This window comes from Zea mays, chromosome 2 (assembly GCF_902167145.1).
Source record: "Zea mays cultivar B73 chromosome 2, Zm-B73-REFERENCE-NAM-5.0, whole genome shotgun sequence".
Classification (NCBI taxonomy): domain Eukaryota; kingdom Viridiplantae; phylum Streptophyta; class Magnoliopsida; order Poales; family Poaceae; genus Zea; species Zea mays.
Window position 1 is genome coordinate 173,561,280 of NC_050097.1, and position 72,089 is coordinate 173,633,368.

At 45.7% G+C, this 72,089-nt stretch overlaps 1 protein-coding gene across 1 annotated transcript; it reads right to left on the bottom strand.

Moving 5' to 3' along the window:
- Nucleotides 1-6,297: 6,297 nt before the first annotated feature.
- Nucleotides 6,298-40,346, bottom strand: LOC100217293 (serine carboxypeptidase 1). The gene is made up of 14 exons (NM_001143643.1): nucleotides 40,099-40,346; nucleotides 39,826-39,977; nucleotides 39,678-39,754; nucleotides 12,482-12,604; nucleotides 10,358-10,460; nucleotides 10,223-10,260; nucleotides 9,988-10,089; nucleotides 9,779-9,862; nucleotides 7,476-7,691; nucleotides 7,242-7,313; nucleotides 7,038-7,165; nucleotides 6,830-6,943; nucleotides 6,699-6,744; nucleotides 6,298-6,630 (listed from the first exon to the last, which is right to left on the bottom strand). Exons 1-14 carry the CDS (start codon nucleotides 40,233-40,235, stop codon nucleotides 6,547-6,549), a joined length of 1,476 nt encoding a protein of 491 aa, NP_001137115.1. The 5' UTR covers nucleotides 40,236-40,346; the 3' UTR covers nucleotides 6,298-6,546.
- Nucleotides 40,347-72,089: the final 31,743 nt, after the last annotated feature.

Consider the following 72,089-nt stretch of genomic DNA (forward strand, 5'->3'; position numbering starts at 1 on the left):
GCATTTAGCGATAAAATGACCGGGCTTACCACATTTGTAGCACACCCTCTTGGAGCGGGGGTTGTAGTCCTTCCCCCTCCTTTGCTTGAGGATTTGACGGAAGCTCTTGATGATGAGCGCCATCTCCTCGTTGTCGAGCTTGGAGGCGTCGATGGGGAGCCTACTTGATGTAGACTCTTCTTTCTTCTCCTTCGTCGCTTTGAATGCGATGGGTTGCACCTCAAGTGTGGAGGTGCCACCTTGCTCCAAGTTGACTATTTGTTTGGAGCCTTTGATCATCAATTCAAATCTCACAAACTTTCCTATAACCTCCTCGGGAAACATTAGTTTATATCTAGGATCACCACATATTAATTGAACTTGTGTAGGATTGTGAAAAATGAGTGATCTTAGAATAACCTTGACCATTTCATGGAATTGGTGCTCCCGAGGTTGCACACTTGATTCACCAAGGTCTTGAGCCGGTTGTACATAGCTTGTGGCTCCTCTTCTTGGTTGAGGACGAAACGACCGAGCTCCCCCTCGATCGTCTCCCATTTGGTGATCTTGGTCACCTCATCTCCCTCGTGTGTGGTCTTGAGCACGTCCCAAATCTCCTTAGCGCTCTTCAACCCTTGCACTTTATTATACTCCTCTCGACATAGAGAGGCGAGGAGTATAGTAGTGGCTTGGGAGTTGAAGTGCCGGATTTGGGCGACCTCGTCCGAGTCTTAGCCTTCGTCCCCCACGGATGGTACCTGCGCTCCAAACTCAACAATATCCCATATACTTGCGTGGAGTGAGGTTAGGTAGTGCCTCATTTTATCACTCCACATACAATAGTCCTCACCATAAAAAACGGGTGGTTTGCCTAATGGGACGGAAAGTAAAGGAGCGCGTTTAGAAATGCGAGGATAACATAGGGGGATCTTACTAAACTTCTTGCGCTCATGGCGCTTAGAAGTGACGGACGCGGCGTCGGATCCGGAGGTGGAGGGTGACGAAGATCGGTCTCGTAGTAGACCACTTTCTTCATTTTCTTCTTCTTGTCGCCACTCCGGTGCGACTTGACGTGGGGAGGTGATTCCTCCCTTCCTTTGGTGCCGGACTCCCTTGATGGAGCCTCCCCATGGCTTGTGGCCGTTTCCATATCTCTCTTGGCGGATCCTCCCAATATCACTTCGAGTGGTTAGACTCTAAATGAAGTACCGGGCTCCGATACCAATTGAAAGTCGCCTAGAGGGAGCGTGGATAGGCGGAAACTGAAATTTATAATTTTAAACACACTACAAGCCGTGGTTAGCGTTAGAATAAAATCCGAGTCCGAGAGAGAGGGGGAAAACAAATCAACCAAGAAATAAAGCGGATGACACGGTGATTTGTTTTACCGAGGTTCGGTTCTAAAGAACCTAGTCCCTGTTGAGGTGGTCACAAAGACCGGGTCTCTTCAACCCTTTCCCTCTCTCAAACGGTCACTTAGACCGAGTGAGGCTTCTTCCTTAATCTCATGGGTCACTTAGACCCCGCAAGGATCACCACACAATTGGTGTCTCTTGCCTTGCTTACAAAGCACTTGAGAGTAAGAAGTGAGAAAGAAAAGAAAGCCAAGCCAAGCAAACAAGAGCAACAAGAAACACAAATGATCCTCTCTTAAGTCCTAATGCACTAGAATTGAATTGGGGACTTTGATAGGATCGGTGGCTTTGTTTGTGTCTTGGAGTGTTGCACTTTGCTCTTGTATTGAATGGAGAGTGTTGAATGCTTGGATGGTTGGAGTGGAGGTGGTTGGGGTATTTATAGCCCTCAACCACCAAAACAACCGTTGGGGTGGCTGCTGTCGATGGGCGCACCGGACAGTCCGGGGCGCCACCGGACACTGTCCGGTGCACCAGCCATGTCACCTAACCGTTAAGGTTCGGGCACAGACGACCGTTAGAGCCTTTGTCTTCTAGTGGCACTGGACAGACGCTGTTCACTGTCCGGTGCGCCTCTGACTTATGTTCTGACTTCTGCCGCGTACTGTAGCGCTGTCAGGGCACTGTGCAGTCGACCGTTGTGCTGGAGAGTCGTTGCTTCACTTGGTGCAACGGACAGTCCGGTGAATTATAGCGGAGTGGCGCTGGAGAAACCGGAAGGTGAAGAGTTCGAAGTGGTACGGCCCTGGTGCACCGGATACTGTCCGGTGCGCCAGACCAGGGCACACTTGGGTTTCTTTGCTCCTTTCTTTTTGAACCCTAACTTTGATCTTTTATTGGTTTGTGTCGAACTTTTATGTACCTGTAGAATAGATAATCTAGAGCAAACTAGTTAGTCCAATATTTGTGTTGGGCATTCAACCACCAAAATTATTTATAGGAAAAGGTTAAACCCTATTTCCCTTTCAGTGATGCAGGGTTGTTGAGATCCCTCCGAGCTAGCCGCTACCCTGGCTATAAGACCCGTGCACTCGCGACCCCTTTGGCCATCCTACCAAAAACCCGTAGACCGTGCGATGCTCAAGAACTTGGGGCGTCATGGCAGCTGAGCCAATCGAGAGGGGGAAATGGTGAATTATCGCCATCGTTGTTCCTCCTATTTTCTTGTCATTCTACGCGCGTCGTATGGTTGGGGATGGTCGTCTGGACATGTGCAAGCTCGTCGTGGCATCATCGGGTGGGGAAGACCACCGCTTCCGACCCAATTCCTCACTAGTGCTTGCAGCTCATGGCGGGGCTACATTGCGCCGTGGGAAGTTCTCCCGACATCCCCTCTGTTCTTGGAAAGTTCCCAGCTACGTTAGTCACGTTCGGAGAATCGTGTGGCACCAGTCCAATTCGATTCTAGTACTCGGGTGGGGTCGATTGGGCGCCTCGCCGACGTGCTCCACCGAGTGAGCGAGGAGGCGCCACCACGCTCAGGCTTCGACAGGGGATGGTTGTACTGACCGTTGATACAACTGCGAATGCGTAGGATTACTCCGTTGAATACCCATTCGCGTCATTGGATCAAGGCCATGGGATGGGCATCAGACGGGCCCAATTAGATCGGAAAATACTACTTCATGTACTTGATCTGGACCGTGGGCCTCAGATCCAATGCCTAGAGCAGTTAAAGCAGGAGAGAGTGCCTTCTAGCCGTAGATCTTTGATCCTGTAGTGACCGACGCATACTGGTTCACTCGCTGAGCGATCTAATCTGATCTGTCTGTTTCGGATCGAATGGCTCAGATCGAGTGCATGTAAAGCCGCCAAGAACTTTTACTAAAGAGACCCTATGCTTTGCTGTAATAAACCCGAGATCCCTGATAGTGATAGAATCATTTCAGAAAGGCCCTGAGTTTTGCAGGTTAGACCTTAGAGAATTCAGAAATTGTGGCCACCGTCCACGGGTCTCGGAATCTTAGAAAATAAAATCTAAAATGATTTTCAGGATGAAAATAAATATGATAAACTTAGAAACTTCATAACTTTCTCGTTTTAACTCCGATTTGACCCGTTCAAGTTGCGTTAGCTTCGTAATAAAATTTTCTACCCTTTAGTGGATTTATTTTATCATGTAACATGTTTTAAATAATTAATTATATACCCTATGTTCATTGGATTAACTTCTCTAATTAAAATTGAAGTAATATTTTCAGTCCTTAGTTATAATTGGACTAAAATATGTTTTCTAATCAAGTTATAAGTTGGATTAAAATTAAATTAATGATTTCTTAGGAATATTTTTCTCACATGATTTATAGCATAGAAGATATTACCATTTAATCACCGAAAACTTGAGAAAACTATATCTCCTGAACCGTAACTCCGAATTTAGTGGTTTTTGAGCCCTCGGTCTCGTAGCACCGCGTATAATATTATTATGCAGATTGAGCTTATGTTTGGTGTGATGTTAATATTACCTATACCATGTTTGTCTGTATTGCTACGTTTAGCAGTGAGGTCACGAGTCACCTGAAGAGCAAGTTGGTACCTGTAATCTCAAGTCCCAGGCAAGTTGTGCCCTTGATCACTTCTTTTACCCAGTCATATTCTTATTAATCATAATGATCTACATAGGTTAATTTTAATGGGACCCAATAGGTTACCCTAGTCTGGCTATCTATATATCTTGTTTTACCACTGAATTTTTGGGTAGTACATGCTATTGCTTTATGTGGTTTTGTGTATGGAGATATACATTATTCATGTTCACACTTTTATTATCAGTTTATTATTTACTGTTCATGATAAGATTATTATGTTAATTGGAACATGGAGAACCACTCATGAAAACAGTGCTACCACAAGGGTGGTATGGATGCCCTTGGCTGACTAACTAGGAAAGCTAGACTACCTTACCCGATAGGGGCAAGGGCAGTAGGGGAGTGGTCAGTGTAGGGTGGTCCTTGGGTTGATTTTGCTGTGATGGCGGTCAGGCGACAGATCCCTGCACTGGAGCTTCCTAGAACTGTAGCGGGTTTTCTAAAGCTAGTGGAACTTTGTAAAGGCCTCGTAGTGGAACCCTGCCTCGCTTCCTTGGTAGAGGTGTATGGGGTCCGATCAACCCCGTGGTAACTGGGTAACACGACTTGTGGGTAAAGATGTGCAACCTCTGCAGAGTGTAAAATTGGTATACTAGTTGTGCTCACGGTCATGAGCAGCTCGGACACTCACATGATTAACTTATGAAACTAAATTCAATTTGTCATATGCATCGCATTGGGATTATTTATTATTATTTTGATCTACTACTTATTTGGGTTGGTATTTACTTACACTTAGTAACTGCTAATAAAATTTTGACCAACTTTAAAAGCAATGCTCAGCTTTAACCATCCTCTTTGGTAAGCCTTACACTTCACATGAGCTCTCACCTTTGGCGAGTTCATGCACATTATTCCCCACAACTTATTGAGCGATGAACGTATGTGAGCTCGCTCTTGATGTCTCACACCCCCCACAGATCAAGAACAGGTACCGCAGGATGAGGCGCATGGAGGATGTTGTGACGAGTTTATGAGAGGTTTAGGCCGTCGTCTCCCAGTCAACTTTGGGTTGCTGGATCGTTGTCTCCGTATGATGTAATTATTTATTTATTTTATACAGAACTCCTATTATATAATAAAGATGTGACATTCGTTTCTGTACCACTATTCATCATATGTGTGAGACTTGGTCCCAGCACACCTGGTGATTTTATGTTCGCGCCCGGGTCTTCGTGCCCCGAAACCCGGGTGTGACACCCATGGAACTGAAGCTACCTCCTTTGGTTCTTGTCTTTGCGATTATCCTATGAACTTCTAGCTTGGTAGCTTCGACCTCATTTCACATGTTCCTTTCGACAAGGCTTAGCTTAGCTATTCTCTATGGGCTGGTGGACTGCATGTCCACACTTGATCAACGGACGTCCGTGTCTGCGCATAGAGCTTTGAATAGGATCTAGATCCCGCCTTCCCGGAGGGATCTCTGTTGTGGAGGAGGGATTCTTGGGTTACTTGGAGTCGGTAAACCACCCAAAGCACCTCAAGATGACATAGAGCCAAAGAGAGGCGAAGATTAGGGATTGAGAAGCTACAACTAAGGCTAAACCTAGGTCTAATCTAAGAACATGAAAGTAAATAAGATAAAACTGGTGTTTTGGTTCGATTGATTGGGTTTCTTCAATCGGTTGTAGCCCCTCATTTATATAGGGAGGGAGGTTTGTACCCTTTCTTAAATGGAGTCCAACAAAATCCTCAAAGGGCCAGTTGAATCCCGCAAGAAATCAGGCCTCTCGCTCTATCTAATCTAATATCGAACAGTCCGGGAGTGTTAGTTTAGGTGCTCAACATAGACCAACACTATTAGTATCTTAGCACGTACTACAACGCTAGCGGGGAAGGCTGGGAGGTAGTACTTCAAAATGTCATAATGGACTTCCATGACACACTTAGATCGCTTTCAACTACCTCAAATGAAGCGGCTTCATTCGTATTTTTTGAATGTTTGGTTTTCAACAAAAGAGGAGCGGAGCGGCTCCTGAAACCTCTATATGAAAATTTACCATAAATAGTTTGAATGCTCCTGCTCCACTAAAATGGCCGGACACAGGCACTCTCCTTGTCACCTCTACACTCATATGATTCTCCAACGAAACAAAAAAAATAGAACGACACTGCTCTATTCTACTCTTCAACCAAACAAAAAATAGAACGGCTCTGTTCTGCTCCTCAAACACAAAATTATAGCGGTTCTATTATAAAAAAATTAGAAATGAAGCCGCTCTATTGTAGACTCTCCAACCAAACGCATCCTAAGACGACGGCGAATAACATTGGACACACATGTATGTTTCCATCTGCTACAATGCATGCCGCGTGAAAATTATGTATATGAACGTGTATATTGCTAATGTAGCGTAGCTAGAGGGCACTGTACGTACCTTTGTACATCCGTTTTGTACTTTTATTTATTCCTACAATACATATCTGGCTTCACCACACTGATGGAGTATATATCATCAGCATCAAGGGTTCATAGCCAGCATTTTATTCCATCCACGTACATCTTATAGCCAGTAGTTTCGTGAAGAAAGATTTACACACGAATCTCTTCATTCACCGATGGATTAGAGTGGCCGGTTGAGGATCCAACGGCTGAACATGGCGAAACACCTCTCCGGCTCGTACTCAGGTGCTGTATGCCCGGCGCCCTGCAACAACGCAATAATATAATCCCAATTCCGTTCCGTTCCGTTTTGTACTATCTCTATATATGTACCTTGATCGTCGCGAATGTCATGTTGTTTGAGTAAGTTATTGTAAATCTGCAAGTTTTGATCAAGAGAGGATGGAATGAATCATGCATGCAAATTGATCAAGAAAGGATGGGATGGACGACGACAAACCCACCCAGCTGACTGGCCACCGAGATGCCACGCCCTCCAGTCGTCCACGACGGGGAAGTTGAGCGACCTGACCCAGGCCTGGGTGCCCAGATGTGGCACCAGCAGGTCATGGTCGCCGCTACGTATATTTATATGCCATTAATTATATCCTTCAGTTGTCCATGCATGTCATCAGATTTATTACCAGCTGGGCTAGCTGCTGCATGCCTTACCTGTATACCATGGCTCGGTAGCCTCTGGACGTCAGGTTCCGGTGGTACTTGACGACACTCTTCAGCTCGCTCTCGTAAGGCAACTCTTGGTCGTCGTTGTGGCATCTGACCCACTCATCCACGGTGCCCTGATGATCGGTAGGTTTAATTATTTGGCTAATTAAGCACTTCTTTAAAACCTTCTTACATATGAGTAGCTATCACCTCCTTGATCCCAAGAGCATCCCGGGTGCGCCTGTCGTTTGCCCAGAAATACGACAGGTAGTACCGGTAAACCTGCACAAGTAAAGTAACAACACTACTAATAATCAACGGTTAATTAACATGATGCTGCATGATATAAAAATACCTTGTCATCGATAATCCCTTACGACGCTGTGGTCTGGTTACACCCAAATCAATTAATCATATGCATGCAGAATTGAGATGCTGGCTCACTCTGCAACTGAATGGAGGAAGAGCCGGTGGATGAAATAGCTTGCCCAGTACTCCGCGTCGTCCCACCATTTCTTCCTCCCGTAGGATCTTCCTGCCATCTGAGGCCCACGACGACGAGCCGCCGGCCACCCTGCTGTTTGCGTTCAGCACAGGAGACGACGACGCCGCGACGCATTTCTCCTGCAGTACATGGCCTTGCGCAACTTCCGAGGTGAGCTACAAGTACAGTGTACAGAGAGAGGCAGTGGACTAGGTCATCGATCTCTGGATTATTGACAACAGACGACGGGCAACAAACAGATTCGACGACTCAAGCATGCAAACATATGACTAGGTGCGGTAATGGGCTCTAGATTTTACACTACAAACTTTGAGGATCAAATCGTATTAAGATCGAGCCATATTCCAATTCATTTTTTAAACTAAAATTATTTAAGGGCCCTAATTTTTTTGTGAATGAGTATTTGGATCGTGGTCCATTACCTGCGCATTGGACTAGGAGTGATAAAGAGCAGGAATGAAGGCTTTAGATCGAGGGACTGAAGATCGGAGGATACACCATTGATGGATAACACTTTGTCACGTCGACAAGCACCTTTTAAGACTTTGGACTTGAAACTAAAGGCTATAGCTAGAAAATTGCAATCTTGGAGTGGGAAACATGATGTGGGATAAGTGAGGTGTCAATTGGCTTTGGCGAGCGAAAGTCTTCATAGACTAGCGGAGGACAGTAGATACTTGTCCTTGGCTGATATTTGGCTAAGAAATATGCTGAAAAAACACTCCCTATTTATATCCTCTCTTCAACGTACCACTGCAAGACCGAGATCGATAATTTTATGGCTTAAAGAGGGGGGATGCTAACACCAAAAGCTCTTCCATATGAACTCTCGACATCGAAAAAGGAAGAATTTTGTTGCACGACTTTGTGAATGGAGATCATATCCTCATTAGTCATGATGAAAAGCGGACTTGGTGGATAGTTTCTACTCCAAGCTAACTGGTGAATGTGTGGATAGGGAGTGGACTATTGATTTTGGAGGCTCTGCAAATGCCAACTTATAATCTGACAAATTTTGATGAGCCTGTTACAGAACATAAAGTTTGGAAATACCATCAGGAGTTTACCTAATGATAAGGCCCCGAGTCCCGATGGTTTCACTAGGCGCTTCTATAAATCTTGTTGGAACATTATCAAGGTGGACCTTATGGTAGTTGCTTCCACTGTTTGGAGCAGGAAGTTTGACAACTTTGGCTTGTTGAACTCGGCCCATCCATCGGGTATCTATGTCTGTAGACGATATGGCTTGTTGAACATTATCTCCATCGGGTATCTATGTATGTAGACGATATGGCGCTCTTCTTGCATCCATCTGTTGCAGACATTACTATTACTCTAGATATTTTACATCTTTTTGGTGCAGCTTCAGGTCTCCGCATCAACGAACAAAACTCTAGTGTTTACCCCATTCAATGTGTCGATGAGAATTTGGAAGTGGTTCAGGGCCTCCTCCCATGTGACATCTCAGTTTTTCCTTGCCAATACCTGGGACTGCAGTTGTCCCTAAAAAATCTCACCAAGGATCAGCTGTAGCATATTGTGGATAGAATTGCTGATAAACTCCCATGATGGAAAGCATATTTGATTGATGACAAGGGCTAGTAGAAAGGTGCAAGTACAATATGTGCTTACTGGAATGCTTATTTATCTCGCTATGGCGGTAAATATTCCCCTTTGGGCTATCAAGGCTATTGAAAAAAATGAGAAAAAGTTTCTTTTGGAGGGGGCGCAAGGAGATCAGAGGAGGCCACTACCTGGTTGCTTGGGGCAGAGTTTGTAGACCTCTCTAGCTAGGTGGTCTTGGCATTTCTAGTCTTAAAGACCTCAGTTGGGCCCTACGCATGCGGTGGCTATGGCTCCAAAAGACTAAGCCTAACAGACCTTGGTGCAGTTTATCCATCTAGGTGTCGAACAAAGCAAGGGCTTTATTCTCGGTGGTGTTGATATCAAAAGTTGGTTATGGAGAAAATACATTGTTTTGGACTGATAAATTGGTTCGTGGGATGTATTTGGCTGTTCTGAAATAATAGAATTTTAATTGGCTCCCATTCTTCTCTCCCACTCCTCTAGGCATCATCCTGGTCTTGTATCATAAATATTAGTATTTTAATATAACTTTGATCAAAATTTAATTTGTTTGACTTTTCGAAAAGAGTGAATTGCACTATTTTTGTGAATAAAGGGAGTACATATAGAAATTTGCATTCACCACATAGTGGAAGTAAACATCAAGTGCTCTTACATCATTGAAGGTCTTCAGTGCCTGACCACACAACTCTTTTGCAGGATTGGAGTAGTCCTCTCCATGGCAATGCCCCAATATCATCTACACACATTTAAAAGAACTAACACCACATATTAAAAAAATTATGCATGGTCAGAGTGTCCCGCCCAAACAATGATACAAAGTGTATGCATATTGTTAATGCAGATCTTGACGAGCATAATTACCTCATACAACTGATGTGATATAATCCCAAACCCGTGAGCACAAGGCACTCTAGCGCTAACATCAATACGCTCCTCTGTGGACGGGTTGCCCACTAGATAGCCCTAATTAAGATCGAGGAGACGGATTAGCAAATATATAAGACCATACGAATGATAGGTTTATTTACTAAATACACAAATTCTCAAGGATAGACTAAAATTAAATATAGGTAGCCTCATCAATTTGGATAGATGCCTTGAGACGAGGTGCCGACTTCATTCCTGCTCCAATACCTGAACAATTATGTGGAGGCATATGAACAATTCCAGACCAAGTTGCATCGTCTACACCATACATATAGTAACAAAACCAGCGCAATCAATATAATACCTTCTGAAATCATCTGTGCAAGGAATGGTACAATTTTTCCAGCGTATGATTCTCCATCGATGTAGAAAGGATTTGCATGGTACTCAGGATGGTCGTTGAACCACTTGACACCCATCAATCAAACATACAACATTGTTACTTATTGTGCATAATTGGATGCGCCATGAAATATTTCATATATTTCTCCCATATTTTAGGGTCTTATTTGGGAGCAAGGGAATGGATCAGATTAAGGGGGCCAAAATCTCTTACTATTCAAAATTGAATAGTAAAGAATTTTGGTCCCCTCAATCCTCTCCATTACCCTTACTCTCAAACAAGCCCTAAGTGTCTGAGATTTAACATAAGTCTAGGCAACACTCTTGTACATGTAACTAGTGCAAGTAAATTGATTATAACATATCAAAATTTTGGTCTTGTTTGACTATAAAACAATTTGTTGGCGTCTTTTGGGCCAAACACTAACTATCCATAGATCCCGCTTGCTAGGAACGAGACCTTGTGGAACCTCTCTGCAAGGCGGTGAACCGTCCATGGTAAGTCAACAGACGATCCACGGTTGGTCACAAGACTGGACAAATAACACTTGATCAGTTTTGAACTACACGTCTATGTTAGCGCCTTTTCAGGGCCAAATAGCAACGAACCCTAGGACCTTCTTGGGATGAGAAGGACCTTGGGTTTGGCTAGATCTGTGATGTGTCAGACGGTCCGTGATAGGTCACCGGATCGTCCGTGGTAGGGTATAGGGCGGCAGATTGTTCGCAAGCGCAGAGAGCTCCCATATGAACCTGGATCTCGCCCTAAGGAGGGACCCTAGGGCAACCTTGTCAGGGTAAGATCCTAGGGTTGTCATGGAATCGGCAGAGCATCCAATACACCCATAGATAGTTTTATATCAATATAGCGATGAGCTCCTCTAGAACCTATATCTTGTCCCCTGGAAGGGTCCCCATCAGGGAGGAAAGATATAGGGTTGTCTTGGAATCGGCATGCTATCCAAGACGCCTCGAGACGACGTGGAGTCGAAGCGAGGTGAAGATTGAGATTGGAAAACTAAAATTAGGGATACGCTACACCTACTCTTAAAGCATGAATGGTAAATAAGGTAAATAGATTGGTTCGATTAGAATGTGGGAGGTCCGAACCAGTTCCTAAGCGATGTCCAACAGATTCTCACTAATAGGTTAGGATAACCACACGTGGGATAAGTACTCTCGCCTGAGTTAATCTGATCGTGGACCGTCCGAGTTATCCCGCGAACCTTTTGGGGCGTAGACCATCTGGACCACAAGGTCAGACCATCCAGTCGTGCCTAGGTGCTAAATATGGTGTTCAACATAATTGTTAATTGTCTTTATGGCAATACAAATAAGATTTTGTTAGGTTTGTAGTTTTCTCTAATGTTTTCTATTGTGGGACCAAAATTAAAGATTGTGCCAGGAGAAATTGCAACAAACTAAAGTTGCAATTTTAATATAAGTATATATATAAAATAACCCACAACATGAATTCAGGTAATCCCCGTCGACCAAGAACCAACGAGAATTAGCCTTATACTGACTGGGGTTAACTTATTCCCGTCGGCCCCACGTAGTAGCCGACGGGAATTATTACTACGTGCGGGCTAGATTCGACACATTTCTCAAAAACTCTAATTCCCGTCGGCTACTAAGTACAGCCGATGGGGGTTAACTGATCCCATCGGCCCCACGTAGTAGCCGACGTGGGTTACCTTATTTCCGTCGGCTCCAAGTAGTAGCTGACGAGAATTATGTAATCCCCATCGTCTAAGAAGAAACCGACGATGATTATTTAATTTCCGACGGTTATTTTAAAAACCGACGGGAATTATTTTATCCGGCGGGAATATTCAGAATTCCTGTTGTCACCGCCGCCTAAAAGGAAATTGAAATTCAATTTTCTGAATTTTAACAAGTTTTATTTTCTTAACAAACTTATTTAAAGATACAGATGCTACTAATACTTTTCTATATAAATCTTGTAAAACTTCACGGAGTTTAACCGATTTGAATATGATAACGACAAATACAGGTAAATAAAGAGAGAGGAAGAGAGAGTAGGAATATAGAGATACTAAGCAAGCAGGGTTTTGTATGGTACCTTGTTGAGGAACTTCGCCAAGTGCAGCGTGGTTGATACCGCTCCAGCGTTGTAGCCTTTGGCATCTCTGGAGAAGGAAAACCCGGCCCCAACTGGCGAATCCACAAAAAGAATATGCGCCACCTGCGTGCAGGTTGAATGATCGTTCAGTAGATAGTGTATACGGTCGTACAAAACACTATTTTATACTATAAATAATACTATTTACAGAGTAGAGTTTAAAATAGTAGGTATGATAGTGAATGAGATATATAGAAGAGCTGTTGGAGATGGTCTAACCATCAACTTTGTACTACAAAGTAAGTTGGAACTAGAAAGTACTTAAGTTGTGTGCATGGCTTGTAGCATGGAAAACATATTAGCCCGATGATCGATCTACTGGCTGCTGTTTGTAGAACTTCTAAAGAATATTGATAAACACTTTGGATTTAGAATTGAATTTGAAAAAAATATGTTGGAAAATCATTAACTTTACATTAACACGATTATCCTAGTATTAAGTCAAATTGTTGGACTTCGGGTCTTCAATGTTTTTCTTCCTTATATTGTTTCGGGCTATTAGAAACGAAGTGCAAGATATAATAAGGCACCGTTTGGTTTGATGGACTAAAAATTAGTCTATCCATTTTAGTCTCATTTAGTCCCTAAATTGTAAAATGTGGGACTAAAATAGAGACTAAACTGTTTTAGTCTCTAGTCTCTCAAGGGGTGACTAAAAGAGACTAAACTATATAAATTTTATCTTTTTCCCTCCTTTATTTCAGTTGCACTAATGACGAGAGAATGTTAAGGGGTATTTTAGTCCTCTTATGATTCATTTAATACATTTTGAATACTTTTAGTCTCTAGAACCAAACAGGGTAGGGACTAAATTTTAGTTTCCTAACTAAACTTTAGTTCCTAGGCTAAAGGAACCAAACGTATCTTGAACTTGTAAACCTGCTCTTACAAAAGGAGATAAAAAGAGGAGATGTGGTATATATAAATGTCGAAATAGGCTGAGACCATCAGCAGCCCTAACTATAACCCTAAAAAACCTGAAATTAGCACGGTCTTGCCTGATGACCGAAGTGCTAAGGCTAACGTAACCCATGTAAAGGTAGAAGGTTATCAAAGTTATTAAAACCTGACCCCTTTTGGAGGCTTGTCCGCGTATGACGACCTCCGTGCCATCTGTGGCACGACGCGTGCCACCGGTGGCTACACACATCCTCTGTGGGTCGTGGACTCGAAACATCGCTTTCGACAACGCCAAACCCCTTTTGGAGGCCTGTCCCCGTTCGACGGCCTCCACGCCATCCATCGCACGACGCGTGCCACCTGTGGCCACACGTGCGTCCTCCGTGGGTTGTGGACGCGAAACCTCGCTTTCAACATACGCCAAATTTTCAGCCACAACCATACCATAGGTCCATATCACTATCCCGGTCTCCCCTCGGACTTCTCTCTGACACGCCGTCCGTCTGGCCTCCTGAGCGCCGTCGTAGTCGCTTGCCTCTGTCTCCCCCCTCCGGCCCTGCCTCATCGCGCCCATCGCGACCCATGACCCTAATCATGACAATGCTGCTATCTGCCATGACAAGGCATAGGTTGTGTCCTCTAATATAGGTAGGGCATTGTCTTGCACGAATCTACCATGGTACTAGAGCCAAGGAAAAATTTCTAATTCCCCACATGCATTCTTCATCCTCCTCTTCCTCCTCCATATCGGACATCACTGCTTCTACACCATGGCGTCACACTCGACTTACTAAATCTAATTTCCTCCTATGGAGTGCTCAACTCCTTCTGTATCTACAAATATCTAAGTTGATCCAATATCACCCCTAAGAAGAAAATCACTACATCGACGACCGCGGGTGCCGCCGAAGTCTCCAATCTGGTGTATGCAAGCTTGATCAAGATCAACAATTGTTGAGTGGCCTTCTCCAATTGATGGCTGAGAAAGTCCTTCAAGACATCGCTAGTGCCTTGTCCTCTAAGGAGGTCTAAGACTCACTCTAGAAGAAATTCACCTCGTCCATGAAGATACACGATGCAAATCCATGTGGACCTTGCTACATCAAAGAAATGTGATATGTCTGCCACCAACTTCTTCTACAAGATCACAGGGCTTGCCACTAAGCTTGTTGTTGTGACCACTGCTCTACATGATGAGGAGGCCATCTCCTATCTATTGGTAGGGTTCCCGATCGATTACGACCCATTCATAACATGTATGATGACCAAGACCGAGTCACTCTCTCGATGATGCGTTCACACACCTGGTTGCATTTAAATCTCGCCAACTATACAACATGTTGATGAATTGCAACTGCAACACAGTGCCTCTGCCAACTATATGGGTCATGGCAGCACCTTCCATGGCCACGACGGTGGTGACTGTGGCTGTGGTGGTCGCTCCGATGGTGATTATCGTGGCAACGACCCTCATCCTTAATGCTAGATCTATGACAAGCTCGACCACACTGTCATCTAGTGATGGTACCGAATGGACAATTCATACGAAAATAAACCTTTGGCGGCCTTGGTGTCTACACGCTCCTACAAGGTCGATCCAAATGGTACAATGATATTGGTGCCACAAATCACATCATGTTCGGCCTTGATCACCTAACTGTGAGGGATCAGTATCATGGCAGTGACACGGTACAAGTGGGCAACAAAGGATGTTTTAAAATTAAACACATTGGTTGCTATTATATCAATACTAATATGTGCCATCTTGCTATTAACAATGTTCTTCATGTCCCCAAAAATTCTAAACATGTTTTTTAGTTCCTAAATTATCCTATGATAATAATGTCTTTTTTGAATTTCATACTTGATTTTACCTCATTAAGAATCATGCAACACAGAAGCTGCACGTGGCTAGAAAATGTGAAGCTGGCTTTTATCCTCTTAAGTCATACTAGCTGAATGCCCGTGCGTTGCAACGGGAATATATAATACCAGTATACTACGATAACCTATATACAAAATGTGTGTTATACCGTTATGAGAAAATGTTTCATAATCAATTTGTGATTCTGGCCATACATAAATTTAGTTATTTATAATCTATCTGTTTCACCACTACATTGCAACCATCAGTATCATGCAGACTTCGATATATGTCATGATTTGCATGGTCTCATCATTGGAGAGCATGTTTCACACATACCAGAAGAAAATCCCTCGTACATCGTTAGTCATCAGACACGTACCTGAAAGGGAATTAGGCTTACACCTGGTTCCTAAATAATTTTGGTGGTTGAATTGCCCAACACAAATATTGGACTGACTAGTTTGCTCTAGTGTATAAGTTATACAGGTGTAAAAGGTTCACACTCAGCCAATAAAAAGACCAAGTGTTGGATTCAATAAAGGAGCAAAGGGGCAACCGAGGGCACCCCTGGTCTGGCGCACCGGACTGTCCGGTGTGCCACCGGACAGTGAACAGCACCTGTCCGGTGCACCAGGGGACCCAGACTTAAACTCTTCACCCTCGGGATTTCTCGGAAGCCAGCGCGCTATAATTCACCGGACTGTCCGGTGTGCACCGGACATGTCCGGTGCTCCAAGGAAGCTCGGCCTCCGGAACTCGCCAGCCTCGGGTTCGCGCAGCCGCCGCTCCGCTATAATTCACCGGACTGTCCGGTGTGCACCGGACTGTCCGGTGTACCAGCGGAGCAACGGCTCTCTGCGGCGCCAACGGCTCTCTGCGCGGCATTAAATGCGCGCGCAGCGCGCGCAGACGTCAGGGCTGCCCATACAGGTGCACCGGACATCAAACAGTGCATGTCCGGTGTGCACAGGACACCCAGGCGGGCCCACAAGTCAGAAGCTCCAACGGCTAGAATCCAACGGCAATGATGACGTGGCAGGGGCACCGGACTGTCCGGTGTGCACCGGACTGTCCGGTGCGCCATCGAACAGAAGCCTCCAGCCAACGGTCAAGTTTGGTGGTTGGGGCTATAAATACCCCAACCACCCCACATTCATAGCTATCCAAGTTTTCCACTTCTCAACTACTACAAGAGCTCTAGGCATTCAATTCTAGACACATACAAAGAGATCAAATCCTCTCCAATTCCACTCAAGCCTTTAGTGACTAGCGAGAGAGATTTGCCGTGTTCTTTTGAGCTCTTGCGCTTGGATCGCATTCTTTCTTTCTCTTTTGCTCTTGTGATCAACACTCAATTGTAACCGAGGCAAGAGGCACCGATTGTGTGGTGGCCCTTGCGGGGAAGTTTTGTTCCCGGTTGATTGAGAAGAAGGAAAGCTCACTCGGTCCGAGGGACCATTTGAGAGAGGGAAGGGTTGAAAGAGACCCGGCCTTTGTGGCCTCCTCAACGGGGAGTAGGTTTGCAAGAACCGAACCTCGGTAAAACAAATCCACGCGTCACTCTCCTTATTTGCTTGCGATTTGTTTTGCGCCCTCTCTTGCGGACTCATTTATTATTACTAACGCTAACCCCGGCTTGTAGTTGTGATTATTTTTGTAAATTTCAGTTTCGCCCTATTCACCCCCCCTCTAGGCGACTATCAATTGGTATCAGAGCCCGGTGCTTCATTAGAGCCTAACCGCTCGAAGTGATGTCGGGAGATCACGCCAAGAAGGAGATGGAGACCGGCGACAAGCCCACTACAAGCCAAGGGAGCACCTCATCGGAAGAGTCCCGCACCAAGAAAAGGGAGAAGAAGAAGAACTCCTCCAAGCGGAAGGAGAAAAGATCTTCCTCTTCTCACCACAAGGAGAAGAAGGAAAAATCTTCTCACAAGCCGCATCGGAGTGGGGACAAGCACAAAAGGATGAGGAAGGTGGTCTTCTACGAGACCGACACTTCATCGACCTCCACCTCCGGCTCCGACGCGGCGTCCGTCACTTCTAAACGCCAAGAGCGTAAGAAGTATAGTAAGATCCCCCTACGCTACCCTCGCGTTCCTAAACATACACCTTTACTTTCCGTCCCATTAGGCAAACCACCAACTTTTAATGGTGAAGATTATGCTATGTGGAGTAATTTGATGCGATTTCATCTAACCTCTCTCCACAAAAGATTATGGGATGTTGTTGAGTATGGTGTACAGGTACCATCCGTAGGGGATGAGGACTATGACACGGACGAAGTGGCCCAAATCGAGCACTTCAACTCCCAAGCCGCAACTATCCTCCTTGCCTCCCTAAGCAAGGAGGAATACAACAAAGTACAAGGATTGAAGAACGCCAAGGAGATTTGGGACCTACTCAAGACGGCGCACGAAGGTGATGAACTCACCAAGATCACCAAGCGGGAAACGATCGAGGGGGAGCTCGGTCGCTTCCGTCTTCGCCAAGGGGAGGAGCCACAAGACATGTACAACCGGCTCAAGACCTTGGTGAACCAAGTGCGCAACCTCGGGAGCACAAAATGGGATGACCACGAAGTGGTTAAGGTTATTCTAAGAGCACTTATTTTCCTTAACCCCACTCAAGTACAATTAATTCGTGGGAATCCTAGATATCCACTAATGACCCCCGAGGAAGTTATCGGGAATTTTGTGAGCTTTGAATGCATGATTAAGGGCTCCAAGAAGATCAACGAGCTTGACGAGCCCTCCACATCCGAGGCGCAACCGGTGGCCTTTAAGGCAACGGAGGAGAAGAAGGAGGAGTCTACACCAAGTAGACAACCAATTGACGCCTCCAAGCTCGACAATGAGGAGATGGCCCTAATCATCAAAAGCTTTAGGCAAATTCTCAAGCAACGGAAGGGGAAGGACTACAAACCCCGTTCCAAGAAGGTTTGCTACAAGTGTGGTAAGCCCGGTCACTTCATTGCAAAATGTCCTATGTCTAGTGACAGTGACAGGGGCGACGACAAGAAGGGAAGAAGAAAGGAGAAGAAGAAATACTACAAGAAGAGGGGCGGCGATGCCCATGTTTGTCGGGAGTGGGACTCCGACGAAAGCTCAAGCGACTCCTCCGACGACGAGGACGCCGCCAACATCGCCGTCACCAAAGGCCTTCTCTTCCCCAACGTCGGCCACAAGTGTCTCATGGCCAAGGACGGCAAAAAGAAGGTAAAATCAAGGTCCTCCACTAAATATGAAACATCTAGTGATGAGGATGATGATAAAAATGAGGAGGATAACTTGCGCATTCTTTTTGCTAACCTTAACATGGAACAAAAGGAAAAATTAAATGAACTAATTAGTGCCATCCATGAAAAGGATGATCTCTTGGACTCCCAAGAGGACTTCCTAATCAAGGAAAATAAGAAACATGTTAAGGTTAAAAATGCTTATGCTCTAGAAGTAGAAAAATGTAACAAATTATCTAGTGAGCTAAGCATGTGCCATGACACTATTGCCAACCTTAGAAATGAAAATGCTAAATTAATTGCTAAGGTAGATTCTCATGTTTGCATTGATCCTAGAAATGATAATGTTGATTTGCTTGCTAGGATTGATGAGTTAAATGTTTCCATTGCTAGCCTTAGAAATGAGAATGAGAAACTAATTGCTAAGGCTAAGGATTTTGATGTTTGCAATGCTACTATTACCGACCTTAGAACTGAAAATGATATGTTGCATGCTAAGGTTGTTGAACTAAAATCTTGCAAACCCTCTACATCTAATGTTGAGCATATTTCCATTTGTACTAGATGTAGAGATATTAATGTTGATGCTATCCATGATCACCTAGCCTTAATTAAAAAACAAAATGATCACATAGCTCAACTAAATGCTAAGATTAGAGAGCATGACTTAGAAAATGAAAAATTTAAATTGGCTAGAAGCATGCTCTACAATGGGAGACGCCCTGGCATCAAGGATGGCATTGGGTTCCAAAGGGGAGACAATGTCAAACTTAATGCCCCACCTAAAAATTTGTCTAACTTTGTTAAGGGCAAGGCTCCCATGCCTCAGGATAACGAGGGTTACATTTTGTACCCTGCCGGTTATCCCGAGAGCAAAATTAGGAAAATTCACTCTAGGAAGTCTCACTCTGGCCCTAACCATGCTTTTATATATAAGGGTGAGACATCTAGCTCTAGGCAACCAACCCGTGCCAAGTTGCCTAGAAAGAAAACTCCTAATGCATCAAATGATCATGCCATTTCATTTAAAACTTTTGATGCATCTTATGTGCTTACTAGCAAATCCGGCAAGGTAGTTGCCAAAATTGTTGGGGGCAAACACAAGGGCTCCAAGACTTGTGTTTGGGTACCCAAAGTTCTTGTATCTAATGCCAAAGGACCCAAAACAGTTTGGGTACCTAAAGTCAAGAACTAAATTTGTTTTGTAGGTTTATGCATCCGGGGGCTCAAGTTGGATACTCGACAGCGGGTGCACAAACCACATGACCGGGGAGAAAAGGATGTTCTCCTCATATGAGAAAAACAAAGATCCCCAACGAGCTATCACATTTGGGGATGGAAATCAAGGGTTGGTCAAAGGTTTGGGTAAAATTGCTATTTCACCTGACCATTCCATTTCCAATGTTTTTCTTGTTGATTCATTAGATTACAACTTGCTTTCTGTTTCCCAATTATGTCAAATGGGCTACAACTGTCTTTTTACTGATATAGGTGTCACTGTCTTTAGAAGAAGTGATGATTCAATAGCATTTAAGGGTGTGTTAGAGGGTCAGCTATACTTAGTAGATTTTGATAGAGCTGAGCTCGACACATGTTTAATTGCTAAGACTAACATGGGTTGGCTCTGGCACCGCCGACTAGCCCATGTTGGGATGAAGAATCTTCATAAGCTTCTAAAGGGAGAGCACATTTTAGGACTAACCAATGTTCATTTTGAGAAAGACAGGATTTGTAGCGCATGCCAAGCAGGGAAGCAAGTTGGCACTCATCATCCACACAAAAATGTCATGACTACCGACAGGCCGCTGGAGCTACTACACATGGACTTATTCGGCCCGATCGCTTACATAAGCATCGGCGGTAGTAAGTATTGCCTTGTAATTGTGGATGATTATTCTCGCTTCACTTGGGTATTCTTTTTACAGGAAAAATCTCAAACCCAAGAGACTTTAAAAGGATTCTTGAGACGGGCTCAAAATGAGTTCGGCTTAAGGATCAAGAAAATAAGAAGCGACAATGGGACGGAGTTCAAGAACTCTCAAATTGAAAGCTTCCTTGAGGAGGAGGGCATCAAGCATGAGTTCTCCTCTCCCTACACGCCACAACAAAATGGTGTAGTGGAGAGGAAGAATCGAACTCTATTGGACATGGCAAGAACCATGCTTGATGAGTACAAGACACCGGACCGGTTTTGGGCCGAAGCGGTCAACACCGCCTGCTACGCCATCAACCGGTTATATCTTCACCGAATCCTCAAGAAGACATCATATGAACTCCTAACCGGTAAAAAGCCCAACATTTCATATTTTAGAGTTTTCGGTAGCAAATGCTTCATTCTTATTAAAAGAGGTAGAAAATCTAAATTTGCTCCTAAAACTGTAGAAGGCTTTTTACTTGGTTATGACTCAAACACAAGGGCATATAGGGTCTTTAACAAGTCCACTGGACTAGTTGAAGTCTCCTGTGACGTTGTGTTTGATGAAACTAACGGCTCTCAAGTGGAGCAAGTTGATCTTGATGAGATAGGTGAAGAACAGGCTCCATGCATCGCACTAAGGAACATGTCCATCGGGGATGTGTGTCCTAAGGAATCCGAAGAGCCTCCAAGTACACAAGATCAACCATCCTCCTCCATGCAAGCATCTCCACCAACTCAAAATGAGGATGAAGCTCAAAATGATGAAGAGCAAAATCAAGAAGACGAGCCACCTCAAGATGATAGCAATGATCAAGGGGGAGATACAAATGATCAAGAAAGGGAGGATGAGGAAGAACCAAGACCGCCACACCCAAGAGTCCACCAAGCAATCCAACGAGATCACCCCATCGACACCATCCTCGGCGACATTCATAAGGGGGTGACTACTCGATCTCGGGTTGCTCATTTTTGTGAACATTACTCTTTTGTTTCCTCCATTGAGCCACACAGGGTAGAGGAAGCTCTCCAAGATTCGGATTGGGTGGTGGCGATGCAAGAGGAGCTCAACAATTTCACGAGGAACGAGGTATGGCATTTAGTTCCACGTCCTAACCAAAATGTTGTAGGAACCAAATGGGTCTTCCGCAACAAGCAAGATGAGCATGGTGTGGTGACAAGGAACAAAGCTCGACTCGTGGCCAAAGGGTATTCACAAGTCGAAGGTTTGGATTTTGGTGAAACCTATGCACCCGTAGCTAGGCTTGAGTCAATTCGCATATTATTGGCCTATGCTACTTACCATGGCTTTAAGCTCTATCAAATGGATGTGAAAAGTGCCTTCCTCAACGGACCAATCAAGGAAGAGGTCTATGTTGAGCAACCTCCCGGCTTTGAAGACAGTGAGTACCCTAACCATGTCTATAGGCTCTCTAAGGCGCTTTATGGGCTCAAGCAAGCCCCAAGAGCATGGTATGAATGCCTAAGAGATTTCCTTATAGCTAATGGCTTCAAAGTTGGCACGGCCGATCCTACACTCTTTACTAAAACTCTTGAAAATGACTTGTTTGTATGCCAAATTTATGTTGATGATATTATATTTGGGTCTACTAACGAGTCTACATGTGAAGAGTTTAGTAGGATCATGACACAGAAATTCGAGATGTCAATGATGGGGGAGTTGAAGTATTTTCTAGGATTCCATGTCAAGCAACTCCGAGAGGGCACCTTCATTAGCCAAACAAAGTACACTCAAGACATTCTTGCTAAGTTTGGGATGAAGGATGCCAAACCCATCAAGACACCCATGGGAACTAATGGGCATCTCGACCTCGACACGGGAGGTAAGTCCGTGGATCAAAAGGTATACCGGTCGATGATTGGTTCATTGCTTTATTTATGTGCATCTCGACCGGACATTATGCTTTCCGTTTGCATGTGTGCAAGATTCCAATCCGACCCTAAGGAATCCCACCTTACGGCCGTAAAACGAATCTTGAGATATTTGGCTTATACACCTAAGTTTGGGCTTTGGTACCCTCGGGGATCCACATTTGATTTAATTGGTTATTCGGATGCCGATTGGGCGGGGTGCAAAATTAATAGGAAGAGCACATCAGGGACTTGCCAGTTCTTGGGAAGATCCTTGGTGTCTTGGGCTTCAAAGAAGCAAAATTCGGTCGCTCTTTCCACCGCCGAAGCCGAGTACATTGCCGCAGGACACTGTTGCGCGCAATTGCTTTGGATGAGGCAAACCCTGCGGGACTACGGTTACAAATTAACCAAAGTCCCTTTGCTATGTGATAATGAGAGTGCAATCAAAATGGCCGACAATCCCGTCGAACATAGCCGCACTAAGCACATAGCCATTCGGTATCATTTTCTTAGGGATCATCAACAAAAGGGGGATATCGAGATTTCTTACATTAACACTAAAGATCAATTAGCCGATATTTTTACCAAGCCACTTGATGAACAATCTTTTACCAGACTTAGGCATGAGCTCAATATTCTTGATTCTAGAAATTTCTTTTGCTAGCTTGCACACATAGCTCATTTAAATACCTTTGATAATATCTCTTTTATATGCTATGACTAATGTGTTTTCAAGTCAATTTCAAAACCAAGTCATAGGTATATTGAAAGGGAATTGGAGTCTTCGGCGAAGACAAAGGCTTCCACTCCGTAACTCATACTTCGCCACCACTCCGAGCAACTCTCTCTTCTCTGGGGAGAAATGAGCATCAAGGAAAAGGACTTCCTCCTTGGGGGAGAGAGTAAAAGCTCAAACGCAAAAGGACTTCGTCTTTGGTATAATCTTAACTCACTTATTTATGACCAAAGGGGAAGATTGCACTTCAAGGGCTCTAATGATTCCGTTTTTGGCGATTCATGCCAAAAAGGGGGAGAAATGAGCCCAAAGCAAAAGGACCGCACCACCACCACCAAATTCAAAAACTTAGTGCTTTCCAAAAGTCTTTATCATTTGGTATCCTATTATGTTCAAAAGGGGGAGAAAGTAGTATTTCAAAAATGGTATATCAAAACCCTCTTGAACACTAAGAGGTGGATCTCTTTTAGGGGGAGTTTTGTTTAGTCAAAGGAAAAGCATTTGAAATAGGGGGAGACAATTTCAAATCTTGAAAATGCTTTGCAAAACTTTTATTCATATACCTTTGACTATTTGCAAAAGATCTTTGAAATGGATTTACAAAAAGAATTTGCAAAAACAAAACATGTGGTGCAAACGTGGTCCAAAATGTTATATAAGAAAGAAACATTCCTTGCATATCTTGTAAGTAGTTATATTGGCTCAATTCCAAGTAACCTTTTCACTTACATTATGCAAACTAGTTCAATTATGCACTTCTACATTTGCTTTGGTTTGTGTTGGCATCAATCACCAAAAAGGGGGAGATTGAAAGGGAATTAGGCTTACACCTGGTTCCTAAATAATTTTGGTGGTTGAATTGCCCAACACAAATATTGGACTGACTAGTTTGCTCTAGTGTATAAGTTATACAGGTGTAAAAGGTTCACACTCAGCCAATAAAAAGACCAAGTGTTGGATTCAATAAAGGAGCAAAGGGGCAACCGAGGGCACCCCTGGTCTGGCGCACCGGACTGTCCGGTGTGCCACCGGACAGTGAACAGCACCTGTCCGGTGCACCAGGGGACCCAGACTTAAACTCTTCACCCTCGGGATTTCTCGGAAGCCAGCGCGCTATAATTCACCGGACTGTCCGGTGTGCACCGGACATGTCCGGTGCTCCAAGGAAGCTCGGCCTCCGGAACTCGCCAGCCTCGGGTTCGCGCAGCCGCCGCTCCGCTATAATTCACCGGACTGTCCGGTGTGCACCGGACTGTCCGGTGTACCAGCGGAGCAACGGCTCTCTGCGGCGCCAACGGCTCTCTGCGCGGCATTAAATGCGCGCGCAGCGCGCGCAGACGTCAGGGCTGCCCATACAGGTGCACCGGACATCAAACAGTGCATGTCCGGTGTGCACCGGACACCCAGGCGGGCCCACAAGTCAGAAGCTCCAACGGCTAGAATCCAACGGCAATGATGACGTGGCAGGGGCACCGGACTGTCCGGTGTGCACCGGACTGTCCGGTGCGCCATCGAACAGAAGCCTCCAACCAACGGTCAAGTTTGGTGGTTGGGGCTATAAATACCCCAACCACCCCACATTCATAGCTATCCAAGTTTTCCACTTCTCAACTACTACAAGAGCTCTAGGCATTCAATTCTAGACACATACAAAGAGATCAAATCCTCTCCAATTCCACTCAAGCCTTTAGTGACTAGCGAGAGAGATTTGCCGTGTTCTTTTGAGCTCTTGCGCTTGGATCGCATTCTTTCTTTCTCTTTTGCTCTTGTGATCAACACTCAATTGTAACCGAGGCAAGAGGCACCGATTGTGTGGTGGCCCTTGCGGGGAAGTTTTGTTCCCGGTTGATTGAGAAGAAGGAAAGCTCACTCGGTCCGAGGGACCATTTGAGAGAGGGAAGGGTTGAAAGAGACCCGGCCTTTGTGGCCTCCTCAACGGGGAGTAGGTTTGCAAGAACCGAACCTCGGTAAAACAAATCCACGCGTCACTCTCCTTATTTGCTTGCGATTTGTTTTGCGCCCTCTCTTGCGGACTCATTTATTATTACTAACGCTAACCCCGGCTTGTAGTTGTGATTATTTTTGTAAATTTCAGTTTCGCCCTATTCACCCCCCCTCTAGGCGACTATCAGTACCACCATACGCTTTTGCTTAAACAAAAAGGCAAGTGTGTGTTTGCGAAGAGAATTAAAGGCAAGCCGGCACAAAAGCTACCCAACTGTGGCGAGGATGACGAACTGGTCATTGTTGTCGGTCCTCCTCTGTGTCACCTCTGGCGCCAAGATGACGCCACAGTCCTCGATATAGTAGTCGTCGAACGCGCACAACATACCGAGTACTGATGACTCTTGGCTGGGCTGTAAAACGAAGTGCACCCCGGGCTCATTAGCAAGGTAGTACCCCTGGCCGTTGCACCACCGGATGCGCTACTCCTCTACATACATCGTGTTCGAGGACACTCATACAACGTCAGCAACGACCATCATATGAGCGCACAAGAATTCGTGGCCAGTCAGTAGCGACTTACGTGGAAGGTTGGGCTTCAAGTGGACGATGAGCTGGACGACGTGATGGCGTCGTCGTCGAATGCGGTGCCCCGAACAACCCGAGAGTCGCCGACGTTGGTGACGACCATGAGGTCCCCCTGCTTGACGATGGACAGCGCGGAGCAGCCGCTCTGCACCGTGTCCAAGCGGCGGCTGCGCCGGAGCTTGTTGTACATAGCGGCACATGTGGCCATGTAGGACTATTTCTAGAGGTCGAACTGGCAGTCGCCAAGTTTCTTCTTGCCGTCGATGAGCGACTCCAACACGAGTGCCTCCCGCTAATGGTGTTTGTTCAGGGTTTCCAAGTAAGAAACATGGATTCATGTTTGGCATTGGTTTATAAAAATGACTCACAAGTCAGATCCATGGAAAAAATATTACGAAGAATAAATGTCACGCATGCAAAAAAGGAATTTAAGTTGAAAACATTATTCAAACAAAAGAAATTTCATGCAAGGCTCTTATTTAAATACTACTCCCTCCATCCAAAAATATAATTCAAGAATCTCGGTGATACTTATCTAATACTACGCATTGTGCAAGGGTAGCAGGTGGGCTTTGAGAGAGATGTAGTAGATGTGTTTTCTATTATAGATGTAGACATAAACACACATGTGGTGTAGTGGTTGCTACTGCTAGCATTTGCTTGAGAGGTTGTGGGTTCGAATCCCCTTGGGGCTATGTGTATTTTTTTAAATTTTAGCTAGGCGACGTGTGTACGGGGGAATGGGAATGAGAATGGGCTTTGCGGGGAGGAGGAATGAGAATGATAGATATAGAATGGTGGCAGAACATGGGAATGGACTGTGCGCGGGGAGGAGGGAATCGAAAAGGCAGAACACGGAATGGGCAAGAGATAATATTGAGTTCACCAAGCAAGCACTTGTGAGCTATTCTGCGTGTCCACATCAGTGGCATGCTCAGTCTAGCCATCCATCTCTTCAAGTGGTTTGGTCCATTTAAAGTATTAATAATCTTCCATGTCTCATGGACTCTACTAGTTTCTCAGTTTGTCATATGTGTCAGTTAGCAAAGAGTCATCAATTACCATACCATAATCTATATCATAGATCTATGGCACCACTCGAATTTATTTTTTCTGACGTTTGGGACCCTATCCCTATTTTTTTTGTGGTTCCAAATATTATATTAGTTTCATTAATGATTTTACAAATTCATGTGGGTCTATCTCATGAATGATAGGATTGATGTTCACCACATTTTCTTTATTTCCCAAGCTCATGTCAAACACCTCCTTGACACCAATTGGGGTGGGGAATACCAAAAACTTCATAACCAATTCTTCATTAAATGGGCACCACCCATCATGTGTCATGTCCTGATATCCATCAGCAAAATGGTTCAGTTGAACACAAACATCATCGCATTGTTGAAATCAGTCTCGTTCTCCTAGCTCAAGCCAGCATGCCAGTCAAATTTTGGGATGAATCCTTCATCATTGCCACATATCCCAGAAATCACCTCCCTAATCAAGTCATAGATGATTTGTGCCCTCTAAAAATATTGTTTAACACAACACCTAATTATTCTATGCTACACACCTTTGGTTGTGTGTGTTGTCCTCATATTCATCCATACAATCAATACAAATTATCTTTTTATTCTAAACCATGTGTTTAAATTGGTTATAGTGCTATTCATAAAGGGTACAATGCCTTGACATGGATATTGAGAGTGTATATATTTTCAATGAAGTCATATTTGATGAGCATATTTTTCTTTTTTTAAATCTTTCATCCAACATTGATTCACCCTCCTAGGATAGTAGCGGTTGATTGGAATAATAACCAATTGTTTGATTTTTTTCAAATCCAATGTCTACAGCACTAATGAATGCAAAAACTTCAGGATTCGAGCCTAGTTCCTCGTGCATGATGACCATGCCTGTTGTGGTGCTAAGAGCCATCTCAGATCTATGACTGACGCAATGCACACACTAGAAGCAACAACATTTGTTTCTTGTTCTCTAGCCTCAAAACATCCACCTGCATATGCTACATTAGGAACTAAGTCCACTAGCTATTTATCATTTAGGTGTGGCAGTCATGATGCCTTCTCTAGCTGCCTCATTTGTTCTTGGCTCTCCCTTAGCAAACAATGTGGGCCCACAAAATCTGGTGTAGAAGCGGCACCTAATCCAACGTCACTCCATGATACTGATGAGACTACCAATTCAAATTGTTGCTCCCACTGCTGACACCGTACGAAATTCATATGATATACATATGAAATATAATATCCCACAACTGAAACAATGTACTGATGGTACAGTGACACATTCTATTACTCGAACTTCTATTGAAGAGCCATCATCACATTTGACTGATATGAAGCACCTTTCGTGGCATCGTGCAATGAAAGAAAAATTTGATGCCCACATTAAATCAAGACTTGACATCTTGTTCCTCCTCATGTTGACCTAAATATCATTCACTCTAAATGAATTTTTAAACTCAAATACAAGTTAGATAGATCTATTGATCGTTACAAGGCCCATTTGGCCGCTAAAGGTTTCAAGCAACAGTATCAGATTGGTGATCATGCCACCTTCAATCTAGTTGTGAAGTTGACCACCATCTACCTCTTTTTATCCTTGACGTTTTTGGGGGTGTTCACTCTGATAAATTGACATTTAAAATTATTTTCTTCATGGATTTCTCGATGAAGACATTTATATGAAGCCAATCGTCAGTTTTGAACACTCCACATATCCCAATTATATATGAAAGTTTGATAAATGTTTATACAATCTTAAACAGGTATAGTGCTTGGTTTTCTCGGTTGAGTGGCACCTTGCTTTGTTGGGGATTTCATGAGTCTAAGGCAGATGTATCTTTATTTATTTTTAATCAAGTCAACATTCATATGTATATCCTCATCTATGTGGATGACATTATCATCATTAGCTCCTCCAATGACTTCAAGTTGAGTTTGTGGTGAATGATCTTGGTCGACCCAAATATTTTCTAGGCATTGGAGTTCATCATATATCTACTAGACTGATCCTCACACAACGCAAATACTGAAAGGGAAATGTGCCCTTGGGCCATTTCTATTATATTTTGGTGATTAAGTGTCCAACACATAGTGAGTAAGTTATTATGTGCCAAATGAAGAGAGAAGTGCAAATCATGTAACAAGGTACGTTTCTAGACTTAGTACATTGTTTTGAGTACTAACATATTTTGTCTAAGTGCTAGAAACACAGAAAAGAAGAAAAGAAATGAGATGCAAAAGACTTGGCTTGGTACAGCCAAGACTCATCTCAGTCTGGCACACCGGACTGTCCGGTGCGCCAGGCTGGACTCCGGTGAACAGGCCGCTCTCGGGAGAATTTGGCGACGTACGACTATAATTCACCGGGCTGTCCGGTGAGCCAACGACCGCCAGCGCAACGGTCGGCCGCGCAATCCACGGGCGACCCGTGGCCCGCGCCAACGGTCGGCAGGGGGCACCGGACTGTCTGGTGTGCACCGGACGGTGTCTAGTGCGCCAACCAGCCCGGAGTTGCAACGGTCGTCTGCGCTAGAAAAGGAAGGTGATCGCGCACCGGACATGAACAGTGGCTGTCCGGTGGTGCACCGGACTGCCGGTGCGCCACCAGACAGAAGGAAACTTTGGCCTTCCTTGTTGGCCCCCAACAGCTCCTAGCTGCCTTGGGGCTATAAAAGGGACCCCTAGGCGCATGGAGGAGTCACCCAAGCACACTCTAAGCATTCCAAGACTTCTAGTCCTCACTTTCACGCAATCGTTCATTGTTCTTGAGATTGGAGCACTTTTCGAGTTGTAAACTCCCCACGCGTGTTTTGTGTGCTCATCTTCTCACTTGTCTGCGTGTTTGTGGTGTGGATTTAATTCTAGTGTGCGTTGCTCTTCCCAACCTTACACCGTGCTTTCATTGTGATCTTTGTTGTAAGGGCGAGAGACTCCAACTTGTGGAGATTCCTCGCAAACGGGAAAAAGAGATAAGCAAAGAAAAGTCGTTGTATTCAAGTTGATCATTGGATCACTTGAAAGGGGTTGAGTGCAACCCTCGTCCATTGGGACGCCACAACATGGAAGTAGGCAAGTGTTACTTGGCCGAACCACGGGATAAAATCGCGTGTCTCTTGTGTTGATCTGTTTGTGATTGTCCTGGCCACGAGAACTCGCTTTGCAACTACTTAGTCACACTAACATTTGTATAACCAAGATTTGTGGCTATTAGTTGTTGAATTTTACAGGATCACCTATTCACCCCCCTCTAGGTGCTCTCAATTGGTATCGGAGCCGTTCTCTTCATGTAAGGGACTAATCGCCCGAAGAGATGGATCCTAAGGGAAAGGGGATGGTGGTCAACGATAAGGAGAAGGAGTCCGTCTTCAACGAGCCAAGAGATGACAAGCCCACTGACTCTGGCTCAAGTCACAAGAAGAAGGACGAGAAGAAGAAGAGGCGCATCAAGAAGATCGTCTACTACGACAGCGACGAATCTTCTTCTTCACCAAGAGACGACGACGACGAGAAAAAGAAACCAGTTAATTCAAATTATTCATTTGATTATTCTCGTATTCCTTTCAATTCCAATGCTCATTTGCTTTCAATTCCTCTTGGTAAACCTCCACACTTTGATGGAGAGGACTACACTTTTTGGAGTCACAAAATGCATAGTCACTTATTTTTCTCTCCATCCTAGTATATGGGAGATAGTTGAAAATGGAATGTATTTCGACAGTACCGATAACCCTGTGTTTATCAATGAGAAAATTCATAAGAATGCACAAGCTACCACTGTTTTGCTAGCATCCTTGTGCAAGGATGAGTACAACAAGGTGAGCGGCTTGGACAACGCCAAGCAAATCTGGGACACCCTCAAAATATCACATGAGGGAAACGACGCCACCATGATCACCAAAATGGAGTTGGTGGAAGGCGATCTGGGAAGGTTCGCGATGATCACGGGAGAGGAGCCAACACAAACATACAACAGGCTCAAGACCCTGGTCAACAAGATTAGGAGCTATGGAAGCACAAGATGGACGGACCACGACATCGTCCGACTTATGCTCAGGTCTTTTACTGTTATTGACCCTCATCTTGTGAACCTCATTCGTGAAAATCCTAGGTACACAAAGATGACACCCGAGGAAATACTCGGAAAATTTGTGAGCGGGCGCATGATGGTCAAAGAGGCAAGATATGTTGATGATGCATTAAATGGCCACATGCCCATCTACGAGCCGCAGCTCGTTGCGCTCAAGGCAACAAGCAGCAATGAGGCGCTACCAAGCAAGGTAGCACAAGTAGAGGCTGCCAGGCTCAACGAGAATGAAATGGCGCTCATCATCAAGCGCTTCAAGACCGCTCTTAAAGGACGCAAGGAGCACCCCAACAAGAACAAAATAAGGGGAAAGCGCTCCTGCTTCAAATGTGGTAAGACTGGTCACTTTATTGCAAACTGTCCCGATAATGATAGTGACCAGGGACAAGAAAAGAGCGGGAAGAGGGAGAAGAAGAATGCCTACAAGAAGGCGAAGGGCGAGGTGCATCTTGGCAAAGAATGGGATTCGGACTGCTCTTCCTCCGACTTCGACGATGAAGGACTTGCTGCCTCAGCCTTCAATAAGTCCTCTCTCTTCCCCAACGAACGCCACACTTGTCTCATGGCAAAGGAGAAAAAGGTAAGCGTTCGAGAAACCCCTAAATATACTACTTCAAGCGATGATGATTCTAGTGATGATGAAGTAGATTATACCGATTTATTTAAGGGTTTAGATAGAGCAAAAGTAGATAAAATTAATGAGTTAATTGATGCTTTAAATGAAAAGGATAGACTTTTAGAAAAGCAAGAGGATATTTTGTATGAAGAGCATGATAAGTTTGTTAGTGTGCAAAAATCTCTTGCTTTAGAGGTTAAAAGGAATGAAATGCTATCTTCTGAGTTATCTGCTTGTCATGAAACTGTGTCTAGCTTAAAGAGTGTTAATGATGATTTAAATGCTAAGCTAGAAGTAGCTAATAAATCTAGTTCATGTGTGGAACATGTTGTAATTTGCAATAGATGCAAGGATTTTAATATTAATGCTTGTAATGAACATCTTGCATCCATTACTAAATTAAATGATGAAGTGGCAAGTCTTAATGCTCAACTTAAGACTTGCAAGATAGATTTTGATAAATTAAAGTTTGCTAGGGATGTCTATACAATTGGTAGACACCCCTCAATTAAGGATGGACTTGGCTTTCGAAAGGAAGCCAAGAACTTAACAAGCCAAAGGGCTCCCATTCCCAACAAGGAGAAAGGGAAGGCCCCTATGGCTAGTAGTGATCAAAAGAATCATGCTTTCATGTAATTGATAGTCATAATAGGAGATATGATCATGATGCTTGTGATTCACATGCTATGTTTGCTTCAAGCTCTAATTTTAATGGTAGGCCTAGGAGAAATATTGTGTCTCATGCTGCTAAGAAAATGTGTAATAAACCTACCACTGTCTTTCATGCTTGCAACACTACGTTTGTACTTTCATGTAAAAATGAAAAAGTGGTTGCTAGAAAATTGGGATCCAAATGCAAAGGAGACAAGGCTTGCATTTGGGTACCAAAAGCTATTGTGACTAACCTTGTAGGACCCAACAAGAGTTGGGTACCTAAAACCCAAGCCTAATTTGCCTTGCAGGTTTATCCATCCGGGGGCTCAAGCTGGATTATCGACAGCGGTTGCACAAACCACATGACGGGGGAGAAGAAGATGTTCACCTCCTACGTCAAGAACAAGGATTCCAAGGATACGATTATTTTTGGAGATGGGAATCAAGGCAAGGTCAAAGGTTTGGGAAAAATAGCCATCACAAGCGAGCACTCTATTTCCAATGTATTTTTAGTAGAGTCGCTAGGCTATAATCTCCTGTCTGTAAGTCAATTGTGCCACATGGGCTACAATTGTTTGTTTACAAATGTTGATGTTTCTATCTTTAGAAGGAGTGATGGTTCATTAACGTTTAAGGGTGTATTAGATGGCAAACTCTACTTAGTTGATTTTTCGAAAGAGGAGGCCGATCTAGATGCATGCTTAATCGCTAAGACTAGTATGGGCTGGCTGTGGCATCGCCATCTAGCACATGTTGGGATGAAGAACCTTCATAAACTTCTAAAGGTAGAGCATGTGTTAGGACTAACCAATGTATGTTTCGAAAAAGATAGACCTTGTGCTGCTTGTCAGGCAGGGAAACAAGTGGGAAGCACTCATCACAGCAAGAATGTGATGACAACATCAAGACCGCTGGAGCTTCTTCACATGGACCTCTTCGGACCCGTCGCCTACCTTAGCATCAGAGGAAGTAAGTATGGTATAGTAATTGTTGATGATTTTTCCCGCTTCACTTGGGTGTTCTTTTTGCAGGATAAATCAGAAACCCAAGGGACCCTAAAGCGCTTTCTAAGGAGGGCTCAAAACGAGTTTGAGCTCAAGGTGAAAAAGATAAGGAGCGACAACGGGTCCGAGTTCAAGAACTTACAAGTTGAGGAGTACCTTGAGGAGGAAGGTGTCAAGCATGAGTTCTCTGCTCCCTACACACCATAGCAAAACAGTGTGGTAGAGAGGAAGAATAGGACGCTAATCGACATGGCGAGGACGATGCTTGGAGAGTTCAAGACGCCCGAGCGGTTTTGGTTGAAAGCTGTGAACACAGCTTGCCACGCCATAAACAGGCTCTATCTGCATCGTCTCCTCAAGAAGACCTCCTACGAACTCCTTACTGGTAACAAACCCAATGTTTCTTACTTTCGTGTATTTGGGAGCAAATGCTACATTTTGGTGAAGAAAGGTAGACATTCCAAATTTGCTCCCAAAGCTGTAGAAGGGTTTTTACTAGGGTATGACTCAAATACAAGGGCGTATAGAGTCTTCAACAAATCATCGGGTTTGGTTGAAGTCTCTAGCGACGTTCTATTTCATGAGACTAATGGCTCTCCAAGAGAGCAAGTTGATCTTGATGATGTAGATGAAGATGATGTTCCAACGGCCACAATACGCACCATGGCGATTGGAGATGTGCGACCACAAGAACAACAAGAGCAAGATCAACCTTCTTCCTCACAATGGTGCATCCCCCTACTCAAGATGATGGACAGGTTCCTCAAGAAGAGGCGTGTGATCAAGGGGGAGCACAAGAAGAACAAGCTATGGAGGAAGAAGCACCACTGGCCCCTCCAACTCAAGTCCGAGCGACAAAGGAATCACCCCGTTGACCAGATTCTGGGTGACATAAGCAAGGGAGTAACTACTCGCTCGAGATTAGCTAATTTTTGTGAGCATTACTCGTTTGTCTCTTCTATTGAGCCTTTCAGGGTAGAAGAGGCCTTGCAAGATCCGGACTGGGTGTTGGCCATGCAGGAAGAGCTCAACAACTTCAAGAGGAATGAAGTTTGGAGCCTAGTGCCACGTCCAAAGCAAAATGTTGTGGGAACCAAGTGGGTGTTCCACAACAAGCAAGACGAGCACGGGGTGGTGACAAGAAACAAGGCTTGACTTGTGGCAAAAGGTTATGCCCAAGTCGCAGGTTTGGATTTCGAGGAGACTTTTACTCCTGTGGCTAGGCTAGAGTCCATTAGAATATTGTTAGCCTATGCCGCTCACCACTCTTTCAGGTTGTTTCAAATGTATGTGAAGAGCGCTTTCCTCAACGGGCCAATAAAGGAGGAGGTGTACGTGGAACAACCCCCTGGCTTTGAGGATGACAGGTATCCTGACCACGTTTTTAAGCTCTCTAAGGCGCTCTATGGACTTAAGCAAGCCCCAAGAGCATGATATGAATGCCTTAGAGATTTCTTAATTGCTAATTCTTTCAAGGTTGGGAAAGCCGATCCCACTCTTTTCACTAAGACTTGTGACGGTGACCTTTTTGTGTGCCAAATTTATGTCGATGACATAATATTTGGTTCTACTAACCAAAAGTCTTGTGAGGAGTTTAGGAGGGTGATGACACAGAAATTTGAGATGTCGATGATGGGTGAATTGACATACTTTCTTGGGTTCCAAGTGAAACAACTCAAGGACGGCACCTTCCTCTCTTAAACGAAGTACACTCAAGATCTTCTCAAGAGGTTTGGGATGAAGGACGCTAAGCCCGCGAAGACGCCAATGGGAACCGACGGACATGTCGACCTCAACAAAGGAGGTAAGTCTATTGATCAAAAGGCATACCGGTCTATGATATGGTCATTGCTTTATTTATGTGCTAGTAGACCGGATATTATGCTTAGCGTATGCATGTGTGCTAGATTTCAATCTGATCCAAGGGAATGTCATCTTGTGGTCGTTAAGCGAATTCTTAGATATTTAGTTGCTACGCCTTGTTTCGGGATCTGGTATCCAAAGGGGTCTACCTTTGACTTGATTGGATACTCAGACTCCGATTATGCTGGATGCAAGGTTGATAGGAATAGTACATCAGGGACGTGCCAATTCCTAGGAAGGTCCCTGGTGTCTTGGAGTTCTAAGAAACAAACCTCCGTTGCCCTATCCTCCGCTGAGGCCAAGTATGTTGACGCAGGACAGTGTTGCGCGCAACTACTTTGGATGAGGCAAACCCTCCAGGACTTTGGCTACAATCTGAGCAAAGTCCCACTCCTGTGTGACAATGAGAGTGCAATCCGCATGGCAGATAATCCTGTTGAACACAGCCGCACTAAGCACATAGACATCCGACATCTCTTCTTGAGAGACCACCAGCAAAAGGGAGATATCGAAATGTTCTATATTAGCACCGAGAACCAGCTAGCTGATATCTTTACCAAGCCTTTAGATGAGAAAACCTTTTGCAGGCTGCGTAGTGAGCTAAATGTCTTAGATTCACGTAACTTGGATTGATCTATAGCATACATGTGTTTTATGCCTTTGATCATGTTACATTTATTCAATTTGTTGCTTACTCTTGGTGCTCAAGTTGTGCAAGGGATCCCCGGACCTCACAAGTCCATGTGTGAATGATGCACATATCTAGGGGGAGAAGTGCTACAACTTGACCCTTGAAGACTAACCTTTGTGTTTAAGTGTACTTGATATAGTCTCAACGGTGGATTGAAAGGGAAAGGTGAACTTGGACCATGCAAAGACTTCCACTGCACCCCGGTATTAGTGTACTCACCTCCAAGTTCATTCCCTTGCTCTTATTGCCTTTTTGCTCTTAATTGACATTTTTGGTGAGGCAATGGGGTTGAAGGGCCAAGAATGATCCTGTTTTGGTGTTTAATGCCAAAGGGGGGGAATTAAGGCCAAAGCAAATGGATCAGCTACCACTTGAGAATTTTGAAAATAGTAGAGTTAGAATTATTGATTTGTCCAAAATACTCTTATTCCAAAATTTGGTCTCTTGTGGGGAGAATATATGATTATGGGAAAAAGGGGGAGTTTTGGATCTTGATCATTTTCACTCTTGGATTATCACTCTCAATGCCCAAACAAGTGAGTTTGACTTAGAGATAGGAAAATGAATTTGATTTACAAAAACAAACCAAGTGGTGGCAAAGAATGATCCAAATATGCCAAATTAGAGTTAAAAACAATTTGGTCTTCAACTTGAATCGATGTTGCATGTTTTGCATTACTTTTTGATGTGTTGGCATAAATCACCAAAAATGGGGAGATTGAAAGGGAAATGTGCCCTTGGGCCATTTCTATTATATTTTGGTGATTAAGTGTCCAACACATAGTGAGTAAGTTATTATGTACCAAATGAAGAGAGAAGTGCAAATCATGTAACAAGGTACGTTTCTAGACCTAGTACATTGTTTTGAGTACTAACATATTTTGTCTAAGTGCTAGAAACAAAGAAAAGAAGAAAAGAAATGAGATGCAAAAGACTTGGCTTGGTACAGCCAAGACTCAGCTCAGTTTGGCACACCGGACTGTCCGGTGGTCCACCGGACAGTGTCCGGTGCGCCAGGCTGGACTCCGGTGAACAGGCCGCTCTCGGGAGAATTTGGCGGCGTACGGCTATAATTCACCGGACTGTCCGGTGAGCCAACGGCCGCCAGCGCAATGGTCGGCCGCGCAATCCGCGGGCGACGCGTGGCCCGCGCCAACGGTCGACAGGGGGCACCGGACTGTCCGGTGTGCACTGGACAGTGTCCGGTGCACCAACAGCCCGGAGTTGCAACGGTCGTCTGCGCTAGAAAAGGAAGGAGATCGCGCACCGGACATGAATAGTGGTTGTCTGGTGGTGCACCGGACTGTCGGTGCGCCACCCGACAGAAGGAAACTTTGGCCTTCCTTGTTGGCCTCCAACGGCTCCTAGCTGCCTTGGGGCTATAAACGGGACCCCTAGGCACATGGAGGAGTCACCCAAGCACACTCTAAGCATTCCAAGACTTCTAGTCCTCACTTTCACGCAATCGTTCATCGTTCTTGAGATTGGAGCACTTTTCGAGTTGTAAACTCCCCACGCGTGTTTTGTGTGCTCATCTTCTCACTTGTGTGCGTGTTTGTGGTGTGGATTTAATTCTAGTGTGTGTTGCTCTTCCCACCGTGCTTTCATTGTGATCTTTGTTGTAAGGGCGAGAGACTCCAACTTGTGGAGATTCCTCGCAAATGGGAAAAAGAGATAAGCAAAGAAAAGCCGTGGTATTCAAGTTGATCATTGGATCACTTGAAAGGGGTTGAGTGCAACCCTCGTCCATTGGGACGCCACAACGCGGAAGTAGGCAAGTGTTACTTGGCCAAACCACGGGATAAAATCGCGTGTCTATTGTGTTGATCTCTTTGTGATTGTCCTGGCCACAAGAACTCGCTTTGCAACTACTTAGTCACACTAACATTTGTATAACCAAGATTTGTGGCTATAAGTTGTTGAATTTTACAGGATCACCTATTCACCCCCCTCTAGGTGCTCTCAAATACATCAAGGAAATTTTGTTGTGCACCAACATGGAGAATTATAAAAGGCATCACTACCCCGATGTTGCCTACCGACAAGCTCTTTCTACACGATGGTACACCTCTCTCACCAAAAGATGCTACATGTTATTGTAGTGTGATTGGTTCTCTCTAGTACTTACTATTCACATGTCATGATATACTCTTCTCGGTTAATCGAGTTTGTTAGTATATGTCGACACCAACTACCTCTTATTGGGCAGTGATGAAGCACATATTGTGGTATATTCATATTACCTTTGATCTAGGGCTCTACATCACAAAGTTAGGTTCCTCAGTACTGAGTGCTTTTTTTGATGTGGATTGGGCTGGCAACCTGGATGATGGGTGTAGCACTAGTGGTTACACTGTCTTCTTTGGTGGAAATCTCATTTCTTAGAGTTCCACAAACACCTAAATATCTCAAATTCCAGTATGAAGGCTAAATAAAAAGAAGTCGCTAATGCTACCGTAGAACTTATTTGGATGTAAGTATTGTTTAGAAACTTGGCATACAATGACCACAACAGTAGACTCTCTGGTGTGACAATATGGATGCTACATATCTCATGACGAAGCCATACTTTTGTTGTCGCACCAAACATGTAGAGGTTGACTAATATCTTCCACAGGTCAAGTGGTCGATAATATGACTAAGCCAATTTGGTTGGTCCACCATTTGGCAAGATTTGTAGTAATTTGAACTTAATTTTATGATGTCCTGAAGGTTATTATGTTAAGGATAGAAGGTTACACATAGTAGGGAAGAGCCATACCTCTAAACTTGGCAGTGTTGTTACTTATCAATCAAAAGCGTTATGACCGTGTCCAAGTCCAATAATTTAGACAATTCTATAAATTATCCTCTTGTGCATCTCTATATATATATTTCTTGCGCCAATCTAATAATCCGATGCATAATCTTGTATACCCCAGCTCTGGCCCATATATAGTTCCGACCTAGACATAAGACGATTATTGGCTAGGCATAATGCTCGACTCGCCTGAACCCTTCCTAACCAATACAATTTTCTATGGTCTCAAAGCCTTTCTTAATTATTAGAAGCAGGCAGGGACAGACCATAGATGCAACGGTGCTGGAGACAGCCTAAGCCCCCTAACTCTAGGGGATGAAATTTAAGGGACGCTGCTGGAGAGAGCCTAAACCCCCTACCTCTTCCAGATTCCATAGAGGCCCCTAAAGTATCTTCTAAAATTGCATCCTATAGTTCTCATTACATATTTTATAATTTTCATTGTTCTTCGATGTTTGAATATAAGACTATTTTAAACTATTGTATTTATCTAAGCACTAGTAGAAAAGTGCTCTAAGCTTGCGGTACACACAAATTTATACTGACGGTTTTAGTTACCGTGCGCCAGTGAAAATAAACAGGTAGAGCCGGCTTAAGGAACCGTCAGTGTAAATATATTTTCACTGGCGGTTCACTTAAAGCAACCGCCGGTGGTAATGATATTTTTACTGACGGTTTGCTTAAGAAAACCACTAATAAAAATACAATTTCCACTTGCGAACCGCCAGTGAAAATGCCGATTTCCACTGGCCCCTACCACTGCCGGCACTAAAAAACGTCAGTATAAATAGCTTTAGAACCGCCAATATAAAGCTTCTCTGTACTATTGAAGATTACGTCCTTTAGTTGAGCCTCTCATAAATTTTTTTGTGGCTCCGCCCTTGGAAGGAGGCGATTAAAATGCGCGAGTTAGAACTCCATACGTTGGGTAAGACTATCGATTTATTCTCAGGACAAGATAGAGAAATGTTTTGTGTCAAGGAAAAAAAAAACTGATGTGGACAAGAAAAAAAATCGGTGTAAAAGCAGTCATGGCTATCTGCCACAAAATTCACGGCACATATATCGATATGTTAATTTAATCGTCTCTACAATACTTTTTTTCTTTGCATCCAGTCCTCATAGATTTTCTTGGCGTCTCATTCGTTAGATTCATGCATGCTCATGACATGTGTCTTGAATATTCAATAGGGCAATCCTAACGGCACAGATGTTTTTTTTTGTTGTGGACTGTATTTTGGTGGTAAATAAAATGTTTACCGGTAACTAGTGACATATATGTATATTAGCAGCAGAATAGAAGGGAAGAGAGAACGAAGAGGGTGGTGACCTTTGTCCACGAGTTTGGGTTGTAGCGCAGGCGCGGCAAGCTGCCGTTGTAGGGCTCCACGACGAACATGATGGGACCTGCAGTGCATGCAGGCGCGTGAAGCAACCAACCATGCATGCAATGATCTCTTGTGCACGTACCTACCTACCTATCTCGTAGGCGAGGCCGCTGAAGGCGGAGCAGCGTTGGCCGCCGGGGATCCGGAGGACGAACGGGGTGTCGCTGTCGTCGGCGCCGGACTCGGCCCGGACGAAGTAGTAGAAGAGCTCCGCGCCGGCGTCCTCGTCCACCTCCACATACCTTTAGTGCACACCACTCGATCAGTGTCGTAGTCGTCGTCGTTCCAGTTAGTTTTCAGATGAGCCGCGCGCGCTTACTAATAAAAACGTCATGCATCACGTACGTACACATGCATACGTACCCTGTTTCGAGGTGGAAGGGGAGGCGGCCCTCGTAGCCCGGGAGGGTGGTGACCACCCGCCCCCGCCCGGAGACGGCGGAGGCGGCGACGACGAGCAGGAAGCAGCAGAGGCGGCAAGGCATCCTCACCAGCGTCATGGCTAGAGAAAGCGAGAGAGATACTCCTATACCCGGATATGAGATACTTCTAGCTAGCTAGGCCAGCCAGCAATTGCCCACGGAGATGCCTGCTACACTGCAATGCAATGCAATGCAACTGAGCGTCGTCCGTCGTCCCAGCAACCTGCCTGCCTACATCTAGTATAGATCGGAGTCGGAGAGGTACCAGGACTGACGGTGCCATTACTGCTCTCGGACGGAAAGGACTTGGGTTACTATACTTATCAGTTATTACAAACACAAGAGAGCTTCATCGGTCATTCACTCATTCTCTCGAGCCTCTGATACTACTGTTGTAAAGGAGTACTATGCTAGTCGACACGTACGGTTGTGCACACGTAAACTGCCCTGGCCCTGTCGTTTATGTTGGAATCTCTACTCGCTAGGTGGTTGGAGCTGAATCACTCAACTGTCTCATAATCTCTCTTACAGAGAGACTCACGGGTAGGCCTGCAAATAGAGTGAGTGTAAACGTGTATTTTAGATAGGTTTAAGGAATGAATTTATTTTGGTGTGTTGTGATGTGTTTAATTTGTAAACGAATTAGGTTAAGTGAGTTTATTTTGTATTGTAGATTAAAACGGTTGATAACTATAGATGTAGATGGGTTTGGATAGGCGTGGACTTTCATGCGTCTTCACCCATCCCGTATGCCCAGAGACTCAGGCACATCAACAGGTACGACTTGCAGCCTGGCCAGTGGCCACAGGCCTGCAGTCCCCGCCTAGCAGCCTGGTCGCAGGTATGCAGTATTGGAGTCCCCTTGCAGCCTGGCCGCACACTCAGTCCCATTCCAGCGCTCGGCGGATGAGCGGATCTTGGCGGCCGGCGGCCTGGCCGCACTCGGCTCAACCCCCATCCCGCCCCGGCGGCCCCACTGTCCAGTCCGCTCTAGCGCTCCCCCGCCAGCGCTCGCCAGCACGACTCAACGTCGCCGCGGTTGTAATATATTGATCGTAATCTCTACTACTACTTAAGTGCCTACCACATTGGTCAGTGGTGCACGGTTTTGTCAGTTCCGCATCCCGCCCGCACGCCGCGCTCCTTTCCATCGATGTCGTCTTCCCCACGCGCTGCGCTCGCCTGCCATCGCCAGCTAGCACGCCCCCTCCGCACCATGTGGTTCTGCCCTTGCTCCCCTTCCGCCGCCTCTAAATCAGATCGTCGTCGCGCCTGCCCCTTCCATGCCTCGCTGTGAGGAAGGCACGCAATCGTCGCCCGCGCTTCGGCTAGAAGGAATCTCCGTCCTTGCCCAAATCCACGCGGGTATCCACAACTGTCTCGCCGACCGCTCAAAGAAATCGCCCCAATCCACGTCTCGCCCATGGAAGGAATCGCCGCATCCTCGCTCACTTGCCCTACCCTTCATCTGCCTCTCCCGTGGGCCACCTCCTCATCACCACCTCTCCTTTCTCCCTGCGATCCTCACTCTCTTGCCCTCCCCTTCCTCTGCCTTCGCCGCGTTTGCCGCTATCCTCTCCGTGATTAGTTGGCCCTCATCCACGCTCTTCGTCCTCACTACACTACTCTGCGACCTCATGTCGACCTACACACCCGCATCCCCGCCTTCCTCAGGAAAATCATATTTATCCTCCTAAGTGCAGATCCCAAGGAAGCACTGGCTCTTATACCAATTGAAAGTCGCCTAGAGGGGGGTGAATATGCGTAATCTGAAATTTACAACTTTAAACACACTACAAGAGCTACAATCATTTTCGGCGGCCAGACGCCGCCGAAAATAAGCCCTTTGCCGCCGAAAATAAGGGTTTATTTTCGGCGGCGTCTGGCCGCCAAAAAAATCCGACCAAAAATAAGGCTTTATTTTCGGCGGCCAGGACCAGGCCGCCGAAAACAGCTTATTTCCGGCGGCTGGCTCCCTGGCCGCCGAAAATAACAGATTATTTTCGGCGGCCACGCAGTCAGCCGCCAGAAATTAAAAGTGCCGAAAATAAAATCACTATTTTCGGCGGCCAGGGGGGCCGCCGAAAATTACTAATTTCAGAGCAAAAAAAATTGAAAAAAACGAAAAATAACAGAATTTCATACAAAATTCATACAAAATCAGCTGCAAACTCGGGATCAAACGTGTCGAGAGCCTTCCATGCATCCCCATCTGAAGGGTGCGCGATTAGATCATCGTTATCACAGACACCTTCTTTGTGCCATCGCATGTGCATAGCGGTTTTTTTAGATAGAAACATCCGTTTCACTCGAGGAGTTAGTGGCAAGTAGCGGAGCTGCTTATGTGCAACATCTGTCATCACCTTCTCACCCTCATCATTAACAACTTCCACAAATCTAGATTGTCCACATTTCAGACATTTTTTCTCTTCCACATGCTCCTTCATGAAAAGCATACAATTATTTTTGCACACATCAATCTTCTCATAATCCATACCGAGACATTTGATAATTGTCTTTGAATGGTACATGTCTTTAGGCAACTTATTAGGCTTTGGGAGCACATCTCCTAATAACTTTAAAATCTCATTGTAACAATTGTTCGAGAAAAAGTACTTGGACTTAATGGCCATGAGCCGAGTCACAAAAGCGAGTATACTCACATCTGTGTGTTCATGCAACGGCTCTTCAGAGTCTTTTAGTAGTTTAAAAAATCTGGAAACCTCTGTTGTGGCAGGATCCTCGGAGCTTAGGTTGAATTCTGGACGTAGCGAATCTAGCATCTCATGCATCGCATCATCGCCAGCCCAATCATTGTTCTCCTCCTCTTCTACATTCTGGTTGGGTACTAGCTACCTCACCATGATGTTCCCACACCTCATATCCGGGCATAAATCCAAACTGACAAAGATGTAGGCTAACTCTTTCCTTATTAAGAAGTATAATGTTTTCGTGCCGCCTACAAGGGCATCTGACAGTGCCGGTTAAGGACAAGGCGAATACGTGGTCCACAAAATCTTTGGTCTTGGCTACCCACTCATCAGAATGACGTCCATTCCTACTCCAGCCATTGTACATCCATGCACGGTCTTCAGTCATGCCTGAGACTGTTAAACCGAACCATATCGTGAAACCATTATTCAATTTCATCAAGTGTATCGGTCCTATATGTATAGACAAGGATAGATTCTAAACCACAGCAAGCTACCAGGACCCACAATAATTTTGGCAGCATAACCTCGCTGCCACTAAATAATATTATTTATATATAAAACAAAGAATGATATAATATTAATCAAATCAAACTAAGTACCACATACACTAATTATTTAACTATTCTACGTACCAATATAACATACTATAAAAACTAATAATATAATAGTATCACATATTAATATGAAATTAATGCCTAAATATAATATGCCCCTAATCCTAAATCATATATACATTAATGAAATCAAATTAAACAATAATACTAATCACAAACAATAATCAAACAAACACAATTATAAATATATACTAATTTCGACGGCAACTAAATAACAACCGCCGAAAATAAGAAATAAAATACGCAAAAAAATACCTCTCGATGTGGCGGAGTGGCAGCTCGGAGTGACGGGCAGCACGGCGGCCGAGCAGCGTGGCACGACGGACGAGTGGCAGCACGGGCGGGGCGAGCAGCGCAGGCTGTGCCGGCCGAGGCGACCAATGCTAACGGGCGGGCTGCGCGCGGGCGGGGCGGCCGGGCGGCGCGCAGTCGGGGCGAGCAGCGCGGGTGGGCAGGCACGGAGCAGCGGCGGCGGCTGGTTTGGGAGACGAAGGAAAAACAGAGAAGAAAGGGTGTCGACGGTTTTTAAAAGCTTAATTTTCGGCGGCTTTTGTCACTGGCCGCCGAAAATAAGGCTATTTTCGGCGACTGTGTCAGAGGCCGCCGAAAATAGACTTATTTTCGGCGGTCACGTCAGACCGCCGAAAATAGCAGCTTACTTTCGGCGGCTAGGTAGGGACCGCCGAAAATAATTAAAGCCGCCGAAAATGATCAACAGTCCTGTTGTGACACACACTACAAGTCGGGGTTAGCGTTAGAACTAAAATCGAGTCCGGGAGAGAGGGGGAAAATAAATCAAATGAGAATCAAGCGAATGAACACGGTTATTTGTTTTACCGAGGTTCGGTTCCAAAGAACCTAGTCTCCGTTGAGGAGGCCACAAAGGCTGAGTCTATTTGAACCCTTTCCCTCTCTCAAAAGGTCACTTAGACCGAGTGAGCCTTCTTCCTTAATCTCACGGGTCACTAAGACCCCGCAAGGACCACCACACACTTGGTGTCTCTTTCCTCGCTTACAAAGCACTTGAGAATAAGAATGGAAAATAAAAAGGCCAAGCCAAGCAACAAGAGCAACAAAGAACACAAGAAAACCCTCTCTCAAGTCCCTAATGGAATTGAGTTGATTTGGAGGCTTGGAGAGGATCTAATCTATTTGATGTGTCTTGGAGTGGAGTCTTTTGCTCTTTTATTGAATGCGATGTTTGGAATGCTTGGATGGATATGAATGAGGTGGTTGGGGGTATTTATAGCCCCCAACCACTTCCATAGCCGTTGGGGAGGCTGCTGGCGATGGGCGCAACGGACAGGTACTGTGCGCTGTCCGGTGCACCGCCACGTCACCCAACCGTTAGGGTTCGGAGCTCGGGCGACCGTTGGAGCTTTGTCCTCTTGCAGCACCGGACAGTCCGATACCCTCTGACTTCGCTGCTCTGACTTCTGTCGTGACACTGTTCACTTGTCAGAGTCGACCGTTGTCGTGACTTAGCCGCTGCTCCGCTGGCACACCGAACAGTCCAGTGACACATCGGACAGTCCGATGAATTATAGAGGAGCGCGCCTGTGTTTTCCCGAGAGTGGCTGGTTGACACTTGTACGACCCTGGTGCACCGGACACTATCAGGTCGAACACCGGACAGTCCGGTGCGCCAGTCCACAGCACACTCAAGTTCTTTGCTCCGTTTCAATTTAGTCCCTAACTTGAATCTTTAATTGGTTTGGGTTGAACCTTATGCACCTGTAATACATGAGTTCTAGAGAAAACTAGTTAGTCCATATGTTTGTGTTGGACTTTCAACCACCAAAATTAATCGTAGGAAAAGGTTAACCTTATTTCTCTTTCAGTGTGCTCCCGTCGGCTAGTCGGTAGCGCGTGGGTCCATCAGGTCAGGCCTATACCCTCTACCAGAACGCTGAGGGCGCCACCATGGAGTCCGCATGGAGATCACGTAGGCGGCCAATAGAATCCGCGAATTGACCTTCAACCCCGCCGCCCGAGATCCTCGCAGGACTACCTATAAGACCCGGCCACCTCCTCTCGTCCAGGGCATCGAGCGAAAGCACCGAAGAGCACGGTGTGGGAGAGAATCGTGCGGTGCCGAGCAAAGGTCTGGGTGAGGGAGAATGACGTCGCCATGGTGGATTCAAACCTATGGCGATGTCGTGTCCTCGGAATTGGGCTGGTGGGTATCGCTATGTGAAAGGGAAATTGGGTCAAACCTTTTCCTAAATGATTTTGGTGGTTGAAATGCCCAACACAAATAATTAGACTAACTAGTTTGCTCTAGAATATATGTTCTATAGGTACCAAAGGTTCAGCACAAACCAATAAAAAGATTAAAGTTAGGGTTCAAAAGAAAGGAGCAAAAGAAACCGAAGAGAACCCTGGTTTGGCGCACCGGACTGTCCGGTGTGCCACCGGACAGTTTCCGGTGCACCAGGGTGGATCGACTTTGAACTCTTAACCTTCGGGTTTCTGAGTCCGCACTCTGCTATGATTCACCGGAATGTCCGGTGGGTCACCGGACTGTCCGGTGTGCCAGCGGAGCAATGGCTCGTCAGCGCAACGGTCGACTCCAACGGTCGACTGACAGGTGCACAGTGCGCGGACAATTCGCACAGAGTCAGAGCAGCGCCAGAAGGCGCACCGGACAGTGAACAGTACCTGTCCGGTGTGGCACCGGACTGTCCGGTGCCCCAAGACGTTAGAGCTCCAACGGTCGAAACCGTCAGAACCCTAACAGTTGGGTGACGTGGCTGGCACGCCGGACAGTGTCCGGTGCGCCCATCGACAGCAGCTCTCCCCAACGACTGTTTTGATGGTTGGGGCTATAAATACCCCCCAACCACCACCATTCAAGGCATCCAAGTTTTAGCAATAGTGCATTCAATACAAGAGCTCTAGACTACACTCCAAGACACAAACAAGAGATCAAATCCTCTCCCAAGTCCAAAATCACTCCAAACACTCAGTGACTAGTGAGAGAGATTTTCGTGTTCATTTGAGTTCTTGTCGCTTGGATCGCTTTTCTTCTTCCCCATTCTTGTTCTCAAGCAACTTGTAATCAAAGCAAGAGACACCAATTGTGTGGTGGTCCTTGCGGGGTCTAAGTGACCCATTTGATTGAGGAGAAAAGCTCACTCGGTCTAAGTGACAATTTGAGAGAGGGAAAGGGTTGAAAGAGACCCGATATTTGTGACCACCTCAACGGGGAGTAGGTTTGCAAGAACCGAACCTCGGTAAAACAAATCACTGTGTCATCCGCTATATTTCTTTGGTTGATTTGTTTTCGCCCTCTCTTTCGGACTCGGTTTTATTTCTAACGCTAACCCTAGCTTGTAGTTGTGCTTAAAGTTTATAAATTTTAGATTTGCCTATTCACCCCCCTCTAGGCGACTTTCAATTGGTATCAGAGCCCGGTACTTCATTAGAGTCTAACCACTCGAAGTGATGTCGGGAGGATCCGCCAAGAGGGAGATGGAAACGGACACAAGCCACGGGAAAGCTCCATCGAAGGAGTCCGGCGCCAAAGGAAGGGAGGAATCACCTACCCGCGTCAAGTCGCATCGGAGTGGCGACAAGAAGAAGAAAATGAAGAAAGTGGTCTACTACGAGACCGATTCTTCGTCGCCATCCACCTCCAACTCCGACGCGCCGTCCGTCACTTCTAAGCGCCATGAGCGCAAGAAGTTTAGTAAGATCCCCTTACGCTACCCTCGCATTTCTAAACGTACTCCATTACTTTCCGTCCCATTAGGCAAACCACCAGTTTTTGACGGTGAAGATTATTGTATGTGGAGTGATAAAATGAGGCATCACCTAACCTCACTCCACTCTAGCATTTGGTACATTATTGAGTTTGGAGCGCAGGTACCATCCGTAGGGGATGAAGGATATGATTCAGACAAAGTTGCCCAAATCCGGCACTTCAGCCACTACTATATTCCTCGCCTCTCTAAGTCGAGAAGAGTACAATAAGGTGCAAGGGTTGAAGAGTGCTAAAGAGATTTGGGACATGCTCAAGACCGCGCACGAAGGGGTGAGGTGACAAAGATCACCAAGCGGGAGACGATCGAGGGGGAGCTCGATCGGTTCGTCCTCAACCAAGGACAGGAGCCACAAGCCATGTACAACCGGCTCAAGACCTTGATGAATCAAGTGCGCAACCTTGGGAGCACAAAATGGGATGACCATGAAATGGTCAAGATTATTCTAAGATCACTTGTTTTTCTTAATCCTACAGAAGTTCAATTAATTCGTGGTGATCCTAGATACAAGCTAATGTCTCCCGAGGAGGTTATAGGAAAGTTTGTGAGCTTTGAATTGATGATCAAAGGCTCCAAACAAATCATCGAGCGAGGAGCCACCTCCACACCCGAGGTGTAACCCGTCGCATTCAAAGCGACGGAGGAAAAGAAAGAAGTGTCTACATCAAGTAGGCTCCCCATCGACGCCTCCAAGCTCGACAACGAGGAGATGGCGCTCATCATCAAGAGTTTTCGCCAAATCCTCAAGCAAAGTAAGGGGAGAGTCTACAAACCCCGTTCCAAGAAGGTTTGCTACAAATGAGGTATGCCCGGTCACTTTATAGCAAAATGTCCATTATCAAGTGATAGTGACAGGGGCGACGACAAAAAGGGAAGAAGGAAGGAGAAGAAGAAGAAATACTACAAGAAGAAGGGCGGCGATGCCCACGTATGTCGGGAATGGGACTCCGATGAGAACTCCACCGACTCCTCCTCCAACGAGGACGCCGCCAACATCGCCGTCACCAAATGCCTTCTCTTCCCCAACGTCGGCCACAAGTGCTGCATGGCAAAGGACGACAAAAAGAAGAAGGTAAAATCTAGAGCCTCCACTAAATATGCAACATCTAGTGATGAGAGTAGCTCTAGTGATGATGAAGATAACTTGCTTGCCCTTTTTGCCAACCTAAACATGCAACAAAAGGAAAAATTAAATGAATTGATAGGAGCTATTCATGAGAAGGATGAACTCTTGGAAAGCCAAGAAGAATTCCTTATTAAGGAAAACAAAAAGCATGTTAGGTGAAAAATGTTTATGCTCAGGAATTAGAGAAATGTGAAAAATTAACTAGTGAGCTTAGCATTTGCCATGACACTGTCTCTAACCTTAGAAATGAGAATGTCAAATTACTTGCTAAGGTTGAGAAGTTAAATGTTTATGATGATTCTTTTGTCAATCTTAAAAATGATAGTGCTAGTTTGATTGCTAAGATTGACAAATTGAATGAATCACTTGCTAGCCTTAAAAATGAAAATGACAAATTAATTTCTAAGGCTAAAGATTTAAATGTTTGCAATGTTTCTATTTCCAATCTTAGAAATGAGAATGTCATGTTACATGCTAAGATTGATGAATTAAATGTTGGCAAACCCTCTACATCCACTGTTGATCATGTTTCTATTTGCATGAGATGTAGAGATATTAATGTTGATGCTATCCATGATCACCTAGCTTTAATTAAATAACAAAATGACCACATAGCACAACTGGCTAGCAAAATTAATGAGCATGAGATAGAAAATGATAAATTTAAATTTGCTAGGAGCATGCTTTATAATGGGAGACGCCCTGGCATTAAGGATGGCATTGGATTCCAACAGGGAGACAATGTCAAGCTTAATGCCCCCAAGAGATTGTCTAATTTTGTTAAGGGCAAGGCTCCCATGGCACAGGATAATAAGGGTTACATTTTATATCCTGCTGGTTATCCTGAGCATAAAATTAGGAGAATTCATTCTAGGAAGTCTCATTCTGGTTCTCATCATGCTTTTATGTATAAAAATGAGACATCTAGTTCTAGGCATTCTACCCATGTTAAAATGCCTAAGAAGAAATCTCCTATTGCATCAAATGAGCCTAATGTTTCATTTAAGACTTTTGATGCATCTTATGTGCTTACTAACAAATCAGGCAAAGTAGTTGCCAAATATGTTGGGGGCAAACATAAGGGCTCCAAGACTTGTGTTTGGGTACCCAAGGTGCTTGTTTCTAATGTTAAAGGACCCAAGACCGTTTGGGTACCTAAGAACAAGGCCTAAACTTGTTTTGTAGGTGTTGGGGGCCTTCGGCTTCCGAAGGTCCTCAAAAACATGATTTAACAATGTTTCTGGAGTATAATGTGTGAACAGGTATCTTCGGACTTGAATCAGAAAGGGAGAAGCTCAAAAGATACGAAGGTTGACACAGTGCCGAAGCTGTGAAGCAGGAAAGCTTCGGCATGTTCGCAGAAAGGGGAACCGACTTAAAGATGAAAAGGCCATTTAGACCTCGATAGAATGCTATAGAATTATCACCAAATGTAAAGGGCATGTATGTAATTTTGTATGGGTTGTACCCCGTGCCTATAAATAGGTGAACAGTACCCCCGTACTGTTCACGCGGACTTGGCATTTGCTTTTGCGTCACACTTGTATTTTCATTTCCTTCCAAGCCGAAGCATTTGAGAACAAGTCCCCAACATTGGCGCCCACCTCCGGTGAACTCACTTCCACTTCGAGTCTTCGTGAACACCTTCGGAAGCTATAGACCTTCGCTATGGCGCCGAAGAAAGCTTCAGCGGCTGGGGCTGCAGCACTACAACCGCTGGACCACAACCAGGAGACCGTCTCTCTTCGGGAGGCCAGAAGCCAGAAGAGAAAAGCTGTTAGCCCGACGCTTGAGGAAGAAGAGCTAGACCAAGAAATCAGAGAGATGGAGATGCTACATCAACAAGTGCAGAGGAAGAAGGAGAAGATGGCCCGCCTAGCTGAGTTGCAAAGGCAAATTGACGAAGCTTCTGAGGAAGTTCGCCATCTCACTCACGATGAGCAGAACAGAAGGCCTCATCAGAAAGACCTTCATCAGGAGGGCTTCGTCAACGAAGACGACTGGTATGATAATTTCCATCAGGGAAATTTTGTTTTTGATGATGCTTCTCCTCTGTCTGCTGAGCTGCAGGCTACTCCTTGGCCTCCATCCTATAAGCCACCCCAGCTCCCCATGTTTGACGGCCACTCCGACCCGAAGCAATTCTTGATGAGCTACGAAGCAACAGTGTCTTCGTACGGGGGCAACGCTGCAGTCATGGCGAAGTCTTTCGTCATGGCCGTCAGGAATGTTGCTCAGACCTGGTATTCCTCCCTTCGGCCAGGAACAATCACTTCATGGCAGAAGCTGAAGGATATGTTACTGACCAGCTTTCAAGGATTTCAAACGAAGCCGGTTACAGCTCAAGCCCTCTTCCAGTGTATTCAGGATCACGAAGAATACCTTCAGGCGTATGTCCGAAGGTTCTTACGATTGAGGGCGCAGGCACCAACGGTGCCCAATGAAATCGTTATCGAAGCCATGATCAAGGGGCTTCGTCCTGGACCTGCAGCTCAATACTTTGCTCGGAAGCCTCCTCAGACCTTGGAGAAATTGCTCCAAAAGATGGATGAGTACATTCGTGCCGACAATGACTTTCGCCAAAGAAGGGAGGAGGCCTTCAGATTTTCTGAGATGACCAGGGGCTTCGGAGGAAGATACTACCCGAGGCATGTCCGTTCCATTCACAGCACTCAGAATGATGATAAGGGGAGTCAGCAAAACAGGCCGCAGTGCTCCTCACAGGCTTCGGGGCAACAACAAACTTCCTTTCGGCCACCAGCTCCAAGAGGCAGAGGCGCCAGGGGCTTCGGCGGAAGATTCGGAGATCAGCCAAGGAGACTGTTTTGCCTATTCTGTGGAGAGGGCAAGGGCCACACCACTAGGACGTGCCATGTTACAATCCAGAAGCAAAAGGAACTAGCCGAAGCTGCATCTCAACAAGCTCAGTCGAAGCAGGTTATGCATACTGCTTCGTTTCATCCGCCTTATGTCCCACAATACATAGACAACCACCCTGCGGCTTCTGTAGCTTCGGCAAGTCAACCTCAAGCTTCCTGGCAGCAGCTTCCGCCTCCACCTCCATTGCAGCAAGGTCAACAGCCAGAAGGGAGTCAATACGCTCCACAGCAGAGGGACTTCAGAGAACAGTCCGAAGCTCGCACAGTCAACAGCACTGTGCCAGAGTCGAAGCACATTTATTGACATATCCTACCTTTGATAGCAGTCTTTTCTATTCAGTTTTATTTTCTGTGAAGCAAAAAACATTGATAGTTTCCATGTAATAATTTCGTTGTTTCCACGAGAAAAATTTATTTGATTCACAGGCCTAAGTTGCCGAAGCCTAAAATTTCTTCCGTTACCAAGAAGGACCTTCGGACTAAAAATCCTTCGGAGTAACAAAAAGTCGTTCTAAGGAACGCAGAGTAAGTTTATAAAGTCACAAAAAGTCGTTCCAAAGGGAGCGCAGCGTAAGTTTTCTGCTCAGAAGTCGTTCCTAAAGGAATGCAGAGCCTACAGCGAAAAATCAACGCTGATACCGTCTAAGTAAAAGACGAAGAAGCTCCTAAGGGAGGCTTACAGCGAAAAGTCAACGCTGATACCGTCTAAGTAAAAGACGAAGAAGCTCCTAAGGGAGGCTTACAGCGAAAAGTCAACGCTGATGCCGTCTAAGTAAAAGACGAAGAAGCTCCAAAGACGTTCCTAAGGGAATGCAGAGCTTACGAATATATTTTATGTGTATCTTCGGAACAAATGTCACATGCATAACATAACATCATCACATCATTTTGCATAGCATAAGCATCATACATCATATCGCATTTGGCAAGAGAAGGGGACACTCTCAACCTTCGAAGGGATGCTTTGAAAAAGTGACATTGAAATTGTATAGCTTCGGAATACAGTTTCGGGGAATATTTTCACGAAACATGGGCGAACTTTATCAGATCAATATCAAAGTTGCATAGCTTCGGAAAATAGCTTCGGAAAATGTTTTCACGAGGCATCGATGTCATTCATCAGAATAATTTTGACGAAGGCTATCTTCTTCACGACGCATGAAAAGAAGGGAAGGTGTTTTTTCGCCGAAGGCTCAAAAGTGGTATGTATTTAAAGTTTCATGCATCGTAAAGAATTCAATAATGAAAAGAGACTTGTATATTACATTCAAATGTACAAAGTGTTGCATAGATTACACTTTAAATGTTTTTTCCAAATAGCACCTAATCTTCCCTCAATACTGCTTCGGCGGCTTCATTCAGAAGTTGGTCAACAACCTTGTCCATGATAGTTTCGGCCATTTGATTAATTTCTTCATCCCCTTTTGTGTGAGGGTCGGCAGATCGTCCAACAGTTTCTGAGCGAAGAGAACACTTCTTCAGTACTTTTACAAATCGTGAGCAAAGTTTAAAATGAAAATTACAACGCAACAAGAACGACTAGTTGGTACCTAACTGTCCTTCGGGCTCCCTACTCCTTTCGGCAGCGTCTGCTACTCTTCTAGCATCGTGAATGCCTTTTTCGCTTCTTTCAATGATCTCTCGCGCCATTCCTCGGCCGCCGTCGTTCCAGATATCAGTAAAAAATTTGCCACCAACCACGCTCGCTTCGGCCGAGGGGTCCTTGATGTCTTCGGTAGATAAGGTAGCTTCGGATTGAGCTAAAAATTTTACATGTTCGCAACCTTTCTTCTCTAAGACGGAAGCAATTCCTCTGGCGCCCGAAAAAGCACATATGTCGCCACGACTGTTCAGAATCTCTTCGAAGGCCTCTGCTTCGTGGCTAATCCATTCCAGCGGACCTTCGGGATTGCCTCGAGAGAAATTCTCTTCGCTGGAAAAGGCGCCTACGCTGGCGAAGCTGGATTTAATTTTATTCACACATTCTACAGATTTGACATAGCATTTCCCCTGAGATGTGCGAAGCTCCTTAACTTTTGATTCCAATTTGTTGACCATAAAATCACTAAGTTCTCGTTTCGTTTCCTCAAGCGCGCGCTCCTCTTTAGCTCTAGCCAGCTGTTTCTGAAGATCTTTAATCTCGCGTTTTTGAGCTTCGGCCTGGGCCTTTGAAGCAGCTTCGTCTTTTTTCACTTTATCTACCAGTGTAAGTAGAATTTTATCTTTTTCCAAAGCTTCGTTTCTCAGTTTGATAACTTCGGAGCGTAAATTATTAAACGCAATTTCATAACTTTCATCTTCGGCGCTCTTTTGCGCTCTTAACGCGTTGCTTAGGATCAGGCCCTATATGAAAAAAGAATTCATATAAGAAAAAAGGAATGAGTTGCGTAAAAAAAAATAGGGGGTTTTTTCTCAAGTGTTTAATTCCCGTACCTTCAGGCTGTTGTACGCGAGGCTGTCTGCGAGATCCTCTTTCGTCATGGCACTTAACCCAGCTTCAAGCTTCGGAAAGCCTATGCTTCTCGCCATCTCTCGGCAGACGGATAGCTCTTTGTTATCAGGCAGGCAGTATAAGAAGTCATCTTCATTTGTTCCATTGAATATTACTGCCCCCTTCGGATATTTCAGCTCCTTTGCATAATGGTTGGCCTCATGAGTTTCTTCCTCAGATAGCTTTTTCCCCGAAGCATGTCGTATGATGTAATCATGCATGCCGGCAGGTGCTTCGGGGATGACGGTGTCCGTTTCTTCAACTAATATTGGTTCCGGAATTTTTACTGCTTCGGCTTCAAAAGGATGTTCTTTGAAGGGCTCTGAAGGCCCAGCTTCAGCTTCAGCTTGTTGAGCCGAAGCTTCAGTAGAAGCTTCAGCAACTTCAACACTCTTTTTTGGAATTGTGCTTGAAGACTTAATTGTCTCCAAGACGTCTAGTACATTTACCATTCTTTTCCTTTTTGGGGTCACTGATGGCCCCTTTTGGTTTTTTGCTGTCCCAATGATTGCTGTAGGACTCAAAACTTCTGATGTTTTGGAGCCCTCAGTTGCTTCTCTTACCTCCTCAATTTTTTCTGTGAGCGGCGCTTCGGTTTTCTCTTTTGTTTCTGACAACAAAATGTTTGATTGTTCTGATTCTATCTTTGGTGGCACTTCGGCCGTTTCTGCGATCTCTGGCAACAAGGCTGGCTCGATTAGTTTTTCAGCTTCGGTGGCTGAAGAAGTTTTCCCGGTAAACTCCGACACCGAAGCTGGTTCAATATAACGCGGCCGTTGCGTAAGAACCTTTATCTTTTTCCTTTTCGGTTCTGGCTCGCTAGGAGCAGCTGCAGCTTCTTCTTTTGCAGAGATTGTGTTTTTTCTCTTCTGCCTTCGAATGGGATAGCAGTAATCAGGGTAGACAAACCCAATGGCATCAAATACCCGATTCAGTCTCTTCTTTTTTCGGCCTCCGAAGGCTGCTGACATTGCGTTATCTTCAGCCTTCGAGTAGGTCCCGAGTAGCTCATCACTTAAATTGTCAATGCTTTTCAACCACTCATCATCTGGCTCAATAAATTTATCTCCAAATTTGAAGGTGTACTTCAGTCTCACAAGCTCACCTTCGTCGGCCTCTTTTATGGTTTCTTGTGGCATTTCCCATTTCTCAGCAAGCGGCCACACCCTGAAGGCGATATGTTCTTGTACTAAGTCCCTTGTTCCTATAAAAGAGCAGACAACGCCGAAGGCTCTTTGGCACTCTTCGGCGGCTTCGTTCATTTCAACCTTCGGCCTCCGAAGGCCGAAGCTTTGCCAAATAGGACGCATAATTATACCTTTGATGTCTTCTCGTGCTGATAAGTCATTCTTCACATAAAACCATTCTGTCATCCAATCCCCGGGCCATCTCTTCCGAAAGGTTGGTACGGGACAGCTTGCCCCGGACCGAGAAACGAAGCTGTAGCAGCCAAAGTTGTTATGGTACTGTTCTTTGCCCCAAGGCTTTGTTTCATATAATAATTCATGAACATTACAAAAGCTTCTTGCGTCAGGCTTCAGACCTTGACTCCTCGCGGCCCACACGAAGATATTTAGCCTTATAATTGCCTCGGGAGTAAGTTGATGAAGATAGACTTCGAAGATTTTCAACACCTCCACGACGAAGCTGCTCAAGGGGAATCGCAATCCAGCTTTCAAAAAGCTTCGGTACACCACAACTTCATTTTCTTCAGGGTGTGGACAAGTTTTTTCCCCTTCGTCCGCCCTCACAATGGACAGATCCCGGAAATACCTTCCTCTCATATTAACAAGATGATTCTCTTTGATAGTTGATTTACCATAAACTGAATGGCTTGGTCGCCAGGGGCGATCTTCGGAGTCTTCGCCACCGCTGTCCATATCATAACTTTCACTGTCACCAGTATCTTCAGACAGCCCCTCCAGAATTTCCTTGGTAATCTTTTCTGTGTTGGACTTCGACATCGCTATAAGAAACCCTAGGTTCTTCTCTTCATCAAGACTCAGCTTCATCTCAGCAGCAGCCTTCTTAGCAGCTTCAGACATCTTCGGAAGCGCTAAAAAACTGTTTCTAAAAGCCGAAGCTTCAAAGCTAAAAACTTAGCAGATCACAGTGCACAAGAGCTAAAAAATGAGTGAGCAGGAGTGGTTGGCCAGAAAGCGTGCAAAATAAGTTTGCGGTATGGCCGTATTTATACGCTTGATGCGTTGAAAGTTGAAAGACCCCACTTGTCATTGAATGTTGCTATTCTAGCAAAGGGAAGGTGTTTTTTCGGACCTTCGGCATAAAGCCTTCGTTCATATCGCAATCTGAATTTATTATTTCAAACAAATTAATATTGCGAGGGGCTACTGTTGGGGGCCTTCGGCTTCCGAAGGTCCTCAAAAACATGATTTAACAATGTTTCTGGAGTATAATGTGTGAACAGGTATCTTCGGACTTGAATCAGAAAGGGAGAAGCTCAAAAGATACGAAGGTTGACACAGTGCCGAAGCTGTGAAGCAGGAAAGCTTCGGCATGTTCGCAGAAAGGGGAACCGACTTAAAGATGAAAAGGCCATTTAGACCTCGATAGAATGCTATAGAATTATCACCAAATGTAAAGGGCATGTATGTAATTTTGTATGGGTTGTACCCCGTGCCTATAAATAGGTGAACAGTACCCCCGTACTGTTCACGCGGACTTGGCATTTGCTTTTGCGTCACACTTGTATTTTCATTTCCTTCCAAGCCGAAGCATTTGAGAACAAGTCCCCAACAGTAGGTTTATGCATCTGGGGGCTCAAGTTGGATCATTGATAGCGAGTGCACAAACCACATGTCAGGGGAGAAAAAGATGTTCTCCTCCTACGAGAGAAACGAAGATCCCCAAAGAGCTATCACATTCGGGGATGGAAATCAAGGTTTGGTCAAAGGACTTGGTAAAATTGCTATATCACCTGACCATTCCATTTCCAATGTTTTTCTTGTAGATTCTTTAGATTACAACTTGCTTTCAGTCTCTCAATTATGCAAAATGGGTTACAACTGTCTTTTTACAAATATAGGTGTTACTGTCTTTAGAAGAAGTGATGATTCAGTAGCATTTAAGGGAGTACTCAAGGGTCAGCTATACTTAGTTGATTTCAATAGAGCTGAACTCGATACTTGCTTAATTGCTAAGACTAATATGGGTTGGCTCTGGCATCGCCGACTAGCCCATGTTGGAATGAAGAATCTTCACATGCTTCTAAAGGGAGAACACATTTTGGGAGTAACCAATGTTCATTTCGAGAAAGACAGGGTTTGTAGCGCATGTCAAATAGGGAAGCAAGTTGGCTCCCATCATCCACACAAGAACATCATGATGACCGACAGGTCTCTTGAGCTACTCCACATGGATCTATTCGGCCCGATCGCTTACATGAGCATCGGCGGGAGTAAGTATTGTCTTGTAATTGTGGATGATTATTCTCTCTTCACTTGGGTATTCTTTTTGCAGGAAAAATCACAAACCCAAGAGACCTTAAAGGGATTCTTGAGACGGGCTCAAAATGAGTTCGGATTAAGGATCAAGAAAATAAGAAGCGACAACGGGACGGAGTTCAAGAACTCTCAAATTGAAGGCTTTCTTGAGGAGGAGGGCATCAAGCATGAGTTCTCTTCTCCCTACACACCTCAACAAAATGGTGTAGTGGAGAGGAAGAATAGAACTCTACTTGACATGGCGAGGACCGGTTTTGGGCGGAAGCAATCAACACTGCTTGCTACTCCATCAACCGGCTCCACCTTCACCGAATCCTCAAGAAAACATCATATGAACTCCTCACCGGTAAAAAGCCAAATGTTTCATATTTTAGAGTCTTTGGTAGCAAATGTTTTATTCTTGTTAAAAGAGGTAGAAAATCTAAATTTGCTCCTAAGGCCGTAGAAGGCTTTTTACTTGGTTATGACTCAAACACAAGGGCATATAGAGTCTTCAACAAATCCACTGGATTAGTTGAGGTTTCTTGTGACATTGTGTTTGATGAGACTAATGGCTCTCAAGTAGAGCAAGTTGATCTTGATGAGCTAGATGATGAAGAGGCTCCATGCGTCGCGCTAAGGAACATGTCCATTGGGGATGTGTGTCCTAAGGAATCCGAAGAGCCCACTCAAGCTCAAGATCAACCATCATCTTCAAATCAAGCATCTTCACCAACTCAAGATGAGGATCAAGCTCAAGATAATGAAAATGAAGATCAAGAGGATGAGCCACCTCAAGTGGAGGACAATGATCAAGGGGGAGATGACCATGATCAAGACAAGGAAGATGATCAAGAGGAACAGGGTCAAAGACCGCCTCACCCAAGAGTCCACCTAGCGATACAAAGAGACCACCCCGTGAACTCCATCCTCGGCGATATTCATAAGGGGGTAACCACTCGATCTCGTGTCGCTCACTTTTGTGAACATTACTCTTTTGTGTCTTCTATTGAGCCATACAGGGTGGAAGACGCATTAAGAGATTCGGATTGGGTGTTGGCAATGCAAGAGGAGCTCAACAACTTCACTAGGAATGAGGTATGGCATCTTGTTCCACGTCCTAATCAAAATGTTGTAGGAACCAAGTGGGTATTCTGCAACAAGCAAGATGAGCATGGTGTGGTGACAAGGAACAAAGCCCGACTTGTAGCCAAAGGATATTCACAAGTCGAAGGTTTGGATTTCGGCGAAACCTATGCACCCATAGCTAGGCTTGAGTCAATTCGCATATTACTTGCCTATGCTACTTACCATGGCTTTAAGCTTTATCAAATGGACGTGAAAAGTGCCTTCCTCAATGGACCAATCAAGGAAGAGGTCTATGTTGAGCAACCTCCTGGCTTCGAAGAGGTCCATGTGTATAAACTCTCTAAGGCGCTTTATGGGCTCAAGCAAGCCCCAAGAGCATGGTATGAATGCCTAAGAGATTTCCTTATCACTAATGGCTTCAAAGTCAGAAAAGTCGATCCTACTCTCTTTACTAAAACCATTGCAAATGATTTGTTTGTATGCCAAATTTATGTTGATGATATCATATTTGGGTCTACTAACAAATCTACTTGTGAAGAGTTTATGAGGATTATGATTCAAAAATTCGAGATGTCTATGATGGGGGAGTTGAAGTATTTCCTAGGATTTCAAGTCAAACAACTCCAAGATGGCACCTTCATCAGCCAAACGAAGTACATTCAAGACATACTCACTAAGTTTGGAATGAAGGATGCCGTCGATACCCTAAATCAGGGGTACCCTCTCCTACTGCATAAAGGCATTGCACCCATGCGACGTCTCCTGGCCGCGCAGTGGACCGCGCCTAACTCCACCGGACGGGCGGGCCAAAGGGCGCCACGTGGCAAGGAAAGGCACCATGCCTCAGTAAGACCGGACCACCACAGAAGGTCACCAGGCCCCTGGATACATACAGGTCCGGAGCCCCGGGGAAGGTCCGATCCTCGGCAGGGTTTCGGAACGAGAAGGACCTTGGGGTATGCAGGGGTCCGGTGCTGACACATGTGCAGGCCTTGTTCTCCGCTCCCCGCGCAGGTCAAGGCCCGCTGCTTGTGGCTCATGACATAAGCCATCGGGCCGAGCCTGATGTAAAGCCGTGTAGCCCCTGCATTTATTGAGGAGAGGACGCGCCGCCTGCCACTGCGCTGACGGGCGACGTGCCCTCTCAGCATTTAATGTGTCCCGTCCCATCAGCTGGCAGGCGGCGTCAAGGTCATCCAACAGGCGGCGCACCTGCTGGGTCTGCTGGCGAACAGTGCGCCCATGCCAAGCAGCGCACTGTGTTATCCCTTCTACAAGAAGCTTGCCCTGCACGCCGAAGATACACAGATCTCGGACGACAGGACACAAGGGGATTGCCCCGACAGCAAATATTTATAGTTCCAAGTGTTATATTCTCTATGTCCCTGGGCCCACATGTCGGGGCTCAGTGCCTTTGTGCATGCCCCTTTAGCTATAAAAGGGGAGGCATGCGACGTTACAAGACTCAGACCCAACTCTAGGCAGACACTCTCAAGTTCATACAAGCTCCCAAACAAAACATCACACAGTGGAGTAGGGTATTAGGGCGGGTACTCTCAAGTTCATACAAGCTCCCAAACAAAACATCACAAAACATCTCAAGTTCATACAAGCTCCCGAACCACTCTAAATCCTCGCGTGCTCTCGTGTGTTGATCCACCAGTCTCGTAGCAAGCAAAACGCTTAGGTCCCTCCTCTCTTTAGGATTTAGGGCGGGTGCAATCCGCCACCTGGCCGGGGAGATTTCCTCCCCGACATTTGGCGCGCCAGGTAGGGGCCAGGCTTCAAGTTTTCACTTGTTTTCTCGCTCGGCATGATGGTGCGGATCATAGAGCACCGCGCCGAAACATCGGAGGATTTCATAATGGAGCAGGAGGTTGCGTCCTCCGCGCCACGAGTGCCCGACCGCCTCGACTCTGGGACTGCTGCCGTGCACGCCATGCAGCAGCACACACCAGTGCAGGCGTCCCGAACTCCGTCGAGGGCAGCGCCTACGGCGCTGTCTGCGGCCAGAGAGTTGCTACGCCACCCCCGTAGCTCTACGGCATCACCGGGGGCCATGAAGCAGTGGCGCGACGACGTCGACCGACTGCTTGGCATGACACATTCTACTTCGACCAGGTTGAGGCCTCGGTCATCCCGGCGCCAACGCGAGGCGACGGCGTCTGTGCGCTCGCCCTCCGTAAGGGGTGCACAGACCGACGACCTCCGGGCGGAGCTCAACCGTAGGCGTACGGGAGAAGATGCCCGGGTCTCTTTGGAAAGGGCGCGTGAGCGCCGACAGAACGTCGAGGGTCGCAACCTCGACCAAGATTTTGCTGCGGAGGCACCGCAGACACCAGTGGGCGCCCGGTCCCAAACGGGTGTCCCCTTGACCGACGTGGGCTGCGCCGCCCTCGCTGACCATCTTCGCACGGCATCATGACCGCCCAAGTTCTGGCCACACCTGCCAGAAAAATACGATGGGACAACGAACCCATCGGAGTTCCTGCAAGTATATGTCACCGCCATCACGGCGGCGGGTGGAAACACCGCCGTAATGGCGACATATTTTCATGTCGCCCTGTCTGGACCAGCCCGGACTTGGCTCATGAACCTCGCCCCAAGATCAATCTACTCCTGGGAAGAGCTCTGTGCGCGGTTCGTGGCGAACTTCGCTAGTGCTTATCAACAACATGGTGTGGAGGCCCACCTCCATGCTGTGAGGCAGGAGCCAGGGGAGACCCTCCGGAAGTTCATCTCCCGCTTCACCAAGGTGCGAGGTACGATACCTCGTATTTCCGATGCCTCTATCATCACGGCCTTCCGACAGGGGTACGTGATAAGAAAATGTTGGAGAAACTAGCCACACATGATGTGGAGACTGTCCCCACGCTCTTTGCCCTGGCGGACAAGTGTGCTAGAGCCGCTGAAGGCCGAGCATGGCACTCGGCCCCACAAACTGGGACCACCCAGACGGGAGGTTCGGGTGCCATCCCCCAGGACGGCAGAAAGAAAAAGAAGGGTCGCGGCTACGAGAAGCCGCAGTCTACCGCGCTGGTCGTCGCAGCCGTGACCGGAGGCCGGGGCGACCACAACAAACGCCCACGGCCACAAAGGAGTAACAGCGGCTCATGCCCTATACATCCCAACGGTCGCCACAACGCCGCGGAGTGTCGCGAGATCATTGATCTTGCGAAACGCGTTAGCGAACGTGCCAGCGAGCGACATGAGCAGTCTTCCAGAGATGGCTCCCCACCTCGCCGCCGTCTTGGCAAAGAAAAGGTCGATGACAGCGAGGTGGCTGTGGCTAAACAGGACCTCAGGTATCAGTCACCCAAAGGAGACCTGAAGGACGTCTTCGCAAAAGACTCCCACTCCGACGGCGACGACTAGGCGGACCACCGGCGGGATCCCATGTCCCCCGGCCTACGAAGCTGAAGCCTGCCTTCCTCCGGAAACCCATCTGGATTCCCCACGGGTCCAGCTTTCTGACAGGTTCACTACAAAATGGCCTCCCCTTTAGCAATGCATATATGTGTTGGTACAAGCCTATATAAGCGTTGCTAGGGTCTATACCAACGCATAATTATGTGTTGCCTATACTGCCGTTGCTAGGGGCTACTGCAACGCTTGTACATACGTTGGTAAGTCATATAAATAAGCGTTGGTAAACTGCAACCGATTTTTATAAGATACAACAACACTTACATGTGTTGGTGCCGCCCAAGACCAGCTCGTTATCATAGGATGCTACAACGTTTAGTTTTGAGTTGTAGCAACATTTTTATCCGTTGCAAGCAATAAACCAATAAAAAATATTTGAATATTTTATTTTGAGGTTAAGATTATAACAAGCTGAACAATGCACATTTGATATTTCTGGAATCATCCACACACACATGGCAAATAAGAAAAATATATATATTTAAAATCAATAGTTGCATTACAAAAAGTTGATCCATAGTTTCATATATAATTGCACACAACATGGAGACTGAGACTAAGCTGCTAATTAGAGGGTGCAGACGAGAAGAAAAATGTTGTTCAACTGTGGACATTTTTTCTAGAAATCTGACCAGAGGCAATTATCCCTAGCGCTGGCGATGACAATCCTTTGATTGGAGGGGATAGCTAGGGGCATAGCAAAGCTCCACCTCCACAGTAAGTGCCGCAACATGGGAGCGCCAGGTTTATTACAAAGAAAGTTCGAAGTACATATTCATGCATCCTTAAATATTTCGTTGCCACTGTGTTTTGCGCTGAGGATGGGCACAAGCACGTCTAAATTTCCTTCAATTCACCCTTGCAAAAGAATTAGAGTACTCAATAAACATCATCGAAGAAGCATTTGACATGTTTTTTTTTGACAAATAAATAGAGACTAGAAGAAGGAAGCGCCCTACCAGGCGGATACACAGACCTTAATTGAATATTTTCTCTATAAATAATAGGAAAGTACTCTATACCTTTGCACTTAATTGGTGCCTACTGTCTTGCTTTACCATCTCCATAAGCATTGTTTGCAGTTCATCAGCTCTGCAAAAGCAAAAGCAAGCAAGGAAAAAGGTAAAATAACAGTTCAATTAAAAAGAAAATATCCAACCTTCTTTCTAAGACCGTTACATGTCTAGCCCTATCTGGAGTTGACTGTCCAGTGGAGTGTCACCTGGTGCATCATAGTCATCAATTTAGACTTTAAAATACATATTCTATCAATTTTGTTGTCACGAAACAAATCATATTCCTTACAAAGCATGCATCTCATAGAATGCAAGGAAACAAAGAATAATAAAAAATACAGATGAGTACACCACCTAACTTTTTAAATTATATTTCCTATTAAGTGTCAAAATTTCTATCAAATCACTTGGTGAACCCTTAGAAGATACTCGTGTTGTCAAGAAGTTTCTAAGAGTTGTGCCACCCTAGTTCAATCAAGTTGCTGTCTCAATCGAGATGTTCTGTGATGTCAAGACACTTTCAGTTGAAGACCTAGTTGGAAGGCTTCGGGCAGCTTAAGATCGGTTTGAAGACAAACTGGAGCAAGTCACAGACAAAGCAGGAAGACTGCTACTAGCTGAAGAGGAATGGTTGGAGAAACACAAGCAAAGGTTTTAGTCCAATTCACACAAGAACAGTAATAGTGGAGGGACAAACCAGTGGAAGGCAAAGGTTTCTAACAAATATGAAGGTGCTAGCTCCAGTACTCCTCACAAGGTCAAATTGACATCACAAGGAACACCCAGAAGAAAAGGGAGATGCAGAAACTGTGGCATCTATGGTCATTGGGCAGAAGACTGTAAAAGACCAAAAAGAGATAAGAAGGATCACAAATAGCAGGAGGCAAATGTTGCAGTTGGAGATGTGGAGAATGCAGCACTACTCTTCGCTGAGGTGCAAGACTCATTAGGTGGAACTTCTCAGGAAATACACCTGTCTAAAGAAAAAGTAGTGCCTGCAGTCTGTTCAGATGAAGTCTGGCTATTAGACACTGGAGCTAGTAACCACATGACAGGCACGAAGTCTACACTTACTCAACTTGATGACACTGTCAGTGGGTTAGTGAAGTTTGGTGATGGGTCTACTGTCAAAATCTGTGGACTAGGTTCGGTGGTGATGAAAACCAGAGAAGGTGACCACAAGGTACTCACTAGTGTGTACTACATTACACAATTGAAAAGCAACATAATTAGTCTTGGACAACTAGAGGAAGCAGGCTGTGACATCAGACTATTTGCTGGTAGACTGAAAGTATTTGATCCAGAGTATAACCTGTTGGTCAGTGCACCTCGCACTGGGAACAGAATGTACACAGTACAGTTGAGTGTGATACCTCCAGTTTGCTTGTTGTCAAAGCTAGATGATGCAACTTGGCTATGGCATTCAAGATTTGGTCACCTGAATTTTAAAGCTCTAAGAAATTTGGGAGTGAAAGGAATGGTAGAAGGGATGCCAGTTGTGGACAGACTTGAGCAAGTTTGTGATGCATGTACTTTGGGAAAGCAGCACAGAGCACCTTTTCCAAAGACATCGCTTTATAGGGCAAAGAGGGGTCTAGAATTGTTTCATGCTGATCTATGTGGCCAGATTAGACCACAGACAGTAGGTGGAAACCTCTATTTCCTATTAGTAGTTGATGATTTCAGCAGGTTTATGTGGATTGAACTCCTGAAGACAAAAGGTGAAGCTTTGTCATGTCTGATCAAGATCAAGCAGAGAGCAGAAGTAGAGCTAGAAAGCAAGTTGAAAGCCTTGAGGACAAATAGAGGAGGAGAGTTCAATTCAAGGATGTTCACTACATTTTGTACTGAACAAGGCATAAACCACTTCACCACAACACCCTATACTCCTCAACAAAATGGGGTTGTTGAACGAAGAAATCAGTCAATTGTCGAGATGGGTAGATGTCTACTAAAAGGCAGGAGTGTGCCACCTAGATTCTGGGGTGAAGCAGTCACTACAGCTGTATATCTTCTAAACATGTCTCCTATGAAAAGTGTCACAGGGATGACCCCCTATGAAGCTTGGTATGGGAAGAAGCCTTATGTCAGTCACTTGAAGACTTTTGGCTGTGTAGGACATGTAAAGAAGGTTGGCCCTAGTATTGAAAAATTATCAGACAGATCTGCTAGAATGGTAATGGTGAGGTATGAGCCAGGATCAAAAGGGTACAAGATGTATGATCCCTCTACTAACAAACTTGTGATTAGCAGAGATGTTAAGTTTGAAGAGGGAATGGGATGGAATTGGGGAGAACTTGAGGATAGTAAAAATACTCAGTTGCCTGATGAAAATTCAGAAACTACAGTCTTTCAGAAATTACACAAGGCCCTATATGGTTTGAAACAGGCACCCAGGGTTTGGAATACAAAATTGGACAGTGAACTGATCTCTTTGGGTTTTGAAAAATGCAGTGTGGAACATGCTGTTTACAGAAAGGGAGTTGGTGACTCCCTTTTGGTGGTGGGAGTATATGTTGATGATCTCATAATCTGTGGACCATCAGTAGTAAAAATAGAAGAATTCAAGAGGCAGATGATGCTCACTTTCAACATGAGTGACCTTGGTTTGCTGAGTTACTACTTGGGCATGGAAGTTACACAGAAGGAGGGTGAGATATTAATCTGTCAAAGTTCATATGCAGCAAAGATTCTTGAGCTGTGTCATATGACTGGTTGCAACCCCACTGATACTCCTATGGAACAAAGAATAAAACTCACTGCTGCTAAGAAAGGGACTGAAAAGGATGTTACTAGATACAGGAGTGTGATTGGTAGTCTGAGAAACCTAGTGAACACAAGACCTGACTTATCCTTTGCTGTTGGACTTGTGAGCAGGTTCATGGAAGGTCCTAACAAAGAGCACTGGACAGCAATTAAAAGAATTGTGAGGTATATAGAAGGAACACTGAACTATTGGGAGGCGCTACTGGCTTGGCCGGACAAAATTGATGAAAGCAAGGCATCGAAATTGCAAATTATCTATGTAATTTCAGTAAGTAATCATACAAATTTCTCCAAATCAACACTAATTCCCATACTAATCTTGTTTTTCGCTTCTCATACCCACAACATCTAATTACACGAACATGAAGCTAGAACATCACAACATAATTACCAAAAAAACAAACCAGCATGGACACGTTAACTAGAATTTTACCTTGAACAGGCATTTCATCAAACACCTAAACTACAAGGGTCCTCACCTTATTGGGGAAAGAGACCTGAGTCGTTGGGTGTGTATAGGAGACTGCATAGTAGTGGGGACGTGAGGAGAGCATACCGTGGATGCGCGGCGGCAAGGCGACAACATTTCTAGGGGCTAGCAGGCAGGCCCCGGCAGCGACGAACTGGTGGAGACAGGGGGCACGACCACGGGAGTGAATTGCCGTTGTCGTTGCCATACAAGTCGTAGAACATAGAATAGGAGGAGCTACTGTTGCCGTTGTCGGATGGGGTCGGACGACCTAAGGGCACCACTAATAACATTTACATCAATGACAATCTAAAGTAGTAAAAAGATCAACTTCAACAGTAGTCAAAGCTGCTATGAAATTTTGGTTGTCCAAATTTTATTTTTCAAGGGCTAGTGACCACTACTATTAGCTTTAAGGAATCGAACCCATCAACTACATGTTGTAATATGTAGAGAACATATTGTGTCATTGTTGCCGAACAAAGCTCCATGCACGACCATCTTGAGTAGGAAACAATAGGCAAAGTCATGAACAGATAAAGGGAATTCATAATAAATTTTAGTTACATATTGTTGGGTTCCTCTTAGGAACATGTTATGATCTTTGGTTTAGTACTGGCCTGTCAGGGGATCGATCAGCTCCTTGAGAGGAGCCAGCTCTACGCTTTCGATCAATTTGAACCCCTGCAGGAAGAAATAGTGAAATCGATAAACATAAGTAACTGACACCATCAATAAAAGCAAGAACGTCGAAACGATATGCTCACATACTTAAAATGTACTGCTAGGAGATGAAATAGTTACAGCAAATTACCAATCAATTGCCTATAAATCATGTCCTTGGAAAGTTTATAAAATCGAGGATGTTCTTTAATTGGAAGGAGACACAAAAATCAATAGGAATAGAGTAATTAACTAAAACAGAATGGTGGCATCGGAAGGACAAAGAGAATGGTGGCATTTCAGAGTTCGGACAAACCAAATAATGCAGTCAGCATCTACCACACAAACTTCAGAATTGTAGTTGCTACTTTTCTTCCCATGCGGTGGTACTTTTATAATTAGCATGTAAAGGATCATGAATTTTTGGCTCGATCACTTAACTTCTGTTGTAAGTAGGTGTTTCATAAATGGAGTACCCTGGGGTGTAGCCTTTGGATCATCCCTATGCACGGGCACTGCCATTGGAATGTCGTTGTCGATCTAGTTTTTTTATACAGATAGAGCATTCTGTATACACTAAGATATGCTCACATGACGCTGAACGTGGACACTACTTCACATTAGACGAAATAATGATCAGAGGCACAAACAACAAAACCATATAAGAATCTTCTGCTTGAAATCTTGATGCTGCCTTGGTAAAACATTTAACCAAATAGCATTTGATAATGCTCAAAGGATCACATTGCTGACAGATCAACAGACCTAGTACGGAAATTACAGACCTAGTATAGAAATTCAGGGTGGAATCTAAAATAGGGCTAGAAATATACCAGATGTAATTCTCAAACACAAAGGGGAGGAAGGATCCGACAAGAACGTGGCTATAGAGGGAGCGATAATGTGGTAGACAAAGTAACATGTGGGGGATCTACGAGAGGGAGGCAACGCCTCACCTTGACAAACTGCAGATGTGCCTCCTTTGTTCGCCAGCTCTAGGCACACCGAAGAAGCCCGACGGTGCGGCTATGGAGGTGGAGGGGATGGGGATTCCTAGCGAAGTAGAAGGGGAGGGGGTGGGGATGACACTATGGCCAGCGCCAGCGTGGTGGTTCACCCTCGGATTCGGCCGAGGCGGGCACAGTTGTTGCGTCGTGGAGGGGGAGGGGAGATTAGGGATCCCGACGAATCACGACTCAAGGAGTAAAGGCTAGCTATCTACTAACTTTCAGATCCAAGGACCAGGGAGGAGAATGGCTCGTACCTGTTGAGAGCGTCAAGTCAGCATGTCATCGTCGTGATCGTCGTAGCGCGGCCGATGCCCTCTTCGCCATGGATAGCGCCGCCCCGGCAGCCAAGTCTGAGAGAGATATGTAGCCTTTTCTCTGTTTGCCGCTCGACGGCCTCTGGAAAGGTACAAACGGATCACATAGCCATTCAAACGTGATCCGACGGCTTAAAAAAAGTGACGTGGATACACTCGCAGGCGGTCTATGCTCCCGCATTTGTATATAGAAAGAATTACTAGTAAATTTATACGTAGTCACGCTAGTTTTTGTTTTGAATTACTGGAACCAATAAAAATACTCTCTAATGTCAATCTATAGGTTGTTTGACTTTTTTAACACCAAATTTGACCAACTCATTCTACTAAAAATTTACGAAAATATGGAAAAAAATTAAACCACAATAAAAATAAATATTAATTATGGATTTTTTTGAATCAAACGAGTAAGTCAAACTTGGTGTCCAAAAATCAAACAATCTATAAATTGGGACGGAGAGAGTACTTTGTAAGTACCAAAACCAATATAGTGATTTGCATAAATACTGCATATAATCCTTGCAACGCATGATAAGCGTTGCTAGGTAACACAAATACTATGGATGACACTTGCAACGCATGACAAATGTTGTTAGGTGACATAAATACTACGAATGACCCTTGCAACGCATGATAAACATTGTCAGGTAATTTGGATTCTACGGATGACACTTGCAACGTATGGTAAACGTTGCTAGTTGATATTCTTGCAACATATAAATATATGTGTTGCTAGCATCTGTTGCTACCTAATTTCTTGCAACGCATAAACCATTTGTTGCAATGTATGTGTTTCTATAGGGGTGTTTGTGTTGTAGTGGTTCATCCAGGAATGACCACAGCCAAAGGTGGGGCCTCCTTCATCAAATGCAGATGGGAACCCAGGGTCGGGACCTAATCCTACAAAGGTACCAGACCAAATCAGGGCTCTGTAACACTCCCCCAGCTGGGAAGGACCCTTCATGGTAATGGGGGTACCCCGACCCAAGGGCAACTGTCTAGCTACGACCGAAGGAATGTCTCCCCCAGTGTCGAAATATCTCTGTAAGTTTTATCTATAGAGAAAGTCTGAGGGGTCGAAGTTTTTCCCTTTTGTAACTAGGTAGTGCACACGGGTATGCCAACCCGGTAGGGTCTGCCCCCATAAACCTGGCATGTTGGCCTGCACCCATGCATGATTAGCTATGAAGGAAAACTACCCTCTCAAGATATGCCTCTATGATAACAATTTCCTGCTGCTCCACGGTCTCACCCTGCAGTTTCTGATCGTGTTTTATCTAACCCACCTGCCCAGCTCCCATCCCACCAGGCATAATGACATCTGGATTGAACAGCCAGGGTTGCAGTTTAGGACCTCTATGCGAAAGCAGGGGGACCCGACAGCCTGGGGGCCGGCTCTAAGGAATGAGTGCTCGTGTCATGGGGTGGTCCGGAGCCTATGCGGTCGGTTAGCCTGGTTCCGTACCTAAAACCCTGCACACTCCACCACTCCGTGACGAGCACCCTAGTACTTAGAGCTATAAGTCTTGTGGGTCCGACAACTTGGGGTCCGGAACTAGAGAAGAGACGCTTGTCTCCTGGGGTGGTCCGAAACCATGTAGCCGCTCAGCCTGGTCCCGTACCGTGGGCCTGCATATTCCACCACTCTGTGACAGGCGTCCTAGTATCTAGAACCACCATCCAGGGGGTCCGGACACACAACTTGCTTCCCCTAGCCAAAACACTGCATATCCCGAGCATGTATCAAAGGATGAAAAATGCCAGATGACGGGGTCTGCGGGTGTATCACTAACGCTCTTTAGCTAAAGTTGTGTACAGATCCAGGTCTCAATGAGACTGCCTCCCGAAGGCCGTTGACAACTCTTTTATACGCGATGGTGTCCAGCCTCGACACATCGAGCCTGCACCCCAGGCGGGGGGGCCAAGTACCAAGGGAAGTTAACAACAGGATCGGGCAACACACAGATAAGTGTTAAATACTGCTTAATAGATAATATCTATTACTTTACAAAAATAGGGGAAGGCCTGGGGGCCGGTTCTAAAGAACGGATGCCCGTTCCATAGGGTGGTCCGGAGCATGTGTGGCCGGTTAGCCTGGTTCCGTACACAAAACCCTGCACACTGCACCACTCCATGACGGGTGTCCTAGTATTTAAAACTATAGTCATATGCGTCCAACGAACTGGAGGTCCGGTTTTGAAGAACATGCACTTGTCTCCTAGGGGGTCCGAAAGCCATGTAGCGGCTCAGCCTGGTCTCGTGCTGTGAGCCTGCATACTCCACTGCCCTGCGGCAGGTGTCTTAGTACTTGAAGCCACCATCTAGGGGGTTCGGACGCACAACTTGGTTTCCCAGGCTAAAACCCTGCATACATATGTTATTACATTTTGCTCTCAAGCAGATGTCATTACACTCCCTTACAAGCGGGACCCCAGCTCCATCTCTGCAGGAATGGACTACGCTGCACCAACAAGAGTCGTGATGGAAGCTGGCTCCGGGCTGCCTCACCAGCGGCGGCGACCACCTCTGCACCAGCAGCGACAACGACCTCCGCCCCGGGCGCCCAGACAGCAGCAGCGATCGCCTCAGGGCAAGCGCTGCTACGAATAGGGCCTCGCCCTCGCCCTCCTACGGAGGGGGAGCAGCAAGGCCATTAAAGCCAAAGAGTCAGGGACTCAGCGATAGGTGGCCCTGATGGTCCCGGCAGCAGAGGCAACCACCTCTGCAAGGGGCAGCCTCACTAGCGGCAGCCACCACCTCAGCACCGACGACCACGGCCACCCCCGCACAAGAAGCCCTCGCTCCCGTCCTCCCACGGAGTGAGGATAAAACCATTCAAGAACACCACCGCCACTCCCGCAGCGTACGGCGTCTTGGACGGTCCCCCCGTACGGCCGGCGACGTGGGAGAAGCCGTGGATGTGGTAGACCCGCACACGGCGCGACCGTCGCCCGTGTGGTGGACGGACAGCCACGCCCCGACCAAACGGCAGGAGGCAGCGTCGGAGGCGGCGACAGGGACACCCACAGGCCAAGAGCTAGGCACGCGGCAGCTGTCAGTGCCTACACCTGGCCGGCCTCGCGTAGCCGAAGTTCGCCTCCTTCGCGTGGCTGGTGAACCCCTCTCCTCCCCTGAATGCTAGAGGAAGAAGCGGGCCACTGGCCCACGCGGGAGGCAGAACCCCAGCTCGACGTGCCTTCCGCCCCAGCGAGGATGATGAACATCCTTGAAGCTGAGGGCAGGAGGGAAGCCGCAGCCCGGCTTGCTTCTCCCCACCACGAAGTTGGTGGTCATCCTTCTGGGTGACCACCGGCGGGGGACTGCAGCCGGGCTGCATGATGAAAATCCTTGAAGCCGAAGGGCAGTGAAAGGATGCCAACCCCCATGGGGTTGCACTCCTGCAATGGCGGCAGGAAGAAGACAAGATCGGCGGCACCACCACGGGCGCCCGCTCTCCGACGGTAAAGTCACCGGAAGAGACGACCTTGACGCGGACCCCTCCGGAGAACACCAGCGCACCCCATCTGGAGGCCCGGAAGGCGAAAGGACGCGGTGGTCGCAAGAGCAGCGAGGCATGCCTACTGCCCGGGGGATCGACCCCTTTTTAAAGGTAGACCCCCCACTCGCGCCCCTAAAGCGTCACGAGTGAAGTCTCCCCTGGCATGCAGCAGGGATCTCACCTTACGACACGGGGGCGAGGCCCCGCATGTCATAAAAACCAACCCAAAGGAGGAGCGTGCGACTGCCTCGCGGTTACGCGCCCCTCCATTTCCGGGGCAACCAGCGGTCGGGAAGGTGAACTGCCGTGCAAGGGGCATGCAACCGCCCCACGATCAAGCGCCCCTTAACCTTAGCCGTAACCAGCGGTCAAAGAGGCGAACCGCAGCGCGTGAAGTGTGCAAACGCCCCACGACTGAGCACCCCCTCAGCTCTGCCACAACTAGCGGTCCAACTCAGGGGCCCAGGCCCACACGTCATGTAACCGGAGCACCGGTTACCATGTGCAAAGAAGCCGCACCGCCGCCTGTGCCAATGCCTTGTCTTCTCAGGACTGTCACGGATTCTGAAAAGGTAGATTTTTCAGAACCAGTGCATCGACTCGAGGCAGCCCCGCGCATGGCCAAGCAATGCCGTTAAGTACGACGGTC

Coding starts and splice junctions, on each gene's coding strand:
- LOC100217293 (NM_001143643.1), bottom strand. CDS start 40,235: ATGACGCTGGTGAGGATGCCTTGCCGCCTCTGCTGCTTCCTGCTCGTC. Junction 39,755..39,825: donor CGGCCTCGCCTACGAGATAG/GTAGGTAGGTAC, acceptor CATGCACTGCAG/GTCCCATCATGTTCGTCGTG. Junction 7,692..9,778: donor CACTGAAGACCTTCAATGAT/GTAAGAGCACTT, acceptor CTGTACTTGTAG/CTCACCTCGGAAGTTGCGCA.